The sequence below is a fragment of the Propithecus coquereli genome, unplaced genomic scaffold (genome assembly GCF_000956105.1).
Source record: "Propithecus coquereli isolate 6110/MARCELLA unplaced genomic scaffold, Pcoq_1.0 Scaffold235, whole genome shotgun sequence".
NCBI classification, from domain to species: domain Eukaryota; kingdom Metazoa; phylum Chordata; class Mammalia; order Primates; family Indriidae; genus Propithecus; species Propithecus coquereli.
The window spans coordinates 2050699-2101386 of record NW_012147897.1 but is presented as its reverse complement, the minus strand read 5'-3'; the positions used below and the strand labels follow the sequence as shown (position 1 = coordinate 2101386).

Below are 50688 nucleotides of genomic sequence, written 5' to 3'. Positions count from 1 at the left end.
AATTTCTTATTTTCCCTATGTATGGTGACTTTTGGGATACCCTGTTTAATAAAATAGTTATTGTTTTAAGCTGCTAATTTATTTGATTTTTTTAAACTTTGTATTTTGAAATAATTTTAGATTTACAGAAAAATTGCAAATGTAGTAAACAGAATTACCAAATGCTTTTCATCCAGCTTCCCCAAATGTTGGCATCTTACATAACCAGAGAACAATTATTTTAAAAATCAGGAAGTTAACATTAAGGCAATACTTTTAACTAATCTACTAACTTTATTCCATTTTCACCAATGTCCTTTCTCTGGTTGCCATGGCACCAGTCCCCAGAAGTAAGGATATCCCTCTAATTCCCTTACACTTTGCTTTTTTTACTTAACTCGATGTGCTATAAATGGTTCCTTATCTGTGTATATAGATCTATACAATTCTAGTTAATTAAATAATTTCATTGACTTTAAGTGGCTTCTTGTATTTCACTGTTACAGTCAATGTTGTAGTGAATGTCCTTGTATATCTATCTATCTTTGTATATAAGAACCTATCTAGAGGAGGGGGAATGTAAAATGGTGCAGCTGTTGTGGAAAATGGTATAGTGGTTCCTCAAAAAATTAAATACAGAATTACCAAATGATTCAGCAATTCCATTCTGAGTATATACCCGGAAGAATGGAAAGCAAGGACTCGAAAACGTATTTTTACACCCATATTCATAGCAGCATTATTTACAATGGCCAAATGGTGGAAGCACCCCAAATGCCCATGGTGGGTGAATGGATAAACATACGTAGTACGCACAATGGGATTTAAAAATGGAATTCAGCCTTAAAATGGAATGAAATTCTGACACACACTACAACATGAATGAGCCGTAAGGACATTATACCAAGTGACAGTAGCCAGTCATAAAAGGACAAATACTGTATGATTCCACTTATATGAGGTACCTAGACTAGTTAAAATCACAGAGAAAGAAAATAGAATGGTAGTTTCTGCAGGCTGGGCAGAGAGGTGAATGGGAAGTTAGTTTTTATTAATAGTGGGTATGAAGAGTCAGTTTGGACAGGTAGAAAAGTTCTGGTGGTGATGGTTACACAACGATGTGAATGTACTTAATGGCACTGAACTGTACTTACTTAAAATGGTAAAAATGGTAAATTTTATGTTACATATATTTTACTGCAATTTTAAAAATAAAAAAATTTGCTATAAAACAGTGTAAAAAAAGAGACCACATCTAGAGGACAAATTCCTAGATGTGGAATTACTGGGTCAAAGGATACACACATTAACTTTGAGAGATATTATTGAATTGCTCTCCAATGTATACTTGCACCAAGAGTGATTATTTCCACAGAATGTCATCAATGCAAGGGATTATCTTTTTTTTTAATCATTGAAGAGTTTTAAGCAGGAGAGTGACACAGTTCAATTGGCAGTTTTAAATGATCACTCCGGTTGGTGTGTGTAGAAGTGATTGGGTGCAGGCTGGAGTTGGGCAAGGTAGACTAATTAGGAAGCTGGTTCACAAGTGCAGGCCTGGGATGGTGGTGCCTTGGACCAGGGGGGTAGCAGTGGGGATTCATTCAACAAATAAGTTCAAGATTCGTTATTGAGTACCTGCTATGTGCTAGACGTTCTAGGTGCTGGGGCTACAGCAGTAAACAAGATGAAGTCCCTGCTCTCATGGAAGTGACATTACAGTTGGGGTGGGAGAGCTAGGGAGAGAGGACAGAAAACACACATGTAGGCCTGGCATGGTGGCTCATGCCTGTAATCCTAGAACTCTGGGAGGCCGAGATCAGAGGATCACTTGAGGTCGGCAGTTCAAGACCAGCCTGAGCCAGAGTGAGACCCCATCTTGACTAAAGATAGAAAAAAAATTAGCCGGGCGCAGTGGAGCGTGCCTGTAAGTCCGAGGGGGGCTGAGACAGGAGGATCACTTGAGCCCAGGAGATGGAGTTTGCAGTGAGCTAGGCTGAGGCCACTGCACTCTAGCATGGGTGACAGAGCGAGACTCTGTCTCAAAAAAAAAAAAAAAAAAGAGAGAGAGAAAAGGAAGAAGAAAAGAAAGAAAGAAAACACACATGTAGAGAGGGTGACAGTGCTCTGAGGAAAATGAAGCAGGCCAGGGGCTAGAGAGTGATGGGGTGGGGCTTATACAGGAAAGAGCTGAGCCCATAACGAGGTGAGAAGGCAGGCAAGTGGACGTGGAGGAGGGAGGGTTCCAGGCAGAGGGGCTAGTGCATCCAAGGAATGTATTTACTGCACCCCAGGAGCAAACAGCAAGGAGGCTGGTGTGACTGGCAGCAGTGAGCAGGCAGAGTGGGGTGGTGGCGTGGGAGTCCCAGGCCAGACCTGGAGGACTGTGGGTCAGAGTTGGAAAGGACTTGAGATTTTATTCTGGACAAAATAGAAACTTTGATACTTCATCTTTTTCAGTTCAGCATTTGATCTGGGAATAGACTCTAGGGACAAGATAAAGCAAGCAAATGACATCGATGTCTATTTGAACAGTCCAGGCTCAAGCTGACCACAACTTGAACCATGGCTGGGTGGTGGCAGTGGACGCAGTGAGAGGCAGAAAGTCGGGGATAGTGGTCTTCATGTCTTTTGAAAGGAGTGTAGATGGGATTTGCTGATGGACTGGCTGAGGGGTGTGGGAGAAAGGGAGGAATTAGGGTGACCCCAGTGACTCCAGGGTGTTGTGGTCTGAGCAATTGGAAGAGTGGCGTGGCCATTTACTGGGAGTGGAATAGGGATCGAGTGGGACGGGAAAGGAGAATTCTGGAATTGAGAGAAGGAGCAGAGTCATACTTAGTAAATATGATCTATGTAGTAAATAAAATGTCTACGGCTTGGAGACTTTTGGGATGTGGGAGGAGACAGAGAGGTAAGGGACAAAAATAACCATGTTTCTGGCTTGCAAATTGGGGAGATGTTGGTGCAATCTTCTGAGACATCAAAGCTTGGGGGAAGTACTGGCTGGTGCCACTGCAGAACTTTGGGACATCAGGACTCTCAAGCACTTAGAATGGTGCCTGGCACATATTGAGCGCTCAGTAAATATTTGTGGTCTGGATGAATGGGAGGATGTTGAGTAAAGGGGTGAGGTGGTGGTAGGGGCCAGGACAATCTCTGGAGGCCACCTCTGATTTTCGTGTCTTTCTGCTTCAATTTGGACTAAGTGAATCTTGGCGAAATGAACCTGGCCCCGGGGCTCAAAGCAGAAGGGACAGTGGCAGAGAGGAACTTGGAGCTGGAATGAGGAGGAAGCAGTGGATCACAGCTCACTGCAGACTCCCGCTCCTGGGCTCAAGTGATCCTTCCTCCTCTCCAGCCTCCCAAGTAGATACAGGCACGCGCCACCATACCCGGCTAGTGCATTAGGTTTCTTGTTGCCTTGTGCGTTAGGTTTCTGTTGGTGCTGTAACAAATTACCACAAGCTTAGTGGTTTAAAACAACACAAACTTATTAACTTACAAGTATAGCATGAGTTTCAGTGGGCTAAAATCAAGGTGTCAGCAGGTCTCTCGTCTTTTCCTGGCTTCTAGAGGCCACCTGCATTCCTTGGCTCATGGCCCCTTCCTCTACCTTCAGAGCCAGCCTTGCACATCTCCCTGCTCCTTCTTCCTTTGTCACGTCTTGTTTTCTCACCACAGCGGGGAAAGCTTCCCCAGTTTTAGGGATTCGTGTATTAATAAATAGATTGGGCCAACCTGGACAGTCAGCATACTCTCCCCACCTCAAAGTCCTTAATCTTAAACACATCTGCAAAGTCCCTTTAGCCATGTAAGCTAACATGGTCACGGATCTACGATTAGGACTCGGACCTCTTTGGGGAGTCTATATTCTGCCGACACCTCTGTGCAGTGGTGAGGGTGTATGCATGTTTGTGTAGGTTTGTGTGTCTTCAGACTTTGCTTCCAACACAGAAGGTCTCTCCTCCCACTCTCTATTTTTGCTTTGGTCAGAGTGAGGGAACCTTAGCTGCAGTAAGCAAATATATGCAAACCCGCCATACAAATAGGGGCCCAGGTGGAGCACCCTCCTGAGGCTGGCTTTTAGGGAATAGGAAGAGAATCCAGAGACCCCTTCTAACTCCTCTGTCCATCTTGAACCTTGAGTCAGGTCCAGAGCGGCCTCAATGACAGAAAACAAATGAGGTGTTGCATGACCCTGAGGTAAAATGAACCTCATACCCGAGGCTAAGGTGTGCTCCCTCAGCCAGCCCACCCAGGGCAGCTCTCTAGCCTCCCTCGTCCTGCCCTCCACACACCAGGCTCTCCTGCCTGGGCCTCCTCCTCATTGCCCTGCACCCCACCCTGTCCTGGGAGGCCCCTCCCCCACGGCAGGTGTGCTCTTTCCTCCTCTCTGACTCTCTGACTCTGAAGCATCCCTCAGGCCCAGCTGAAGTCTCACCTGCTCAAGGAAGCCTTTCTCAACATCTCCATGTCCTCCTCCAAGGATGTATGTCACCCTTAGAGGACAGGGCACTGTCTCCTGGTCCTGTTTCTCTCACAGTGCCCGTCGCCAAGACGTCCACACAGCAGGCCCTCAGTTAATGCCACACAATAGGCGCACCTCACTCTTCCAAGGCTCCTCTGCTCTTGCACATGCTGCCCGCATTTGACTAGAGTGTCCTTTCCTGACTCCTCCTCAAGGTCTCATCTCCTCTGCGGGGCCTCCTCAAACCACCCCCTCACCCTCCCACACACGCTGCCCTTCTCTTAATGTTTCCACTGTTCTCTTCTCAGAACCCATCTCCATTATAGCAGCAGTCCCCAACCTTTTTAGCACCAGGGACCAGTTTCATGGAAGACAATTTTTCCATGGATGGCAGTGGGGGGAATGGTTTTGGGATGATTCAAGCGCATTACATTTATTGTGCAGTCAAACCTCTCTGTTAATCATGATCTGTATTTGCAGCCGTTCCCCAGCACTAGCATCACTGCCTCAGCTCCGCCTCGGATCATCAGGCATTCGATTCTCATAAAGAGTGGGCAACCTAGATCCCTTGCATGCACAGTTTACAGTAGGGTTTGCACTCCTGTGAGAATCTAATGCCGCTGCTGATGTGACAGGAGGTGGAGCTCACACAGTGATACCAGCGATGGGCAGTGGCTGTAAATACAGATGAAGCTTCACTTGCTCACCCACCACCTCCTGCTGTGCCGCCCAGTTCCTAACAGGCCCCAGACTGGTACTGTTCCGTGGCCCAGGGGTTGGGGACCACAGCATTATAACATTCATCACATGAACCATAATTAAATTCCATTAGACTGAAGGAAACAAACACATATTGTACAAACATTTACATATAGCCACAAAGTGGCTACTCCACAGAGTGGCTACTCAGCGCCAAGCACTGTGCTAGGTGCTGGGAAAATAGAGATGAATCACACAGAGATCTGCCCTCGAGGGGCTAATCTAATGATTTGCACTTTTTTGTTTTTGTTTTGAGATGGGGTCTTGCTCTGTTCCCCAGGCTAGAGTGCAGTGGTATCATCATAGCTCACTGCAGCCTCAAACTCCTGGACTCAAGCGATCCTCTGGCCTAAGCCTCCCGAGTAGCTGGGACTACAGGTGCACACCACCATGCCTGACTATTTTTTGTGTGTGTTTGGAGATGAGGGTCTTGCTATTACCCAGGCTGGTCTCGAACCCCTGGCTGCAAGTGATTCTCTCACCTTGGTCTCCCAAAGTGCTGGGATTACAGGTGTGAGCCACCTCGCCCAGCTTTATGCCTCCCACACCAGACTGGGAACTTGCAACGGATTGGGACCCAGATATGATTCCTCTGTTGAGTCCCTACCACCAAGCACACACTGGCCCATAAGAAAGCTTTGTGGAATGAATGCAAGATGGACATTCTTGAGTGGCAGCTTCAGCTCAGACAAGCCACTTCACGTTCCTGACCTCAGATTCCTCCTCCTCTAAATGAGGGCAGAATTCTCAGGGCTGGGGGTGAGTGAGGACAGGAGTGTCCACCCAACAGATCATTCATTAAAGCAATTCCTTGCTAACCTCCTATAAACAAGGACATACAAATTGCAACTTTAGGTCCACAGTCTATGTCTAGCTCCCCAAACTGAAGTCTGTTGGATTCCACAGTAATAATGAATTACAAGTTTAACTTCACAGACAACTAACAGAGACAAGACGGGTCAAACATTCTTCCACCTACCCAAGGACATCTAAATAATTGATGCTTCCTTCACTCCCTTTTTCTCTTCTAACATTCACCTTATCTTATGTAAAATGTAGATTTTCCTGAGTCTGGAAAAAATGTAACCATTTTTTCTCACTACCCCCTGCCTTTTTTCCCCCCTCTGTATGCCTTTAAAATGTTGAAAGTTCCAAATTCCCCTTCAAAAAAACAGCCACAGATCTGTCTGTGGTTTGTGTTTTTCCAGGCACATCCTCAACTTCAGCTTAATAAGCCTCCATTGATTATGATTTTTGCCTTGGTCACTTATTTTAGGTCAACAAGAGGAAACTATGAGTGTGAAAGCCCTTTGGAGACCAACCATACCTCTGTATATATGAAAGATGGTGAGTATGACACTCTCCTCTGTCCCCTACCAGGCCCAGCCATGTTCCTTGAGGCTTGTGGAAGGAATGTGTAAGCAGCTGTTGCTGGCATTGAATTCACACCACTCAGCTCTGACCCTTCCTGGATCCTGGAAAACTCTCTGCATAGAGTCATGGTTTTCCGTCTCCAGACTACGGGCTCTGGATTTCTTTCTTTCTCTTGGGAAATTCCCATCTGGCCCCGCTTTCAGTTCCTAGGCCCTAGTTTGTGTAAAACACAAAGAAGTGGCAGGTAAAATCTCAGGACAGAAAGGGCCAGGCCAAGGGAATCCCTTCCAGGGACTCAAATCAGAGCTGGAGACATGATTAGGATATTACCTTAGAAAAAAGAAAAGAAAAAAGAGGCTGGGCGCAGTGGTTCACACCTGTAATCCTAGAACTCTGGGAGGCCAAGGCAGGAGGATCGCTTGAGCCCAGGAGTTTGAGGTTGCTGTGAGGTAGGCTAATGCCACGGTACTCTAGCCTGGGCAACAGAGCGAGACTCTGTCTCAAAAAAGAAAAAAAAAAGATTAAAAAACATGAAAAAAAAATTAAGAAAGGAAGAAGAAAAGAAAAGAAAAAGAATATTACATTAGAGAAAATGGAAGATTGAGACGGAGGGCACCCACATGGGGTCCCCAGCAAGTCAACAACAAGACCAATGTGAGACCCAAGATACCTGGCTTCCATCCCATCTGCTCCATGTCAGGGCCACCAAGGCCCTTCCCCATCTGGGTCCTCCAGTGTTCTTTCTCATCTCTCTCTCCATCCCCAGACATCCAGTTCTGCCCAAATGGATTCTCATTGTTCTCCTGACATATCATCTACTCTTGATTTACATGATTTTTTTTTTTTTTTTTTGAGACCAGGTTCACTCAGTCACCCAGGATGGAGGGCAGTGTCATCACCATAGCTCACTGCAATCTCCAACTCCTGGGCTCGAGAAATCCTCCTGCCTAAGCCTCCCAAGTAGCTGGCACTACAGGTGTGCACTACCACGCCCCACTAATTTTTCTATTTTTTGTAGAGACCGGGGTCTTGCTATGAACTCCTGGCCTCAAGTGATCCTCCCACCTGCCTCAGCATCCCAAAGTGCTAGGATTACAGGCACAAGCCACTGCACCCAGCCAATTCCATGATCTTGAATATAAGACACCTTCTTGTATACCACCTTTTCCCCTTTGTCTACCAGTAGCCTTAACTTCTACTCATCCCTCAAGGCCCACTCAAATGTTTCCTTCTCTGAATCAAAAGTCTAAACTTAGTTTGTCCAGAATCTATTCATCTCTCCCTCCTCTGTGCTCTTGCAATACTCTCTACATAGATCAATTTTTTTTTACATAGATCAATTTTAACACTTACCACCTTCCACTATAATTATCTTAGTTCTTATTAGACTATATTTTTCTTTAGGGCAGGAACTATTTCTGCTTTATCTCTCTGTCCCCAGGGCCTAGCAAGGTGTCTGGTACTCAGTTGGCACTCAATAAATGTCACCAGCTAACAAGTCACCATAACTTGTTGAACATGGCCAAGGACCTTGGAAAGAAACTCTAGGTTACTTGGGAATTTCCAGCAGGCTAGAGCTATCAGGAAGGATGGGAGGCACAGATGCCTTAGGTAGGGATCCTGTTAAAAAAAGAAGCAGGAGGAGAGACTGATGGAGATATAGGTCACAGGAGGAACAGATGAGGAATCCAGAAGGTCTGGCTGGGCCCTGGGGACATACAAACCATTCAGTCCTTGCTCTCAAGGAGCTCATGGTCTGCTGGGGAAACAAATAGGAACACAATTTTGTATAGAACTATGCTGCAGTATATCACTTCCTCCTTCCTAATACTCTTTCTTTACTTGGCTTCCAGGATACCACCAATCTACCTGGCTTTCCACTTATCTTTTTGGCCTTCTTTCCCCATCTGGTTTGCTGCTTCTTCTAGTTTACTCGAATTCTGAATATTAGAGGAAACTTTTCCATCTATACTCACTCCCTTGGTGATCTCATCCAGTCTCATGGCTTTAAACACCATCTATGTGCTGATGACTCCTAAATTGATATATCCAGCCCAGATCTCTCCTCTGACCTGAAGACCCATTGGCTTTTCTGCCTCTCTTTTCTGCATCTCTACTCTAATGGGCATCTCAAACTTAACACACCCCAAACTGAGCTCCAGATAGCACCCCCCTCCAAAAAAAATCATCTCCCCAGTCTTTCACAACTCAAAAACTGGCAACACCAATCTTCTATTTGTTTAGGCCAAAAATTTTCACTCCTTTCTTTTTTTTTTGAGACAGAGTCACTGTGTTGCCCAGGCTAGAGTGCCGTGGCATCATCGTAGCTCACAGCAACCTCAAACTCCTGGGCTCAAGCAATCCTTCTGCCTCAGCCTCCTGAGTAGCTGGGACTACAGGCATGCGCCACCATGCCCGGCTAATTTTTTCTATATATTTTTAGCTGTCCAATTAATTTCTTTCTATTTTTAGTAGAAACGGGGTCTCACTCTTGCTCAGGCTGGTTTCGAACTCCTGAGCTCAAACAATCCACCCGCCTCGGCCTCCCAGAGAGCTAGGATTACAGGCGTGAGCAATCGCACCCAGCCACTCCTTTCTTCCTCTCATACTCTACATCCAATCTGTCAGTAAACCTTGTTGTCCCCACCTTCTAAATATACTCAAAATTCGACCACTTCTTATCTACTACCTCTGGATTATTATAACAGGCTCCCAACTGGTCTCTAGACTTCTGCCACTGTCCCGCCAAGGCTATTCTTCACAGAACAATCAAGTCTCTCTGTCAAAATGTGAATCTGATTGTGTAGATTCTCTGCTCACAACCCTCCACTGGCTCCCCAACATGGAGTAAAAACTTTATTATGACCTGCAAGGCCGTATGTATCTGGCTCCTGCTCTCTGTTGCCATCTTCTGCTACTCTGCCCATAGGACGCTGTGCTCCAGCCATTCTACGCCCTATGCACTTGCTGTGCTCTCTCCCCGAAATGCTTTTCCTCAAATATCAGAAGGCTCTTTCTCTTCCTTCAGATCTTTATTCAAAGTCACCTTCCCAGTGACTTCCTTGGCCCCTCAATCTAAAATAAAACACTTCTACCTATGAAATTAATAAGAGAAATAAAAAATTAAAAACAAACCACTTCCTCTGCCAATATTTTATTCCTGCTTCTCTATTTTTTTCTCCTCAGTATTTACCACAATTTTAAAACTAAAAATTTTATCTTCTTTATCTCTCTCATTAGAATGGAAGTTGCACAAAGAGAGGGGCTTTCTGGTCTTCTTTGTTCGCTGTTAATATACCCACTACTTAGAATAGTGACAGACATATACAAGGCACTGAGTAGGTATTTGGTGAACGAGTGAATGAAAAGGGTAGACATTTCCAAGAGGCAAATTTTACTCTTCAATGAAAAGCTTTATAATAAGCAGAGCTGCTTCGCAACATAATCACATTCAAAATGCACAGTACACTACTTCTTGAACAGCTGTTACTTCATCCAATCTTCACAAGATCCCAGGATAGGAGGAAGGCTGGGCAAAGATTATGATGCCTGTTCAAGAAGAAATAGTCCTACAAAGGAAAAGGATTCGCCAAAATTCACACACCCGGCGGGACAGGAGTGCAACTGTGGATGAATGTTGGCCCTGGAAGCGGCTGGGAGGTGATGGAGCGTGACGGGAGTTGAGTTTAAAGGACCTCTGTTGCCAGAAGGCACGAGGATCTCTGAAGGGGAGGCTGAGGCAAAGATTACTAGAACAGAGGCAGTAGCAAAGCAGAGAAGCGACAAGGCTGATCTCTAAGCGGATTTGGCCCAGTCCTGGGGAGGGCTGCTGAGTTTTCCAGCGGCAGTATTCTGTGCTTGAGGCTGACTAGTCACTCAAGTCTCTACATAATCTCCAACGTCAGAACTGGACAGGCAACCTTAAGAGACCAGTGAGTCCTCCTTTGGTCTTCAGGGTCTGTGAGGACTATGAAGATCGTTGGGGGCAGCTACCATGTTCATGTATTTATCCCCAGCTTCTATAGAGCCTAGACTATAGTAGGAACGCAAATATTTTTGTTCAAGGCATAAAAGAATGAATGTGCTCAAACCAGAAACCGAGGCTGAGAGAGCACAGACAGGAGGGGCGTAAAATCAACCAGCAATTCCAAAGTAGCAGATTAATTTTCCTGGGACTCAGCAGGACAAACAGCCCTAGTACTAACGCAGGTTGCTGTTACCTCTTTTTCAGAAGGGGTTAATGAGCAAAAATTGCCTGGGGACTGAGTGGCGAGGCCAGAATGGAGAGGCCGATTGGCTGAGACTCAAGGCGGGGCCGATAGGTAGCCGCGGCACATTTCCTTCCCCAACAACGTGACCAAGGTGTGTCTAACGTCACATCCGGTCTGGTGGGCGGGAGCGGGAAACAAAAGGAGAGCCAAGACGCATGCGTTTGGTGAGTCCCGGATTCTGGTGGGTCCTTCCGCTCAGGCTGAGAGAAGAGCTTCCGGGTCGCCGCCGGCTGCCGGCTGCCGGCGCGGTAAGTACAGAAGCAAAGCTGCGGCGGTCTCGTTGCTCCTTCTTTCCTCCTTTCCCCAGAGAAAGCCAGTTCTTTTGACCCGCCTCCTCGGGAGCTCCATGTTCAGAGTCCCTCGTCCTTAAAGAGCTCCAGCTCATTGGCCGCTTCCTCGAGACTAAGCCCCACCCCGTCACACGAGATCCGTCATTCATTGGTGTCACTTCCTGTCACCCAGCATTTCTTTCAGTTAATTGGCCCTACTCATGCCGCGCTCCTTTCGGGAGTAGCAACCCTATAAGGGCAATTTTCTGTCCGAGTCCCGCCCCTGCCTTTTTCCTGTTGGTCGAGCACACGGTCATTATCGTAATGAGCAAAGAATCGGCGGCAGTGGGTTGGGCTTTCGGAGCAGAGATCTCTGGCCTGTCAGTACTTCTCTGACGTGAGAGTGGATGCTCTTCTACCTGTTATACCAGCTGGGAAGCTGAGGCCCAGGGAAGGGCAGCGGCTGGCCCTGGGTCGGTCAAATAAGTTAGGACAAAAGCGAGACCAGACACAGATCTTTTCCTTCTGCTCATCAATTCTAGTGCCCGGCCTGGATCCCTTTCGCGCGGGAGTTCTAAGCCCCGACTCAATGTGTGACCTAAAGCCAGTCTCTCCCTGTCACTGGGCCTCAGTTTTCTTGTCTGTGAGCTCAGGGGTTTTAATTCAGATTCTCTGGGACCTTCCTTTCCTGGTCAGCTCCCTCAGTCGATGAGTCAAAGCTGATTTTACTTGTTCTCTTACATGTTAGTTCATCCATTGAGTTTTCCATCTACTTATTTATCCATTTACTCATGTCTTCTAGAATGTCTTACTGAACCTTGCTTGCACATGGCACATGCCCCATCCCCAAATTTGGCTGTGATCCATGAGAGAGGTGGTTAATATCCTATATTTCTGACACTGGGTGAACATAGCATGAACCATCATAAAGGGGCAAAAAGCAGGTTTTAGTGTTTGGAGGAGACAGAGATAATTTCAGTAGAGCCTTGCTACCTCTAATTTTGTATAATTTCATAATGCCAGTCTGCATTCTGGATTCCTATTCTTCACTTGGCTCCCATTCTCTTTTCTCCCAGCCTATAAACAGCTTTACTTATCCATTAATTTACTTAATTATCAGAATAACTTTGAGGGTAATATAAGTGTTGTTATCCCCATTTTACAGATAAGGAAACTGAGGCCCAAAGAGGTTAAGTGACTTGGCCAAGGTCAGCTAGTAAGTGGTGGAGCCCGACTCAAACCCAGATCTGTCTGATTCCTAGAGGGAAGAACTGCTTCCCTGGTACCTTCCATTCTAGCCCATCCCTAAATCAAATTACAACCAAATAAAAACCAAACCACAACACATTCACCTGACCCTTTCCCTCATTCTAGGAGCCATGTCCACCTTGTTCCCCTCACTCTTCCCCCGTGTGACCGAGACACTGTGGTTTAATCTGGATCGACCCTGTGTGGAGGAGACAGAGCTGCAGCAGCAGGAACAGCAGCATCAGGCCTGGGTGAGTGAGGACCTAGCACAGAACAGTCAAGAGACTGCCCTCCAGAGAGCCATGACCCAGCCTTACTCTGAAGACCTGCCCTGGAAGAGCTTTTTGCCCAGAGCTGGGAATAATCAGGCTAGGAGCCAGGAGGCTAAGGTTCTCATCTGTATGGTACCCTAATTTGCTGGGTGACTATGGGACTTATGGGCCAGATTAGAGCCCAGGCTCCTGACACAGCCCAAGCTCTTTTCCCTAAAGCATTGGAAATAATAGTTTTGACTATTGATTGAAGACCTAGCCAATGCCATGTTCTAGGCTGGTAAGTCTCTCACTTCACCCTCACCATAATTATATAAGGAAACCAAGGCCTAAAGAGTTTAAGTAGTTGGATCAAGTTCATAAGTAAGTGGCAAATAACATAAGGAGAGAAAAGGATCTTCCTGAGAACTGGGGGGAAGTTTCTCCCCCACACTTGGGGGTCTTCTTGGGCACAGAGTGGGGCCAGTCCCATGACCCTGACCCACCTGGCTCTGCTCCTCCCCCTCTTTGCCTACAGCTCCAAAGCATCGCAGAGAAAGACAACAACCTGGTTCCTATTGGCAAGCCAGCTTCAGAGGTGAGTGGCTCCAGCCGGTGGGGCCTGTGTGGGGCCCAGGGTGGACCAAGGTTCTGCTCTAATTCTGAATATTCTGCCTTTGACCCAGAGAGCAATTATGACTCTTAGCTCTGGGTGGAGACTGGAAAGGGGAGCTAAAAGGGGGTGGGCATTGGGCCCAGCACTAAAGTCCTGCAGAACATGCTCCAGCCTGCTAGATTCAAGGAGGGCAGGGTTGGGAAGTAGCGGGTCATTTATTGACCCCAGAAAGAGGTTCCAAGTGGGCCAAGTCTTGAATTGGTCTGGGCAGGCCTGTAGGACTTACAGGCTCTCCCCTGCCCTACCAGCACTATGATGACGAAGAAGAGGAAGATGATGAAGACGATGAGGATAGTGAAGAAGACTCAGAGGATGATGAGGACATGCAGGACATGGACGAGATGAATGACTACAATGAGTCACCTGATGATGGAGAGGTCAATGAGGTAGGTGGGAGTGTGGGGGAGGGCCTCGTTCCTGGGCCCCTGCCCCTGACCTAATCGATGGCCAAGGGGTATAGAAACCCTGGATCCAGCCAGGGGCAGAATCTGGGGCTGAGGCTGGCTGAGGCCCCTCCCCACCCACACCCAGCCTCCTCTCCAGGTGGACATGGAAGGCAACGAACAGGATCAGGACCAGTGGATGATCTAGGTAGACAAAGCAGGGTGGCCTCAGGGAGATTCCAGGCCAGCCCAACCTACCCTGCACCCCTCTCACCCCTGCCCCACAGAACCAGCTGATGGCCCCAGTGCCTGAAAGTGCCCGTGGGTACCTCCTCAGCTGCTGCCATGATCTCCTTGGCACTTCCCAGGCCATCAGTTTGCTCTTGAATCCCCAAGGCCTGAGCCCACTCCACCTTTTTGGCCAGTACCTCACCCCTCGGTTGCCAGGTCTGGTTGCTTTCTAACTCTTTAATAAAGACACAGGAGTGATTTTTCTTCCCCCATGTCTATTCCCTATTTGTTGGCGGGGCCTAGAGGATTCTAGTATCTTGGACTTTGGGGAGAGGGCACTCAAGGGACATCACGCAAACCTACCTAATTGGCCAGGTAGGCCAGGGCTGGGGAAAGCCAGGGTGTTCCTGGTCCTGGACCCAGGATCCTGTGCCATTTCCTCTGGCCCAGCTTGCACTCAGCTATTTCTGCAGGATCGCTAAGTCATTGTCTGCTATTTCCTTTGATCCCACCCAGAATGGCATGGGCTGGGGAGGGGAGGTTTTCTGAGGCCCAGAGCTGAGAGTCCCCTGAAGCTCTCCCAGCCAGCTTTGTTAGTGTTAAGACAATGGATTAAATCTCAGAGCAGGGCAAGGACTCCCTTGGAGTCACCCAGCAAATCAGTGACATAGCTGGGTTAAAAGCTCAGGCCTCTTAACTGTCAGTCCATGGCTCTCTGGAAGGAGGAGGACCAGTGAGACCAAGCAGCCTGAGAGAAATTTGATGCTTCAGGTCAGTGTGGAGGCCAGAGGGGAGCAGAGGTGGGAAGAGGGCCTCTCCAGCCCTGATCCCAGCATGTGTCAGGCCCCAAACAGGGAGGGGAGGGGATGTTCCGAGGTCCTTGCTTGGGTCGGGGTAGGGGGGCATTAGTAAGTACCCCTGGACCTGGACCTCAGCCAGGTCCAGCATAAGTGAGCTGGGCTATGCCATCCTTGATGGCAGGGAAGTCTGGGAGGCCAGTGTGGTGGACACGGCAGCGGTAGCGGCCACAGCTCTTGGTGTACTGCAAGAAGCGGGGTGCACCAGGGAAGAGCACATGGTCAGCTAACACAGTGGCACCAGCTGGCAGTAAGGCATGGGCCTCCAGCAGCTGCAGGTCCCGCAGGTAACAGCGGGGCCGGTGTGCCAGGAGCACCAGGTCTGCCCGACTCAGCTGGTGCTGGGTGCGTAGGTGCGGGATCACCTCCTCTGAGCTGCCCACGATGAGCTCCACCTGTGGGGGTAGAGGTGGAATGGAAGTGAGGGTGGGAGGGATTGTTCTCTCACTCCAGACACCAGCAGTATCTGGCTTACTTCATGCCTGGCCCTGGCCTAGGTCCCCACAAGTGCTCTAACATTTCCTCTGACCTCAGAACCCAAGAAGTCAGGATCAATATTATGATTTCCATTCTGCTCATGAAGAACTGAGATTCTGGCTGGGCGCGGTGGCTCACACCTGTAATCCTAGCACTCTGGGAGGCCAAGGCAGGAGGAGAGCTTGAACTCAGGAGTTTGAGACCAGCCTGAGCAAGAGCGAGACCCCGTCTCTACTAAAAAATAGAAAAGTAAGCCAGGCATTGTGGTGAGTGCCTATAGTCCCAGCTACTTGGGAGGCTGAGGCAGGAGGATCGCTTGAGCCCAGGAGTTTGAGGTTGCAGTGAGCTATGATGATGCCACTGCACTCTATCCCGGGCAACAGAATAAGACTCTCTCAAAAAAAAAACCAAAAACTGAGATTCAGAGGATGCGTGCTTTGTCTGAGGTCACACAGCTAACAAGAGGCAGACAAAGATTTGGACCCAGATTTGTTGGGTTCCAGAGACCTTCCTTTTAGTTTCTTTTGTCCTCCAGCAGAAAATATGTGCAAATGATTTGGGACAGGAGGGCAGGAGCTCACACACCATCCAGGATCCCAGTCCCTTATGTGGAGCTACTTCCATTTCCTTAGATGGGAGTCCCTGACAAGGGAGGCCTGGCTAGGGCAAGGTCTAGGGTGACAGGAGAGATTAGAGTTGGGGACATGGGGAGGCTGACCATGTGCTCGTCAAAGCCAGCCAGGCGAATGATTTTTTCAGCCACTGCTGCTGTTCGAGGGTCCCGCTCCACAGTGAGAAGACGACCCCCAGGGGGCAGGGCGCGGGCAATAAGCAGGGTGGAGTATCCGCAGTAGGTGCCCAGCTCCAGCACACAAGCAGGGGCCTTCTCCTCCACCAGCCGCATCAGGATCTGACCTATGCGGGGAGATGGATACAAAGGCCGTGATAGAAAGATCTCAAATGCCCACCTGCCTCCCTGCAGCTCCCAACCAGCTGTTGTCTCATCTCTCTCAGACCACAGCACCAGCTGCCCCACAGGTGCCGCTGCCTCCAGTCTAGTCTTCACACCAGCCACTAGCAATCTTTCTAACAAATCTGACTGTATCACTTCCAGGCTTCTATGATTCCAAAGGCCTTTGGGATTGAATTTGGGATCCTCTGCCTGGCATTCAGGACCCTGGACCTGATCCTAGCCTACCTTTCCAGTTTTAGCTCTCAATTCTTCCCACCTGTGACTTGTACTGCAGCCATCCTAAACAACTGCACACAATCAACCATGCTGTCTCATTCCTTCATGCCACGTTTGTTGTGTGGCTCACTTTGCCCTTCCCCACCCGTCTGCCTGGCCAACTCGAAAACCAATCCTTCTAGTCTCAGTTCAGTTGAAATGTTTATTGTTCATTGAATATTCTTCTTCCCTTCCCTCCCCTCCCCTCCCCTTCCCTTTTTTTCTTTTCTTTTCTTTTCTTTTCTTTTTCTTTTCTTTTCTTTCTGAGATAGAGTCTTGTTTTGTTGCCTAGGCTAGAGTGCAGTGGCATCCTCAAACTCCTGGGCTCAGTGATCCTCCTGCTTTAGCCTCTTGAGTAGCTGGGACTACAGGCATGTACCACCATGCCTGGCTAATTTTTCTATTTTTAGTAGAGACAGGGTCTTGCTCTTGCTCAGGCTGGTCTTGAACTCCTGAGTTCAAGCGATCATCCTACTTCTGTGGCCTTTTATCTCCTCCCCCCGCACCTAGCACATTCTTGATACAAAAGAGGTAGCAATAAATGTTTGCTGGATGAATGAATGACTTAGTCCAGGCCCCTCATTTCCAGATGAGAAAAAAAGAGACACAAAGAGGATCAAGAATCTGCCCAATTCATCCAATAGGGCAGCAACAGATCCCAGATCTTCCTTCACCATGTTGCGGGTACTTCCTGGAGCAAAAGGCTAGGGAACACTGACCTTTGACAGGGCCCATGTGGCTCAGGTGCTCGCAGTGGCTGCTCCAGTGGTCCAGGGTGGTGAGGATGTGACTGGGGTCACCGGGCAGGGCATGGGTAAGCACATAGCTGAAGGCCCGCTCCTCTATCCGCAGACCTGACAGGCAGTCTCGGAGGCTCCGCAGCAAGACTGTGCGTACCAGCAATCGGAAGTAGTGCCGGTACCGCACCAGCAATGTCACCACCAGTGGCAGGAAGGCCAGAGCAATGGCTGGGGACATGGTCTCTACCTGGGGCCTGGGTGCAGGGAGGCAGGGAGGGAAACCCACACCCACCATTTACCTGTCATTTGTGCAGCCCTTACCAGTGCAATTACTATCCTTATATGTTACCAACCATGGCTCAGAAAGGTTAAATCTTTTGTCCAGAGCCACGCAACAGAACCGGGATTTGAATCCAGGTTGGTATGGTTCCAAGCCCATGTACTTTCAAGGATTCCATACTGTCCATGTTTAGCACCCAACCCCAAACCACCTCTTCCTGGTCCCGTCTTCATATTGCTCTCCCCACTTGCTTCCCCTCATCCCTGAAGTCACTCCTTCTTTAGGACCTCTTTCACTAGTTCCCCTCTGGGATATCCTCCCCCTACTCTACCCCCTGCCTGCTCGGTCTCCTCGGACTTACTGCTGTGTAGCAAAAGAGCACAGCTTTTTAGTCAGAAACCCCTTCAATGTCACCATGCTCTGCCTCAGTAAAAGGCAATCAAAACACTCCATAGAGTGTTAGGGTGAGGTGCCCTTTTTCCCACCTGAGGACTCTGCCTCTGTCTATTCTGTGGGGGTGGGAAAAGTCCTGGATTCTGTCATAACTCTCCAGTCCTATCTCCCCTCCCTGTATTACCCTCTTCCCCTGTGCTCGCTCAGAATTCCCTTCCCAAGTGTGTATACACATAAAGCACACAGCATACACTTCCCCCTCCGCCACTCGGTCCTGTTCTCCAAGGTCCCCTGTGGGGGGATGGGTTCCCTCTACCGTGTCCTGGACCATCCTCCCCCCTCCTCCAGATCTGACCTCCTTTCAGGCCTCTTTGCAAGTACCCTGGTGGTGACTAAAAATGAAAGACGAGAGTGTAAATAGGTGAGTGATGCAGTGGGCTTGAACTGATGTGCTTAACCCACACTCAAGGGCCCTGCTTACCTGGGCTGCAGCCTCCTGCTTAGGAAAGACCAGAGCACAGGACAGGAAGTGGGGGGTAACCCTGAGGCAGAAGGCTGGACCTGCTTTCAATTATTGATGCTGAGGCTGCTGCTGTCACCTGAGATGTTCGGTTCAAGTTACCAGTCCCAGGGACAAGCTAGAGCTGCCTCTTACCCTTCAGGAGCTCTCAAAAACCTTACAGAACTCCAGGGTCTTGATTTGAGGGCTAATAAGAGTTATTAGATCTGGTGATCTCCTCCAGCCCCTTGGAGGAGACATGGGGCATGGTGTCAGCCAAGGTGATGCAGAGATTGTAATTTACTCATTAATTCAAAATTCAAGTTTCTCTAAGCAAGTGTCAGGGGTTGGGTCACATAGAAGAGTCAGAACCTGTCCCTTTCCTCCAGGAACTCCAAGATTGGTAGAAGAGACTGACCCAGAGAATACAATTTAGTGTGATTATTATTGGATGGTCCATGAACACAGGGACTTTGGCTGTTTTGTGAACTGCTGCATACACAGATAGAATGGTGTGTGGCACATAGTAGACACTCAGTAAATATTTGTTGATTCAATAAATGACTGAATCAGCACTGGATTAGGATTAAGCACAGGAAGCTGGAGATGCCGAAAGAATGGGGTCAGAGAAGGCAATCAGAAAGATATCATTTGGCCAGGTGAGGTGGCTCATGCCTGTGATCCTAGCACTCTGGGAGGGTGAGGCCGAGGATTGCTTCAGCTCAGGAGTTCAAGACCAGCCTGAGCAAGAGCGAGACCCATCTCTACTAAAAATAGAAAAAAAATTAGCTGGGCAACTAAAAACAGAAAAAATTAGCTGGGTGTGGTGGCGCGTTCCTGTAGTCCCAGCTTCTCGGGAGGCTGAGGCAGGAGGATCGCCTGAGCCCAACAGTTTGAGGTTGCTGTGAGCTAGGGTGATGCCAGGGCACTCTAGCCCAGGAAACAAAGTGAGACTCTGTCTCAAAAAAAATACATATATTATTTGTGTTGAGTCTTGAAGTAGGCAAAACTGGCAGGGAGACAGTGTGCCAGGCGGTATGTGCAAAGTCCAGGAGGTCAATCAGGAAACTGCAAGTATTTCCCTATGGCTGGTGAAGCACCTCCCCCCATTCTCCACCCCATGGCATGGAGTGGGAGACAGGTGCCAGGCTCTGTACCATCTTGAATGACAGACTTGAACCTGTGTTCAGGGCCCAAGGGAAGCTATGGGAGGATTTTAATAAAAGAGAATTGATGGTCAGCTTTGTGTGTCAGATTACTATGGCTTGCTGCCGTAAAAAGGCAGGATTGAAGAAAAACGCCAGAGGGCAAGGAGATCAGCTACGTGGCCTCTATCTCTTCTACCACGATTGAGCTCCACTGCTCTTCAGCTTAAGAAGGGGTGTGGTCTCTTTCCTCTTAAGTCGCAGATACCCCACACAGGTTGACAGCTCCGCTGGGCGCTACATCCTCTATGTGTCCCCAAAGTGGGCGCTGCTCATCCTGGGTTTTTTGTGCACCCAGACTATAACCTCTAACAGCCTCAAATTGGAGCCCACTGGCCCCTCGCATGGCATTTAAAAGGGTGTATCATGACAGCATTTGGTATAAGAGTTCGCAAACTGGCCCTGAAAGGTGACCTAGTGAACATGAGATCACATAACAACTCACCAGGGCCATTACCGCCAGTGGTGGTGAGGATTCAAGTTTAGAGACCAAATGATGAAGTCATGTGATCCGCCCCGCCCTTTCCATGCATCACGTGTCTCACGTCTGGTCACGCAGGTTGCACCTTCCCATTGGTTGGCGATGATCACGCGGTAGAGGGCGGGGCCGGAAGCCATGGTATCGGCTGAGGCGGCCAAGTAGCTCTGGGATGGGGTAGGCCCGCGGAGGGGGCGGGTGGTTGCTCGCGGGAGGCAGTCACAGGTCATGTGACCGGAAGGGCTCTTGACGGACGCCGTCCCTCCTCGGCTCGGCCTGAGCGCCCTGCCCGACCCCGGCGATGGGGTGCTGCTACAGCAGCGAGAACGAGGACTCGGACCAGGTGCGGCCGCGGCAGGCGGGGCTTGGGAATGAGGGCTAAAACCCTGGGGCATGGGGCCCAGAACGAAACCTGCAGAGGAGTTAGAGCCTGACTGCAGGGCTCTCAGAGTACGGAGGCCTGGAGGGGACATATTACAGAGGGTAGCCGAGCCGGGCTCCTGCCCCTGTTAAAGCCCCAGGTCTCTACACAGTCCCTGAGACAGTCGCCTATCCGGCTCGCTCCCACCCTTTCCACTTCCTCCTACCTTCAAACCTTTACATTTTCAAAGATCCTCAGCCTAGCTCCCCGGAAAACACTCCTTTCCCAGCTTTCTGCGTCTTCTGTGTGCTTGTATTAGCGGGCTGTGCGAATCCATTGTACGGGTGGGTAAGCTGAGGCTCTGAGTTAAGTCTGTCCCGAGAGGAATGAGGAATTTGTCTATCTTCTCAGACCCTAAGGTTAGAGAAGGAAGGTCAGTGCTAGTCTAGGGTCAGAGAAGAACTCTGCAAGTTGGTGGCATTTGAGTTGGCTAGTGAAGGATTTAAGAGATACAGTGGGGACATCAGAACGTGTGGGAATTTGTTTGGGACGCAACAAATCGGATTTAGCTTTGGCTGGATTAGGGGAAAAGAAAGACAGGATGGGGAGTTCATTTGGTTTTGAGTTTACCTGCCTCAGAGCAGTCCCTGCTTGGGACCTAAGGATTTCTCTAGCTAGAGGGGTGCCTGTCCTGAGAATTTGGCTGTAGATAGGATCCTTTTGGACTAGGTTAGGAAGTGCTGCACAGTTTTAAATTCTCCCTCTTCTCCTTGGTGCATACTCACTTCTCTCTACACTTTAATCCCTGCCCTGCCTGGCCTGACCACCTTTGAAGAAGGGGACACCTTTCCAAGGATGAAGTCTCAAGCTGCTGGCCAGTCACATTTTTTTTTTGAGCCACTTACTTTTTTATTGCCTCTAAGCCTGGGTTCTACATTTCAACACAAAGACAGTAGAAAGTAGTAGTAGTAGACACAAAGACAGTAGAAAGGTTTCAAGTAGCGGAGTCTAGTGGGGGAGATGGTCACAGAAATAGATTATATCACTCATACTTGGGAAGTAGTTCTTTTGCAAGTGAAGGTATTTTGGATTAAGGGTTTAAGATTAGGAAGATGTCATTTGTATGGGAGGCATGGTGGCTCCTGGTCCTCAATTCTCCAAACATCCAGTGAACACATACATTTCCTATGCCCTTGCTCAATGCCCAGTACCTCACTTTACCCATCTGTTACAGAAGGGGACAACAATAACCCTGCCTACTGGGAGAGCTGTGGCCTAGTGGGAAATTGTCCCTTAAAGCATAGTATGGACTTCTGCAGGGAATGAGTCAAGAAGCCTTATGAGAAAGGAATACCACCTTCTAGCTGGAAGGGAGAGCTGGACTTTGCTGCTCTCTTGAATCTCCAGTATTCCCTTGATGGGGTCTCCCTTCTGTTCCTAACCCCCAGAGAAAGTGCTTAGTCAGTGCTGGGTGATTTGAGGCCTCATGTAGCAAAAGCCATAACCATTCACCATCCCAAAGTCCCTCTTTCAGCTCTCTTGGAAAGGCCCCTTTCCCACTCTCATATAAAAATAGATGGGCCACACATGACAGATTTCCAAGGGCTTTTCCAGTTATCTCATTTGCCTTTTGCCAAACATCTGTCATACAGGTATGGGTTATGTCTATTCAAAGGTAAGGAAAAAGTTCAGAGAGGCTCCATGATTTAGCCAAGTTGAGAAGTGCCATAGCTGAGGTGTTGTGATGCCAAGCCATGTACTTTATCTATTGGGCCAAGGTGTCTCTTTCAGCCATGCACATAGACCAGGTAGCCAGTCATGGGCAGGCCACATATGTGTCTGTGCTAGGATAAACGGTGAAACCCTAACTTCTGGGTTACGTTGACTCAGGGACAAACCTACCCCATGCTCCACTTTGCCTTTGGGGGTGGGGTGATGTTATTTATCCACTCTAAAGGGGGTAGCCTGACCTCTTCTGAGAGTCTAGGTCTCAGGAAAACAACCTTGTTCTTCACTTGATCTTAGCCAAAAGGCCAAGAAGACATCAACCATGTTCTTTTTTATTTTTTTTTGAGACAAAGAGTCTTGCTCTGTTGTCCAGGCTAGAGTGCTGTGGCATCAGCCTAGCTCACAACAATCTCAAACTCCTGGGCTCAAGCAATCCTCCTGCCTCAGCTTCCCGAGTAGCTGGGACTACAGGCGCTCACCACACACCCAGCTAATTTTTTGTTTGTTTCTATTTTTAGTTGCCCAGCTAATTGTTTTCTATTTTTAGCAGAGACAGGGGTCTCACTTTTGCTCAGGCTGGTCTTGAACTCCTGACCTCAAGTGATCCTCCTGCCTTGGTTTCCCAGAGTGCTAGGATTACAGGCGTGAGCCACTGCACCCGGCCCATCAACCATGTTCTTGAAGAACCCCTGCTAGGGAAGAAACTTCCTGTAGGAAGATCTGTCTGAAATGGGGCTGGAGGAAGGACAGACACATAGGAAGCAAACTTGGGCCTCATATGGAGCCAGCTTTCCTTAGAGATATGTAGTTTCATCTTGGCAAGGATTTTGTCTTTGTAGCTCTTTAATACCAAGCCTGTGTGTTAGGGAGGAGGGTGCATAGGAGTTTAGAGGTATTGGGGCAGAAGCCCACAGCTTTTGGTCTCATGCTGTTGGGAACTGGATCAAATTGCCCAAGGACACTTGGGCAGCCTAGGCTTGAGGAGGAAGAGTAAGGTCAAAAGGCTGGGCCTGCCTAGGGCAGGGCAGGAGGAAGTGGCCCTCTAAAAGGAGAATTACAGAGTTGTGGGCAGGGGAGCTGGGGCCTGTAGCAGGAAAGCCTGTGGTAGGAACTGAGATAGGCTTGAAGGGAAACATTGAAGTCTCGTGGTCTGGCACTGAGCATTGGTGAGTCAGCGTTAGCCAGGACTGCCCCCAGCCTTGGCTTTGTCCTGGGCACCCTGGCTCTTTATGGCTTGGATAGATAGATACCCAGCAGGTCTGCTTATCCAATTTACAGCTGATACAAAGCCAGCAGGGATTTGCAGCTGATGGGCTCAAGGCCCGGTTAAATTCAGAAAGATTACAATAGATTAGAAGAAAGGACAGAAACAGGACAAGGAGAAATAGTTATACAGGAGTGGGGTGACTTGGTTTGGTCTTAGGTCAGTTCTTGGGGTTGCGATTATCAGCACAGGTTTGTAGTAAAAGGGCTGCTGAAAATTTAGAGGCTGCCCAGGCTGCATTAAAAGAGGTGCGGTGGCTTGGCCACAATGGGAACAGCTACATTGTTCAGCTCAGGTCAAGACACACCAGGTGCTCTGTTTGGTTCTGGGAGTCACATACAAAAAGAGCAACAGAGGGCAGGAGGGTAAACATCTGAATAGAAGGGATCGTGCCCTAAGAAGGGAGCACACTTGTACTCTGTGATCCAGAGGCTGCACTGGGATTCCTGCCCTGAGATAATCAGAGGAATGGCCACTGAGAGGTTGGGCTTGCTTTCCCTTGGGGCCTGGGCCCTTGTCTGAACTCTTCAAGGCCTCTCCATCTTGGGAACAGACAGCCTTGCTGGGGAGGCCTGGTCCTCAGGGACCAGGAGGGCCATTCTTGGGCTCCTGACTTGCACTGATTTCCCGTCTAGAGTGTACTGTTTGGAATGTCCCACCTGCTCTGACTTCTAGCCTCCTTATCCTTTCTCCAGCAGGTGCTGGACTATTTTCTGAAGCTCCAGTACTGTTGCTGAATACATGCTCTGAGCTTCAGAAAAATCAGGGGCTCTAGGACTGTTTGGTTCCACCCTAATTCATCCTAGACCACCAACTTAGCTGAGCTCCCAAAGGTAGACAGGCACTGAGTCTTACCTGACATTCCATAAGGCTGGGCACTGTGGAAATTTTTTTTTTTTTCTTTTTTTTTTGAGTGGTGTCTCGCTCTGTCACCTGGGCTAGAGTGCAGTGGCGTCAACCTGGCTCACAGCAACCTCAAACTCTTGGGCTCAAGTGATCTTCCAGCCTCAGCCTCCCGAGTAGCTGGGATTACAGGCGAGCGCCACCACACCTGGCTAATTTTTCTATTATTAGTAGAGATGGGTTTCGCTCTTGCTCAGGCTGGTCTCAAACTCCTGAGCTCAATTGATCCTCCCACCATGGCCTCCCAGAGTGCTAGGTTATTCCTTATAAAAATACGTTAGTGTTTGAAAGTCAGAGCTGGGCTGAGGAGAGAGCGTAGGAAAGGCAGTCCTGGACTGACTTCTCCCCCATGGCCTCTTCTAGGACCGAGATGAACGGAAGCTGCTGCTGGACCCTAGCAGCCCCCCAACCAAAGCCCTCAATGGAGCTGAGCCCAACTACCACAGCCTGCCTTCCGCTCGCACAGATGAGCAGGCCTTGCTCTCCTCCATCCTCGCCAAGACAGCCAGGTGAGTGTCACAGGACCAAGCCTGGGGCAGAGCTCCTCCATCCATATTAAAGGCTGGGATCAAGGGAGCTGGGCCCAGGACACGGGGGATGGGATAGGTCCACTGGGAGAGGTGATTCAGGGTCCAGTCATGCTCTAATGGGCAGGTGGGGACATTGGCGTCAGCCCTGGAGCTGGTGCCTGGACAGTGAGTCCTATTTGTCCCCTTTGGAAGCACCTGTCATGTCCTCTCTGTCTCCTCCCACAAAGCAACATCATCGATGTGTCTGCTGCAGACTCCCAGGGCATGGAGCAGCATGAGTACATGGACCGGGCAAGGCAGTACAGGTGAGCACCTGGTTAGCTTGGGTCCCTTAGGCTACATGGGCACCTCCTCTCCCCTCCATCCCTGTTTTAACTTTGGAGCCTCAGCCCCAGTCCAGGCTTCTCATTTGGGTACACCGCAGGAGACTGACTGCAAGTCGCTTGGGTACCTCTGTAGGTATTCACATCAGCCCTGTTTACCCAGTGACACTCTTGAGGTGGCTGAGGCTGAGGGAGGTGGGCCTAAAGTGAGTTTGTGTTGAGCTGAGCTCCCTGTCATCCTGCTTCTCTGGCCTGAGGGAGTGAGGCTTGCCTGGCTTGTGCGGGACAGACTGTGCCTAACTTCCCACCCCCACCCCTCCCTTTTGGCCAGCACCCGCTTGGCTGTGCTGAGCAGCAGCCTGACCCATTGGAAGAAGCTGCCACCGCTGCCGTCTCTCACCAGCCAGCCCCACCAAGTGCTGGCCAGCGAGCCCATCCCTTTCTCCGACTTGCAGCAGGTAAGCCACCCCTCACCTGCCCCCACCTACCCTTCCCACAATGCCCAGATGTAAGGGTTCACCCACCCTGCCTCAGGGGAGGTAGGGAAGGTGGTGTTAGGGAGCCTGGTAGCCTATGGGCCCCAGCTAACTCCCACCTTGCTCTTTTACTTTTCATATCCTCCCTGTCTCCCCTCCCCCACAACCTTTATTCTTTCTCTCCCCTTTGTTCTTTTCCTTGTCTTTCCCATCTCTTCCTTTCTCTTTGGCTTCCTGTCCCTTATCATTTGTTCCTTTCTCCTTCATCGCCTTCCATTCTCCCATCCCCTTCTTTCCTGATCTCTCCTTCTCACCTGTGTCTCTGTTCCTCTCCTCCCCGTCCCCTCTCCGTCTCAGGTCTCCAGGATAGCTGCTTATGCCTACAGTGCACTTTCTCAGATCCGTGTGGACGCAAAAGAGGAGCTGGTTGTACAGTTTGGGATCCCATGAAGAGAGGGGTGCTTGGACAGCTCTTCTCCTCTCTTCACCCTGTCTCCACCTGCCTCCCCTGGCCCCCAGCCTCACTGCGGCTTATACAGTACCCTACCTAACCTGCTACTAATCACAGAGAAGAATGTGGAGAAGGAGGAGAAGAGTGAGGCTAGAAGCCTGAGCAAGTGAGGATGGAGCAAGGGAGGGTAGAACCGTTTGGGACTGGCTGTTGAAGCCCTGGCCCGGGTGGGGTGGGGGCCAAAAATAATATAGGGCCTGGTATGTCTTCAGTCATTGGGAAAGTGGAGATACCACTGGGGGTGGGGAGGTGATCACCAGGGGACCTAGGAGGATCTCCTCCCCACCCTTTCTCTTGGCCTCAGATTCACTCCTGCCCCCTTCTCCCTGACTTGGTGCTCATATGCACCTCACTGGGGTTTGTGACCAGGGTCTGGATGAGCTTGAATTCGAATGAATTGAGTTTGTATTTCTAGCACCCTGGGTTTTTATGTGTTTTTTCTTTTCGTTTGGTTTGTCATCCTCGATAAAGGAAGTGTATTCATCTGTGTGCTCGTTCCAGCACCTCTGTCCTGCCCACCACCCTACTACATACTTCTGGCTACTCAAGTCCATGAGCAGTGAGATGGGGGGAGGGGGCATCTTCTAGGGGCATTAAAGACAAATGCAGGAGATAAGGGTTCAGGGTGTCAGCTCTGAGCTGAGACTTGGCCTGGACTAACCTCAGATTGTGTAAGATTGTTCTTGTCCCTTCTCCAGTGAAGGGAATACTGTCAAAGGGGAACACTGAACAGACTTGAATCTGAGGCAGCTGTGGCTGTTGGAGGCCCTGCCTCAAGCTCAGTGAAATTACCAACTGTCCCTGGGGCTGGGAGGAGGCAGGTGAGGGGTGATGGCAGATCAGGCTCTTCTGGGAATACCTGATACGGAGTCAGCAAGCAAATGATTTTAAGTAGAAGATTCTTTTTGTCAAATGAAATCTTAAGCAGAATCCCAACATGTAAAACATGCAGTGAAACTACTCTGATCTGATTAAGGTGGGGAGCAGTTCACAGATCACAGCCCACCTTCCTAGCCTGTGATGGAGGCCTATGAGGCATCTCCACACACCCTGGTAGTCTGTGAAGAATTTAGAAATTACTGACCCCAGGATGTCTAAGCTGAAGAGTACAAAGGGGCCCAGAGAGCTAGATAAGTTTTCCAAGGCCATGCGGGAAAGCCAGGTGTCCTGTGTCCCAGTCCAGCAGGCCTTTCCCTCCATTGCCTCCCTCTCTCGGCAAAGTAAGACTACAGCTACAAGCAGTTGCCTTAGTTGGAGGGCATTTATTTATACAAGGTACAAGTGACTTCCGATTTGCTGAACAGCTCAAATCATTTATTGTCAAACCAAGCCAACCATCCTCAGGGCTTTAGGACTGTTGCGGTCCTGGGAAGCTTACAGTGCATTCTGCTTGATCTTGGCCTTCTTGGGCTTGATGTTCATGCGTTTCCAGACTTCAGCTGTAGTGCGGTCTGCTTTGGTGACCCCACTGAAGTCGAGTGTAGTGATACGGGGCAGGGTGCACAGCACATAATGCCTGTGGGGAAGACTTGGGCTGGGGCCAGCCCCCCCCAACCCCAAATTCCCTTCCCCCTCCACTAGTTGCTGCTGTCTTCCCTGACTGCAAGGAATGGAGGGGCTTGAGTATAGTTTGGGGGAGATCAAATTTATCCTGACTGATAGCAAGAAATGCTTAAAAGTCTGCTACTCCCTTCCAAGGTCCGAGCATCACAGAAGAATGGGCTTGGATTTCGTGTCTCTCTTCTCCCTTTCCCTCAGGGGAGCTCAGCTGGACCCCAGCTCTAGGGCAGGGCACTTACCTATACCCCTTCTGCTCCTCCATGGGGTTTCCATGGAGCGTGAGGCTCCGGAGCCGAGGGAGGACAGCCAGCTTGTTCACCTCGCCCAGGCGCTGGATGCTGTTGCCGTGAAGGTAGATGACACTCAGGTTGAAGAAAGTTGTTAGGACCTGTTGGGGAAGGAAACCGAGAGCCAGGCTGGACAGGACCCTGGATCTATGGTCAGGATTGACTCGCAGGCAGAGACGGAAGAATTTGGGAAACAACTTGCCCTCCATCCCAAACCCCACAGCCATACTGTATGACTCTAACCTACTTTCATTTACATTTCAAAGGATACAGGTAGGGCCAGGCGCGGTGGCTCGCGCCTGTAATCTTAGCACTCTGGGAGGCTGAGTTGGGTGGATCGCTCAAGGTCAGGAGTTCGAGACCAGCCTGAGCAAGAGCGAGACCCCCGTCTCTATTAAAAAAAAAAAAAAACCAAAGGATACAGGGGAATCACACTGAAACAGAGCTGTGATCTGAGGGTCTGGGTAACAGTACTGCCACTGACTTGCCAGGTGACTGGACTCCCGTGCCTCTCCTTGAGCCTTAGTTGCCCCTTCACTGAAGACCTTTTTAGCTTTGGTGACTTAAGATTCTATCACAGCAAGGGACAGGAATACAGAGTATCATGCTAGGCATATAAGAGAAGCTTTTAAAATATTAATTAAATTGAGGCCGGGCGTGGTGGCTCATGCCTGTAATCCTAGCACTTTGGGAGGCAGAGGTGGGAGGATGGCTTGAGGCCAGGAGTTAAAGACCAGCCTGAGGAATAGTGAGACCCTGTCTCTACAAAAAATAGAAAAATCAGCCAGGTGTGGTGGCATGCACAGTCCCAGCTATGTGGGAGGCTGAGGCAGGAGGATCACCTGAGCCCAGAAGTTGGAGGTTGCAGTGAGCTATGATGCCACTGCACTCTAGTCTGGGCAACGGAGTGAGAGCCTGTCTTAAAAAAAGAAAAATTAGTTCAATTGAGGTCACTACACCAGCGGAATAGTTCCCAAGTCATGCTCCAAGTCCTTTTCCCTCTGATGGGAATCCTGGACTAGAAGAGGCCAAATTTTGTTTATTTCTTAAAGTGTGAATCTGAGTTCACAAAAAGTAAGTGCTAAACTTTTACTACCTACCTCTTCCACATCAGAACAGCACAAGACTAGGTGCCCAATCACAACAGCTACATTTTACTTCAGCTTCCAATATGCCAGTTGGTTATCATACATTTTCATTTAATCCTCGCAAAACTTTTATGATGCTGGCATATTATCTCCATTTTTCAGACAGGGAGGCTGAGGTTTTGAGAGGTTAGGTAGTTTACCCAAAATCACACTGTAAGAGGCAAACCCAGGATTTGAACCTCCATCTGTGTGACCCCACAGCCATGTGCTTTGGACTATACCATGCTACCTCACTACTTCCCTGATAACGTGGGTGTGGAGAGGCTGGGGGCTGGACAAAGTGGCTGCAGGTTCCCCCTGACTGGCCTCCTAGGGCTAGAAACTCACAGGATCGATGGAAGTCAGGTCATTGAAGGACAGGTCAATCCAGGCCAGGTTCTGTGGGTACACTAGCAGCTGTGAAACCACCTGGTTGAAGTGGTTGAGGTCATTGAGGACATTGTTATTCAGCCACAGGGACTGGGTCAGTGACTTCCCCGTCTTTGAATGCCTCAGTGGTCGTAGCCCTGGCCTCGGCTCCTCGCTTACCAGATCTGTGGGGACAAAGTGAGGCTTGGATATATCTTTGCTTTTCTGGACTTTAGGGAGTGTGAAGGGACAGAGCTGGAAAGATTAGCAGCCCAAGCTATAGCTGGAGGGGCTGGCAGGGCCATAGCCTTGTGCTTGAGTCTACTGTGACCCTGCCAGCCATCAGAATAAGTTGGAACTAAGGGCCAAAGACTTCTATCCCAAACTCTTGGCTTTCCAGGTCACATAGTCTTATGTTTATTGTATCATTGGGTCTTTGTATGCCACCTCCAAGTGGGATTGTGGTGAGGAAAAACCACTCCCATTTTATAAATGAGGCAACTAAGAACCAGAGTTGTTGGGCTTGAACCAAGAGATGATAGTACAAAATCCAGAATTATCTACTGGTATAGAATTTACTTCAGTGGAACACACTCTAATGTCTTCGGCTTCCCTTCCATTAATGTTGAGCACCTATCATGTGCCTGACCCTGGATATACAATGGTGAACAAAACGACAGACTGTGCCAGACTCTATATGAGTAACAGGGCAGGGATAAAACAGACGTTTGTGCCTTGGAGGAGCTGATGTGGACAAGATGGAAAGAAGCTGGCAATCAAGTGTGATAAGGGCAATGTAACAGTTGTGGCAGTTGTGGCTCCTGACCCACTCTGGGAACTCAGGGAACTTCCCCAGGGAAGCCGAAGCCTGAGCTGAATCTCAGTGGCTTAGGAGATGTTCACCAGGCAAAGAAGGGCACGAAGGATGGTAACAGCAAGAGCAAACGTGGGTAGGGGTGTGTAGGTGCATGTGTACACGCATATGTGCAGGCACTGCCCAAGGGAGACAAGGAAAAAGGAAACAGGAGCCCAGTCATAAAAGTCTTGAATGCCAGGCTAAAGATCTTACCCTGTAGGTGATGGGAAGCCACTGGAATGTTTAAAGCAAAAGAGATTATTCAAATTTTTCATTTCAGAAAGATCACTCTGAAGCTTCAGTGTGGAATATGGATTTTAGGGGGTGGGTAGGACCAAAAGACCAATTTGGCTATTTCAGTCATCCAAGCAAGAGATGAGAGGAACATATGGCCAGCATGACTTGATTGACTGGATGAAAAGATAGAAGAATATTTAAGGGTGGTGCCCAGCTTTTTTTGTTTGGGTGACTGGGTGGATGCTAGTTCTATTAACTGATAAGGGATTATAAAAGGAGAAACAGGATTGGGAAGATGATGAGTTCAGGCTTGGCTTTGGTGTGTTTGAAGTTCCTGTAGTACAAAGGTGGAAAAGCCAAGTAGGCAGTTGGATATGAAGGTCTAAAGTGCAGGAGACACAGATGTGAGAATAATTGGCATAGAGTGTGTACAAGTTAGGGAAATAGATGAGATTGCTCAGGGAGAGTAAGGGTAGAGAGGAAAGTCGAGGAGGAAAAGGAGGTCCATTTAAAAAGTTAAATAATCAGGGAAGGAAAGGGTGAACCAGGAGAGAACAGTTTTAAAGACGTTCAGGGAACCTGTAGTTTATATGAGGAGTAAGTTCCAGGGAGATAAGGACCGAAAAGTAATTTTGGCAACTCAGAAATCCCTGGTAACCTTGGTAAGGGGCTGTTTCAATGGAATGGCAAGGGCCTGGGGGCAGAAGCCAGATTGGAGTGAGTTCAAGAGTGAATGGAAAGTAAGGAAAAACAAGCAGGTAGACTAAACAACATCCTCAGGAAGTTTGGCTGAGGAAGAGCGAGAATAGGGAATAGAGCAATGTTAGAACCCCTCAGTATGGAATCCCCCTGACCCTCCACTCCCTTCTTTTTTCTTTTTTTCTTTGAGACAGAGTCTTGTGCTGTCTCCCAGGCTCAAGTGCCGTGGCGTCAGCCTAGCTCACAGCAACCTCAACTCCTGGGCTCATGCCATCCTCCTGCCTCAGCCTCCCGAGTAGCTCGGACTACAGGTGCTCACTACCACACCTGGCTGATTTTTTTCTATTTTTAGTAGAGATGGGGTCTTACTCTTGCTCAAGCTGGTCTTGAACTCCTGAGCTCAAGCGATCTTCCCGCCTTGGCCTCCCAGAGTGCTAGGATTACAGGCGTGAGCCACCGCGCCCAGCCCCCTCTTCTTTTTTAAAATGAGGTTCAGAAAGAGGATGGACCTTGTCCAAGTTCACAGTCAGTGGCAGAGCCAGAAATAGATACCAGGTCTGGCTGAGGTGACTATATTTTTCTCATTGTCTCTAAGCTTTTCGTTACGAGTCTAAAGCTGCCTCTGGGGAAGGAAGTAGTTAGTGTTGCTAGCCAGCTTGTCTCCACTGTCCCTTCAGCTCTCTTACTGGACATGCCTCTCCCTTCCACCTCCACCCAACATTAACTTCCTCTTTTCCTCAGCTGCAGGTCAGGCAGCATCCACCAGATGGCTCTCTGCCTTAGTCTTGGAGTGAGCAGGACCCACAGCTGGGGCTTGAGGTTGCTGGAAGGTTACAGAATGAATACCAGAGCAGAGTACCCCAGCTCATGAATAAACTAATCCTGCCTCCCTCCCCACATCTCCTGAGAACCCTGAAAAGAAATGACACAGATGAGTGAAAATTAAGGTCAAAATAACCTCATATGTTCCTTCTCACAGGCCTGGTAATAAAATAAAATAAAATAAAATAACCTCATATGAACTAGCACCCAGTCTGATAACGTAGCAGCTTGAGGAATGCTACCAAGCATGGGCTGATCCCAAGCTCCAAAGGAGCCACTGGTGGGCTGGAGCTGCTGTTATCAAGGATGGAGTGAGCTGTCCAGGCTGCTACAGGTTACTCATTCCCCTCATTCCACCAAAGCACTACATTGCCTGAGGATCTGTTAAAGCTTCCTTGTTCAGAGTAAGCCAAAGCAGGTCTGAAAATTGGGCCACAGGTACCAATGCTCAGTGAACTGGGAGGGATTTAGCTCCAGAAACACCTAAGGAAACCTCGGAAGGGCTGCCATTGCAACTTTTTCCATGTCTGTCCCCAGAAGGCAGGAGTCAGTATGATATGAAGAACTTCCTTATATCATCTCTCAACCCCATAATGGAAGGGGATGGTAGGTGTGTATGGTGGGGCACTCCTTTAATACTGTAGGTGTATGGGAGGTTAGAGGACTGTTGGGTTGGTGGCAGTACAGATTAGATATCTTCTAAAATCACTGCCATTTCAGATCCTGTGATCCATCTACTGATTAATTTAGCAAATAGTGTGCCAAGTACCCCCAAACTCTACCCCGTCTTCTAACCCCAGCTGTAAATAAGTGTTTCAGAAGCTCCGGGGAACCTGAAGGGACTCAGCCTTTTGGGGCATTGATGTGCCTCACACACACACACACTTAGCAAGGAACACAGTGCCTGGCACATATATATATATGCTTAATAAATAGGCGCTCAGTAAATATTGAATTATTGAATGAAGGGCAGGGCATCTGTATGGATTATGCTTTGTGCTGTAGAGTTACCCTTCATAGTAGTAGCTTGTCTTCCTTCATTCTGAGGACTCCACAGAGTTACGTCTCCTATGGGTAGGAGGCATGCTTCCCTCCTGCCTGTCACTTCAGTTGCCTCCTATATAGCTATTATTGCAGTTAAAACCCTTGTGAGGCCGGACGCGGTGGCTCACGCCTGTAATCCTAGCACTCTGGGAGGCCAAGGCGGGCGGATCGTTTGAGCTCAGGAGTTCAAGACCAGCCTGAGCAAGAGCGAGACCCCGTCTCTACCAAAAAAATAGAAAGAAATTAGCTGGACAACTAAAAATATATAGAAAAAATTAGCCGGGCATGGTGGCGCATGCCTGTAGTCCCAACTAGTTGGGAGGCTGAGGCAGAAGGATTGCTTGAGCCCAGGAGTTTGAGGTTGCTGTGAGCTAGGCTGATGCCACGGCACTCTAGCCTGGGCAACAATGCGAGACTCTTGTCTCAGAAAAAAAAAAAACAACAACCCTTGTGAAACACGGACTACATCAATCAGAAGTGACAAAGTACACAACAAAGATCACAGTGGGTGGGTGTGTGCTCATGAGAGAACAAACACGAGCTACCCTGTGGCTGATGCTAACCCAAGTAGTGCCCTAAATCCAAGCCAAGCTTAGTACCATTTGCCTTCTTCCTGAGCTTAAAGGTGGCAACCAATTGCCTGAGAGAGAAAACCAAAGCCAGACAATGGGTCTATGACAGTGGATGTTAACATATTCTGTGAGGACAGATGTACTGATGCTTTTATGAAAGACTAGATAACAAAAGCCAGGGATAGCAGGATGTGGTGGTGTGCACCTGTAGTCCTAGCTACTCAGGAGGCTGAGGCAGGAGGATTGCTTGAGCCTAGGAGTTTGAGGCTGCAGTGAGGGATGATCACATCACTGCACTCCAGCCTGGACAACAGAGTGAGACCCTGTCTCAAAAAAGTGAAGACTAAATTTAAAAATTAAAAAAAGCAAGGGATGAGGCTCGGCATAGTTGGCTTATGCCTATAATCCTAGCACTTTAGGCCAATGCAGGAAGATTACTTGAGGCCAGGAGTTCAAAAGCAGCCTAGGTAATATAATGAGACCCTGTCTCTATAAAAAAATTTGAAAATTAGCCAAGGCAGGAGGATTACTGCTTGAGCCTAGGAGTTCAAGGTTTCAGTGAGCTTTATGATTGCACCTCTGCACTCTAGCCTGGGTGACAGAGCAAGACTCTGTCTCTAAAACAACAACAAAAAAACACTGGAAGTATGCAGTTTGTTGATAGTAAGACCCTCGTTTTTTACCAGTCAGAAAAAGCTTGTGTATCCAGACAGTGAAGATAGAGTTCTGCCTACTTGCTGGGACTCCACAGCAGCCTGTTTTCTTTTCACTAGTTTCCTCCTCTCTTCAGGTAAAAACAGGAGAATAAAACTACTGGCTGCCATAGAATGGCTTCCCCATTTTCTTACACCTGACTTTCCTGCTGTAGCCTGGGTTCTTTTGAAGATGATCAACTATCCAGAGGCCCCTGGTTCCTTTCAGACTTGCTGCTTTAAAACATCCCCCCACCTAAGACAACAACATCACATCTGCAAGCATATGGGAAGAATGTTTTTAGGCTTTTAAATAGAAGGCTGTGGTTTCTCCCTAGGGATCACACTGGGCCTGCTGCTGCCTTGGTGAGTAGAGTGCTGTGCTCTGGGGGCTGACCTTGGATGACATGGATGCTTCTGAAGGAGTAGTCAAGAGGGGGCTCCTGCACGGAAGTGTTCGTATAGTGCCGTCTGCTCATAGTTCAGGCCATCATTCATCAGGTATAAGCATGTGCCCTGGGAGTCTCGGGTCAGCCTGGGAGGACAGAGAAGGACAGGTGTTTCAAGGACATGGGGCGTCGGCCTTCCCCATAGCCTTCTACCCTCTACTACTCTAGGCCTGCCTAGCTGCATTTCCATTTAAGATAATAATCTTAAAAAACTCATTTGATAGTTATAACATCCATTTCTATTTTCCAGATGAAGAAACTGAGATCCAAAGGGTAAAAGGACTTGCCCAGAGTTAAGCCAATGAGTCAGTTGTGGACTGCAGTCAGTGTCCTCAATCCTACTCTTGAGACCCTTTCTGCTACTCCACAGTAGTTACCATGGACACTATCTTGGTACCTACCCTCTGTTGACATGAACTGGGCTATTCTATTGCTTAACAAACCCCTGGGGGCTTGCACTGAATCTGGTTGGTGTCTGACAGCCCTTCTCAGTTTGAGCCAGCTGGGGATTTGCTACCTTCTCTCCTCAGCTTGTCTGTCAGCCCCATTACCTTTCCATCCAAAGACCCTACTTTCAGCCACATCCTGAAAGTAGTCACACATATATTAATATAAACACACACACACACTCACATAAAACCAGTCTACCTCTCACTCACCTGTCACTGATGCCTGAAACTCCACCATTAGGGATTCATTCCTTTGGGTTTAGGGATTGTTCCCTGTTAAAATGGAAATCCTCCCTGAGAGGGGTGAACACAATGTTGTTATCAGTCTTTGCAATGAGGTGTGAATCATCTTACCAGATCCTTTCCAAATTCTTAGCCAAAGTAAAGCTGAGGACAGGTTTTTCTGGAGACTGGAAAGAGCCATGAGACTACTACTCACCTGGGAGGAAGAGAGGTGACAACACACTTTACCAAGGGGTTTGTATGTGAATCATACAAACGTAAGACAAACAGACTGACAAGGACAAAGATTTCTCTGAGTCTACCTCCCTTTTCTGATTCCATCCACTGCTGTCACCTCTGCATTATTACTTCACCCGCTTTCCAAAAGGATTGGAGTTTACAATAATAACACTCATAAGACAGGATGATTTGTAGAGTAGTGCTGTCCAACAGAAATACAACATGAGTCATAAGTACAAGCCACATATGTGTAAAATTTTCTGGTAGCCATAAGAAAAATGAAACAGGTGAAGTTAATTTTAATAATATATTTTATTTAACCAAATATATCCAAAATATCACTCAGCATGTAATCAATATTAAAAATTATTGAGATATTTTACACTTACAACACATCCCAGTTTGGATTAGCTACCTGTCAAGTGCTCAGATGCCACATGTGACTAGTGGCTACCATATTGGACAGGCAGATGTAGAAAATTAAAAATGGAAGAGAAAGATCAGAAACTGGATTAAAGGAAGAGCAAAATGTACCAGGGACTTTAGGAATCTAAGCCTATATTTAGCTCTGAAATCCCTGGAAGCCAAAATAAATCAGGGAAACCTTGGGATATGCATTTCTCATCACTGGGTTCAAAGAAGAATTACTTGTATGCAGAAACAATGAAATTGGCAAATATTCTTAAAATGGAATTTTTGTTAAAAAACAAGGACCTGATAGCTTGTAACTCAATTTAAGCTTAATTAAAACAGTTTAAGTAAATTCCTTGTTTGGTGATTTAACATATGTAAGGATAGAGTTTAACAAGTTTAGAGGACTGGAAAGCCTCTAGCTCTCAAAAAGTAGCAATTCCAATGGGGAAGTGTTGGCTTGAGTCAATTCACAGCTAAATTCTTTGTTATTGACTGGCCCTGTGGGCATGGGCTGTTGATTAGGTAGGCCTGAATCTTTTAGATATCAGATCTATAGGCAGACAACAAAGAACACATTATTCTTTTAGAAATAGAGGAACCTGGCATGTGTTTTGCAGAAGTAGAGGAACCTAGTTTAGACAGATGTCCATCCCACTTCAGCACCTACAACAGGGCCTTTGAACAAGATTGGATACTTTTTCAAAGTAAATCTGGGTTGGGACCCCAGAGTTCTGCATCACTGAACATGGATTTTGGCTTAAAATACTAAAGGACAGATTTTTACTGTTAGTTTCCTTGACCATTAGAGGAACCCAGTACAGTTCCTAAGAACTTCGGTTTTGTTAGCACTGGCTCCTGATGCATTTTCTGAATGAGTTAGTATGAAAAATGGTACCTCAAGGAGCTGGATAAATTTGCTGGTAGGAAAGGGTTATTAGTCTTCTCCATCTAAACAGTAGCCCAGGGGTAATCACTCTGTGATTCTCCCCATGTGCACGGTAAATAAACCTCTTCCTCTTATTAAAAAAACAAAAACAAAAACAGCCCAGGCTGTGAGCTAGTATTGTGTCTTATTTAACACAGAAACTGGTTTACAACAGGTACTCAGGAAATGTCTGTGGGATGAATGAATGAGAAACTGCCAAGTAAGATAATTTCTGTTTTGGGAGAGTTGATGCTAAACTGTTCTAACAATTGGTTCCAGGTTCAGCTGTTTCAGTCCACACCTCATTCACAGTAAGATATTCAGTTCAATTCTGCAAACATTTGTTGAGTGCCTGCTGCCCTGTGCCTGACCAGAAGGAATAAAGCCAAGATACAAATAATAGAACCCTGTCATGAGTACAGAAAGAACTGCTGGGTTTCTATTGATTGTGGCAAACCAGCCTGATTCCAGTTCCAACTAACAGCTGCCCACTTAGTGAATACTCTCATGTTTCAACACTCAGCTCTAGTGTACCCTCCTCTATAAAGCCTTTCTTTTCCAGATAAAATTGACCAATGTGCCCTGTGTTAGATTGATTGCTTTGATGATCCCTATTCATGGTCTTTCCTGTATCCATCCCTTTTTGCATATAACTTTATAGTTCCATCCCACTCTGATGCTGGGCTCAGCCACGTGACTTGTTTTGGCCAGTGGAATATTGATAAACATGAAGCAAACAGAAGCTTTAAGAGGGGGCTTGCCCTCTTGCTCTTTGCCAGTGCCATGAGAACATGGCTGGCCTGCTGGAGGGATATGACAGATGTGCAGGTAAGAGACATATGAAAGAGAACCAGTGATCCCAGCTGAAGCCATCTTAGATTAGCCTACGGTCAGCCTACCACCAGTGACGATTAGGAGAGTCACCCAACCCACAGATGACTGTAGACACATGAGTGAGCCCAGTCAAGACCAGAAGAACCATCCAGGTGACTCAAAGATTTAGAAACAATAATAAATGCTTATTGTTTTAAGCTACTGTGGCTTTGCATGGTTTGTTACACAGCAATAGCTAACTGATGCATACCCCCACTGTACTTTGAACAAAATTTTATCACAGCCTGTTTTCTCATTTGTGAAATGGAGACAAACCCTACCATGAGAACTGTTGTATATCCTGCAGCAGATGCTCAGTAAATGAAAGCAGTTCTCTCCGTACTCATTTCTTTATAACCTACTTTCTATTCCCTCCCTGTAAGTTTGAGGACTGGGACAAGAAGTCAGACTTCCTCTCTCTGCCCACCATTACCCTACATTGAACCTGGCAAAAGATGCATATTCACTAAAGGCTTGATGGACAAATGAATACATGGAAAAATGAAAGGAGAAATGAAGGAATAAATGGTGTCTTCAAGCTGTTGCAGCGGTCCCCAATCTTTATGGTACCAGGGACTGGTTTCATGGAAGACAGTGTTTTCACAGATGGGGGTGGGGATGTCGGGGCAATGATGGTGAGCGATGGGGAGTGGCAGTAAATACAGACAAAGCTTCGCTCATTCACCCATGGCTTACTGCCCACCACTTGCTGCTCGTTGTGTGGCCCAGTACCAGTCTGCAGCCCAGGGGTTGGGGACCGAAGATATAGAGGACCTGACGGCTGCAGAGAAATGACAAGGCCTTAATGCTGCCTTGCTCACTCCTGTGTCTGTGTTTTTGGAATCAGTCTTTCCCAGCTGCTGGTCTGGCTTATGACCAGGAGACGGGTCTCAGCACCTTTATCTCTCCAGACTGAATGACCTGACAGGATGAATGACAGGGTAGGGGCACACCTGCCCTATTTTGGAATTCCAAAATTCCAACTGATTTTTCTTTTCCAAACAGCTAAACATCTTTAATTGCCTTTTTTTATTGTAATAGTTAACATGATAGCTGAATAAAGTCAAACATAAAGAAGTATATCAAGGAGAAACTGAAAGTCTGAATGTCCATTAACAGTTTGGGAATATAACCTCCTAGAATGCATATATAATAAGATTATGTATATATTTTTAAAAATACTGTCTATTCCTTTATAAACCTATTTTTTCTTTTCAAATTGTAGACTTCCTTACCCTTTTAATAGCTTCAGAATATTCCATAGTATGTATCATACTTGAACATTATTTACTTAATTTAACTTTATTTAACCAATCCCAAATTGACAGAAATTTGTTTTCAGTTTCTGGAAATTACTAACAACTGGAATTTGATTTGTTGCTAGCCTATTCCTGCCCTCTCTCAGGCAAGTAGCAACATGATGGCACAGGAAGCTTTAAGGAATAATCAGATGAGATCTGACAGGAAATTCAACAGCTTGGCCTAGAGAGTTTCTGTTTATTGGCTACAGGTGGAAGAAAAATCAAATGCCATGAAAAATCTGCCACATAATCTAATATATTCTGGGAGATTATATTCCCAGGTTTCAAAGGGAAGCCAAGATTCAGCCTGGATCCTGCCCACCTCTCTACTCCCATTTCTTATCCTCACCTCCAATTCTGCCATCCAGGCAAATGCAACTATAGTAACTTCCCTGCACCTGCCTCTGGAACAGTTTCTCCTTCCAGCTTTCTCTGCTTGGAATATAGTTTCTTATTCCTTCCTTTTGCTTTGCTAATTCTTTTTTTCTTTTTTGGAGACAGAGTCTAGCTCTGTTGCCTAGGCTAGAGTGCTGTGGTGTCAGCCTAGCTCACAGCAACCTCAAACTCCTGGGCTTAAGCAATCCTTCTGCCTCAGCCTCCCAAGTAGCTGGGACTACAGGCATGCACCACCATGCCCGGCTAATTTTTTCTATATATTTTTAGTTGTCCAGATAATTTCTTTCTATTTTTAGTAGAGACAGGGTCTCGCTCTTGTTCAGGCTGGTCTAGAACTCCTGACGTCGAGTGATCCTCCCTCCTCGGCCTCCCAGAGTCCTAGGATTACAGGTGTGAGCCACCTCGCCCAGCCTGCCTTGCTAATTCTTACGTCGGGGCTCAGCTCAGGTTTCAACTTTTCTTCTTTTTTTTTTTTTTTTAGGGACAGGGTCTTGCTACGTTGCCCAGGTTGGAATACAGTGGCATGACCAAAACTCACTGTAACCTTGAACTCCTGGGCTCAAGCCATCTTTCTGGCTCAGCCTCCCAAGTAGCTGGGACTACAGGCATGCACTACCACACTTGGCTAATTCATTTATTTAATTTTTTTGTTTGTTTTTATAGAAACAGGGTCACACTATGTTGCCCTGACTGGTCTCAAACTTCTGACCTCAAGCAGTCTTCCTGCCTTGGCCTCCCAAATGCTATGATTACAGGTATGAGTCACCACGCCCAGCCTAAGTTTCAAGTTTTCTGAGAAGCCTACCCTTATCCCCAAATCTGGATGTGGAACTTCTCTTCTGGGCTCACGTAACACCCTATACTTATTGCCATGGTAGCACTCATAACATTATAATTATCTGCTTTTACTATTTATATGTCCATAAACTCCACCAGGACAGGAACCATGTTTTTCTCATAGTGGTGGCAAGTAATAGGTGCTTAACAAATACATAAAAAATTGCAACTGAGTAACAGTATAAAGGAGAGGGACATGAGGTTGCTGAGCAATCATCTTCAGGAATGACTTCCTAAAGAAGTAATTGGGAGAAATCTAAAGGATAAGTATAAATTTACCATAGCAGGGAGCAAAGATGAGCATTCCAGGCAGAAGTAACAGCTATATGCAAAGGTTCTATGGTGGGAGGGTACTTGAGAGAGGAGGTATGGTTAGACTAGAGGCTGGAGACATGGTAGTAATAGGAAGCCACAAAGTATATATTTAAATAGAAGGTGGGTGGGGAGAGTGAACAATATCAGATTTGCATTTGGATGGATTACTTCCACAGTATTTAAAATGGCTGGGAGGGAAGGCAAGAAAGATGTGATGACTAGATAAAACAGGAAGTTAAGCTGGCAGGACTTCATGATAGACGGGAAAGGGAAGATATATTAAAGATAACTCTCAGGGTTTTGGCTTGTGAATATTGTGGATAAAGGTGGGAGCATTGGAAGAGATCCAGGCTCGGAGAGGGTTGCGGTGCATAGAAATTATGAGTTCAGTTTCTGAAATGTTGAGTTTGCATTGCCTTTGAGATATCCTGAAGGAGATGTCTTGGTGGCAATTGGCTATACAGACCTGGAGGTCACAGATGAGGGCTGGGCTGGAGATACACACTTGTGTATATCTGCATACAGTTGGTAAATGAAGTTGCGGGTGTAGATAAGAGTACCCAAGAGGAGAATATAGCCTATGGCAGGAAACAAGCATAGAACCAAGCCTGGAAGAACTATGAGATAGTCAGTGAACCAATCAAGGCCAGGTGGCTGCCAGCCACAAGCCAGCTAATCATGGCAGCTTCATACACGGGTGCTGTGTTAGCCAGATTGCTTCCTGTTTAGTTTAGTTAACAATGTTCAATTCCCATTGTCTTCAGTCTCTCTAGTTCCTTCTCCCCATTAAAACTTTCAGGGAAGGATGTGAAACAGTGCTAAAGCTATAGAGGTAGCAAGCTCAAGCTAAAGAGACTTGGTTGGAAGTTGGAGAACTGGGTTCTAGTTCTAGCTCTGTCACTGATTTAGTGTGTGGCCTTGGACAAGTCACTTCTCCTCTCTGGGTTTCAGTTTTCCAATCTATGAAATGGGGATAAATATCCTTGACTAAGAGCTGTTATGTTATCAAAAGACTGTGAAAGCGCTGGGTAAGTTACTAAATGTAATAGATTTGTCAGGAGGACTGTAAAAGGAATGAAGCTCTAACTGTAGAGCTTCAAGAAGCAGACCATGGAGGAGGTGTAGGGAGAAGAGGTAATTTGGGGACAGTATCCTTAATGAGTGTGTGTGGGAGAATCCTGCAGAGTCTCTGAGAGGGGGTCTTTCTTCTTGGAAGAGGAAGGAAAGAGGCACTTCAAGCCCCATCAGGTCGCCTACATCTTCAGAATTAGGGACTATGATTTACTCTAATGCTACTCCTGTGTCTTGAAGAGGGTCTCAGTTCCTCCGAGGAAAACCAACCCCATGTCTGAGGGCGTTTCAGATTTCCCAGGGTGAATCCAGGACTTGAGGTATCCGTATTTGGGGGAGCCCATGTTTGCTTTGGGGAGGCTCTTAAGCAATCTCGAATCTGTATGGTATGTATCTCAGCTGCCTTCCCGTTCACTGCCCCCATATGCGTGTTGTGACTTGTTCACTGTGAAAAGGGGTGAGCGTTAGTGGAGGAGATCTCAGGTCCCCGAATTGAGAAGTTCCTAGTCTTTCCGTGGTGCCCCTTCCCTCTCCTTAGAGCTCTTGTTCCCTAGAGCAAGTTTCCTGTTTTCCCGCCGACTCACCAGCAGTTGCTTCCCCTCCTGCCTCGGCGTCCCACTATCTCAGGGTTACTCGGCGCAACTCCATGGCAACTATCGTCGTCACCACGTCCAGGCCAGCGCCGTAAGTGCTGCCGCGATGCCTACCGGGACCTGTAGTTCTTCGGGTCGCGGCTACAAGGCCGCGGGTAGTGCTGGGATTTGAAGTTCCCTTTGCCTTCATGTTCAGGCCAGGGTCCGGAAACAGTGACACCCCTTCTCCCTTCCCAGTGGCCCTCACACTTCCTTTTCCCGGGTCCTCAAGCGTGCCCTGCGTACGACAGCAGCCGATAGGGGCCAATCAGAGGGCGGTGCGAGGGGGTGGGGCCATAGTTTAAATTAATTGTGCGCTCACAGCACTGGCGCGAGCCCGGGACGAGGTGTGTGATCCGCGGGAATCACTAGACGAGGCGGGAGCGCGCGGCCAGGTAACCGGCGCGGGCCCGCGGCTGGCGTGTGGTCTGGACGCCCGCAGGGATGCCCAGGCCTAAAGGGGGTGCTGGAGAGGCCGGTGCGAACGGAAAGCCTCCTTCTTAACAGTCTGAGAGGGGAGAATCTATGGGGGTAAGGTTTGTAAGGAGAGGAACAAATGCGAGGAGGAGGAGCTGGGGATGGCTGAGGGGGAGGGTCTGTTTGGGGGCGTGTCCGTGGATTTATGTCTGAGCACGTCAGGGGTAAGGGGTAGTGCAATTTCCTGATAGCCTTGTAACTGGGGGGTCCTGTAATGGAAAGTCCTCGCCTATTATTATGAACAATAGTAGTAGTACAGTAGTAGTAGTACAGTAGTAAACATTTTCCGAGCACCAACTACGTTTCTGGCACTGTGCTACACCTTTTATAAGGCTCATCTTTTTAATCTTCTAACAGCCTTATTAAAGATGGGGACCTTAAGGTTTATAGTGTTTAACTTGGCCATGGTTACATAGCTAGTGCGAGGTTGGCTATACTTGGGATTTTGAGGGTTGAGCGTAAATGATGTCGGGGGAGGGGTTTGTGAGGGTGCGCGCTGTGTTGAACTAGTCAATTTATTTTCAGCCTCACTTTTCAAATATGTAAACAATGATCTTACCTGCCTAATATACTTACTGAGGTGGTTGTGAGGATCAAATCAGGGAAGGTGATTCATGCAGGCACCTTAGAGAGTACAAATTTTTGACTACAAATGATGTGACTATGTGAAGGCTGTGGGTGGGAGAGAGCCCAACCGGGTTGATGCTTCCTCCGTTGAATACCTCTTTTGCTTACCTCTGAGGTAGCACTTGTCATCTGGTGTTCTAAGAGTCTCTTTACATATTTGTCTGCCTTTGTAGATAAGGAGAGACTGGTTTTTTTGTCACTGTATCCTGATGGCTGATGTGGGATTTGAGACATGTCATGACCATTAATGTATATTAATACTTTAGAATGATGTGTTTTCTTGGGCTGAAAAGGGGATAGGAGTCTGGCTTTTCCGTCTTCACTTAGTAGCTTTTGAACCTCAATATTAAGCTAACCTTGCCAGGTGTGGTGGCTCACACGTGTACCCAGCAACTCCAGAGGCTGAGGCAGGAGGATGGCTTGAGGCCAGGAGTTTGAGACCCTCCTGGGCAACATAGTGAGACCCTGTCTCTAAAATATTTTTTTTTAAACTTAACTGGGCATGGTGGTGCGTGCCTATAGTCCTAGCTATTTGAGAGACGCAGAATCAGGAAGATTGCTTGAGCCTGGAAGTTCAAGGTTGCAGTGAGCTAGAATGGAGCCACTGCACTACAGCCTGGGCAACGGAGCGAGAGCCCCATCTCTAAAAAAAATTTTTTTTAAATAAAAATAAATTTAAAAAAATACAAAAGAAAAAAATAAATAAAGCTAAACTCTTTTCTGGAATGGCACTGCCTCCTGAACATGTGATTTTATTTACTTGCTTTAATCCATGCTTTCCTCTCTCTGGTGCCTGGTCTTGTGTTTCCAAAGTTCTGGGTTGTCAAGTGTATTACTCTGTGGTGGGCAGTAACCTTTGATGGTATGTGAGTTGGGGCTATCTTGTGGAGATCTTTACTGCTGTGAATATGTGGGAACCTGGCGTGAGCATTCAGATCAAGTAAGGTAGCTTTCAGTCAGCAAGGATGGGTGTATGTGTTCCCTCCCTCTCTGTTTCTTTTTTTTCTTTTTTTAAATTTTTTTTCCTGCAAATTCTTCCAGATCCTAATCTCCCTGTCTGTTTCTGTGTGACATTTTCTCCTTTAGAGGAAGAAGCACATACTTCTCTGTAAAGCTTCCGAAATACTCTTTTCTTGGCCCATCAAGCAAATGATGACTAATTGTAATGCCTCAATCCAAGTCTAAAGCCAAAATCTGTACTCTCCAAAAGCTAGAAGATCTTACCTGAAAGCTCATTAAGAAACGTTTCTATTTGGAATGTTCTTTTTTACTTGTGGAATATGGAAGTGGGAAGAATGCCCTGAACTAAGCCTCGAGTTCTAGAACTTAGGATGAGGGCAAAGCCCTGCCTCAGATTCTGGAACAGAGTTAATCAGGGGCTGTTTTGAAAGCTGTGTCTAATTGGCAAAACTCTATGGTCAGAAGGTATATTGAGGGTCATTTAATTCAGCCTCTTACACTAAACATATCAAAAGATGTTGTCGAGACTCAAAATGAGTACTTCCAAGAATGAGATAATTCCCAGAATTAATCCTTCTCAATGTTGGAACAATTCTAATTAATGATAATTTTTGTTTTGTGTTGTTAGTGATTATTTTGTTTTACCCATATATGTTTATTGTTTGTTTCTTCACCATTCTTTTTTATACTTTGTTTCTTCCCTTTTCGTTGAATAGATGTATACATCCTTTAGATGTTTACTTCAGTGGGGATCTGTTAGTGGTAAACACTGTATTAAAAAATACTTTATTTCATCTTCAGTCTTGATTGATAGCTTAACTGGGTGGCAGGGTTCCAATTATTTTCTCTGAGCACTTTGAAAATGTTATTTTATTGAAATTCTGGCTTTTTATTGTTAACTCTTGTGAACTATGCTCATTGCTTCTCTGTCATTTGGCTAAGATCAAGTGGAGAACTATGCTCACAATTTAACTATTTTATTGTAGGTAACCTGTCTTTCTCTCTGGTTGTTTTTAAGATCTTCTTTGTTGTTATTTGTGTTCTGCGGTTTTATTACATGGTGTGAATTTAATTTTATTTTTCCTATGGATATCCAAACTGAGATTTTGTATCTTTCATCAATTTTGTAGAAATTCCCAGTTGCTACCTCTTTAAATAGTGCCTCTCCCAAGATCTCATATTTAACTGATGTTGGATGTTCTTATTCTGTCTTCCACATCTCTTATTCTTTCTTTCATAATTTACATCTCTATCTTTCTGTGTTAACTTCTGGGTAATTTCCTTATATGTATCTCCTAGCATACAAATTTACTTTTCAGGTAGGTCTAATTTGCTTTTTGAATCCCTTATTTTTATTAGCTAACTTTCTCATTTCTTTCTTTCTTTTTTTTTTTTTTTTGAGACAGAGTCTCACTCTGTTGCTCGGGCTAGAGTGCCATGGCGTCAGCCTAGCTCACAGCAACCTCAAGCTCCTGGGCTCAAGTGATCCTCCTGCTTCAGCCTCCTGAGTAGCTGGGACTACAGGCATGCGCCACCATGCCCGGCTAATTTTTTCTCTATATTTTTAGTTGTCCAGCTAATTTCTTTCTATTTTTAGTAGAGATGGGGTCTCGCTCTTGCTCAGGCTGGTCTCGAACTCCTGAGCTCAAATGATCCACCCGCCTCAGCCTCCCAGAATGCTAGGATTAGAGGCGTGAGCCACCGCGCCCGGCCTTAAGTTTTTAGAGGTATAGTCCTGCCATTGGTTGTAACTGACACTTGCTTTTGATATTATCTCAAGTACTTTGTAATTTTGGATTGTGAGCTCATCTTCAGAGGAGCATCATCTGTGGTAATCTTATGTGGCCTGGGTTGAGGTCAGTTTTCTAAAGAGCTTTTTATTTTTTTCAATCAAGTTTGTTTAGGTATAATTTATGTACCATAAACTTTTTTAATCTAAAAAGAGTTTTAGGCTGGTCCAATGGTAGTGGGTTATCAGAACGTATTAACATTAGTGTCACTAAAGTTGATATATAACTCCCCAATGCTAAATTTTACTGGCTAAAAAAAAAAAAATAGTTTTGGCAGATGTATACACGTGTAAAAAATGACCACAGTCAAGATCTGAGTATTCCATCATCCCCAAAAGTTTCCTCATGCTTCTTCATCTATGTTTCCTTTCACCCTGGTCTCAGGAACTCTACTGATCTGCTTTTTATCGTTACATGTTAATTTGTGTTTTCTAGAATTTTATATAAATGAAATATTACAATGTATGTTCTTTTGTACCTGGCATCTTTCATGTAGCATAATTTATTTGAGGTTTATCCATTCAGTTACATATATCAGTCATTTGTTACTTTCTATCGCTAGGTAGTATTTCATTGTATCGCTATATCATATTTTGTTTATCATTCACTGTTGATGGAAATTTGAGTCATTTTCAGTTTTTGGCTATTGTAAATAAAGTTACTGTGAGCATTCATGTTCAAGTCTTTGAGTGCACATGTATTTTCCTTTCTTTTTGTAGTGGCATGGCTGGGTTATATGGCAGATGTATGTTTAATTTTTTAAGAAATTGTCAGTTTTCCAAAGTAGTTGTGCCAGTTTATGTTCCTATAAACTGAATGCTCCAGTTGCTTCATATTCTTGTCAACACTTGATATTGTCAGTCTTTTTAATTTTAGCCACTCTCACAGAGGTATAATAGTATCTTATTATGGTTTTAATTCATTCATGTTTTCCTGATAACTGATGATGCTGAACATCTTCTCATGTGTTTATTGGCTGTTTTTATTTCTCCTAGAGTAGCTTTGTGTTTACTTCTGGTGGGCACTCCAGGCTTTTCCCAGCCTGGAACCAAAATGCTTGTAATTTTGCTCTGCTTGTAGATTTCTAGGCCATAAATGTTGTATAAAATTGAACTCCAAATCCACTTGTATACATACTTATGGTCTTGAATTCCTAGGCTTTTTCTTCCTACTTCATTAGGTGAGCAGGGCAAACTTCTTTATTTCCCTGTGGACAGATTTTTTTCCTTAGCCTGTCTTTTTGCTGGGTACAAACTTGTGGGTGTCAGCCTCTACAGGGGGATCTCAGTTGTCTTTTGTGGGCTTAAGATCTATCTCCTGGACCTATAAGCGTGCCATAAATTCCTCACACTGCTAGGATAGCTATGCCATCAGCTCACTAATCCAGTTTTCATTTCTTTGTTTCTGGTTCCTGGGATTTCCCTTACTTTCTTGTGAGCTCAATTTATCTATGTGTCAGTTTGGATCCATTCAGTAAAACAGAAACCACACAGTAGTTATTTTAATAGAATGAACTCTATAATAAAGGAAACTGGTTTAAACCCTTGTTTGGAGGGCTGAAAAAGCAAAAAGGGAATTTTAAAGTAACTTTGACATAAATACAACCTTATGCAGCTTTCTCATCTGGGACTGAAAAATAAAGGGAGGAAGGTTTGGGGTTATCACAACCTAGAAGTCTGGAGAGATCTGGAGGAGCTGTACCCAGATTCTCTGAGGAGAGGGTGTTGCTTGGTGCTGCTGGTTTCTCAGGAGCTCACAGGAGGGGCCTGGAGGAGCCCTGCTCTGCTGATGCTGGTGTCTCTGAGGGGCACAATGAGGCTGGCTCTGGGAGTTTAGAGAGAAACTGGGAGGAACCAAGTGCTGTTGTCAAGAAACAGCAAGCTACAGGAAGGAGGAAGCCCCTTGAAGCCCTCTCCTTCTCCTGCCTTCCGTTTTCCCTTTAGCACTCCCTGTTGATAGAACCTAACAGGGAGCCAGCTGGCAAAAGTGAAATGGAGTTGGTGGAGTCCCAGCCCCAGCATCACAAAGCAGATCACAACAGAGGAGGTGCGGAGCCTGGCCTCTGGGTTTGTATTCTTGCAGGATCACATAAGTCTTTCTCCTCATCTGCATGACAGGCATGTATATATTTGAACAAGGTTTTTTTGTTCTCTTCTGGCTGAACATGGGTAGTTCTTCCCCTACAATTTTTTAAAAACCCATTCTTCATGGGGAGGATTCCACACTTGATGACACTCTTCTAGACCTTTCACCATGGTCGTTGGCACTCTTCTTCTATATGTACTCTAACTTTGCTCTTAAAAGGTGGGGCACGGAGTTGTCTTCTACTAAAGCAACCTGAGACTACATTAATGCTTTGGGTAGCTCTGGCAGACTCGTGGTTCACTGGGAGTATACTTAGTAATACTTAGTAACAGTCTCTCCTCCACCTCCCACCATAGGCAGTTTTTTTGTTTGTTTGTTTAGGCAGCCTTTTTAGTATGAACAGCTCTACCATCCTGTATTTATTCGTTTGGTTGTTTTATTCTAAATACAGGACTTTACACTTAATCCTGTTAACTTGGTTGTTATTTTTGGTAAGGTCAGACCTATTAAGATCTTTTTGCCAGATCAAATCTAAAAACATTGTATTTTCTGTCCTTCACAGTTCAATTCCAAAGCTTGAAAAGCAGGTCTTATATGTTTTCATTCTAAGTCTTTGGTAAAAATGCTAAACATGGTAGGTTTTAGAAGCAAGCTCCATGTCACAGCACTATAGGTCTTACTCCAGTTAATGGAGGTTTTGGAAGAATAGTTTTAAGTGTTCCTTCTTGTGACTGGCAAATTAGAGGAGGAGCCGTCTGGAAAGGGCAGAATCTTGGCTGTCATTGAGGGGAGGAGGGCACCAAGGTTAAGGGTTGGCCATTAGGTAATCAGTCGCCCTAATAAGGGGCCACTTGGCAGAAGTAAAATGATCTGGCGGATGTAGAAGGGAGAGAGCATTATTGCACAGCATGCTCCTGGGTTGAGGAACTGCTGTTGGCAGCTGTGTGGCCTGCTCTTTCTGTCCTATTTAAGGGCCAGTTTCTTTGAAGCCAGCGCAGGAAATGCCAGTGATTCAGCCTTGCAGATTTCTTCTGCCTTATTGCAGCTGAGGACTGGTTTATCTGGTAAGGAGTAAAGACTGCATATATTTCAGGCATATTTATTTGACCACTTGAGTGCCTTCCTGTGACTGGTGAGAGACACTTGTTTTGCAGGCTGTAAAGGTTTTGGTACCCTGTGGCAAGGTGGATGCAGTGTGACCTCAGCACTTGGTCCTCTGTGTGGGCAGGAGCTGCATTCTGCCCTGTAAGTAGGCATTTTTTGAGTATCTGTACTTCTGTGAGGGCCTCAGTGAGGAGTGAGGTAATAATAGCTTTGATTTCATGCTCTTCTGTATTTCCTGTGGTGTTACAATGTGAGTTTTGGGGAAACCTTTTGTTCCCTAAGTTTCCTAAGGTACTCTTCATGAACTGCAGGAACGTGGGCTCTGTCTGGTTGCTAACCTTCAAAACCTAGTTTCCATAGGCAGTGAGCAAATACCTAATATGTGCCTATTATATCTGTCACAGAGCTGAGTATATAAAGAAGTGTATAATACAGAATTTCCCTCCTCACCAGTTTATTTTGAAAACTTTGCCACATTTGTTTTCTTTCATTTTCTGAACTTTTTGACTGTTAGATGTACACACATTACTTCATCCTTAAATATTTCAGCATTTCCTAAAAACAAGAGTTTCTTCCTATATAACCACAAATTAACATTCAGGAAATTTAACATTGATTTAATACATCCAATGTATAATATTTGTTCAGATTGCTCAAATATTTCCAATGATGTCTTTTATAGACTTTTTTCTGTTCAGGATTCATTGAAGGATCATGCATGCATTTAGTTGCCATGATTTTGTCATGTCTTTAGTCTGCTTTAATCTTGAACAGTTCTTTTTTAATCCTGAATGGCTTTTTGTTTTTCATAGCAATTGAAGCATTCAGGTTAATCATTTTGTAGAATGTATCTTAATTGGATTTATATAATTGTTTCCTCTTGATTAAATTCAGGTTTTTGGTAGAAGAACCATGTAGGTTAGTACAGTAGTTTGATTAATGAAGCTAACATTAAAACATATAGAAACAGTATCTGATTTTGCAAGACCATATAATTTAGCACTTGATTGTGTTGTCTAATCTATAAGCCCTATAGGAATTGAGAGAAGAGGGAATTCAGTAGGACTTGAAATAACTAGGAATGAAATGATTTT

General features: G+C 46.6%; 3 protein-coding genes across 9 annotated transcripts; 2 read left to right on the top strand and 1 right to left on the bottom strand.

The window, feature by feature from the left end:
• The first annotated feature begins 10976 nt into the window (after positions 1 to 10976).
• On the top strand, positions 10977 to 17350 carry ANAPC15 (anaphase promoting complex subunit 15). 4 transcript variants are annotated; one of them, XM_012645716.1, is made up of 5 exons: positions 10977 to 11099; positions 12495 to 12619; positions 13158 to 13217; positions 13544 to 13681; positions 17324 to 17350. In XM_012645716.1, the coding sequence occupies exons 2-5, from the start codon at positions 12500 to 12502 to the stop codon at positions 17327 to 17329; spliced, it is 324 nt and encodes a 107-aa protein (XP_012501170.1). In that variant the 5' UTR covers positions 10977 to 11099; positions 12495 to 12499; the 3' UTR covers positions 17330 to 17350. The 4 variants fall into 4 exon arrangements, with proteins under 4 accessions (XP_012501170.1, XP_012501169.1, XP_012501167.1 ...); XM_012645715.1 differs by lacking the exon at positions 17324 to 17350 and adding an exon at positions 13839 to 14171; XM_012645713.1 differs by lacking the exon at positions 17324 to 17350 and adding an exon at positions 13827 to 14171.
• Positions 17351 to 20206: 2856 nt separating this feature from the next.
• LAMTOR1 (late endosomal/lysosomal adaptor, MAPK and MTOR activator 1) lies at positions 20207 to 26647 on the top strand. 2 transcript variants are annotated; one of them, XM_012645711.1, is made up of 5 exons: positions 20207 to 20409; positions 24686 to 24831; positions 25080 to 25157; positions 25507 to 25633; positions 26009 to 26647. In XM_012645711.1, the coding sequence occupies exons 1-5, from the start codon at positions 20368 to 20370 to the stop codon at positions 26099 to 26101; spliced, it is 486 nt and encodes a 161-aa protein (XP_012501165.1). In that variant the 5' UTR covers positions 20207 to 20367; the 3' UTR covers positions 26102 to 26647. The 2 variants fall into 2 exon arrangements, with proteins under 2 accessions (XP_012501165.1, XP_012501166.1); XM_012645712.1 differs by having other exon boundaries at positions 20314 to 20409; positions 25106 to 25157.
• A 400-nt stretch (positions 26648 to 27047) lies between these two features.
• Positions 27048 to 43071, bottom strand: LOC105811493 (leucine-rich repeat-containing protein 51). 3 transcript variants are annotated; one of them, XM_012645708.1, is made up of 6 exons: positions 42504 to 43071; positions 35536 to 35619; positions 34825 to 34962; positions 29485 to 29690; positions 27962 to 28110; positions 27048 to 27220 (listed from the first exon to the last, which is right to left on the bottom strand). In XM_012645708.1, the coding sequence occupies exons 3-6, from the start codon at positions 34904 to 34906 to the stop codon at positions 27151 to 27153; spliced, it is 507 nt and encodes a 168-aa protein (XP_012501162.1). In that variant the 5' UTR covers positions 34907 to 34962; positions 35536 to 35619; positions 42504 to 43071; the 3' UTR covers positions 27048 to 27150. The 3 variants fall into 3 exon arrangements, with proteins under 3 accessions (XP_012501162.1, XP_012501161.1, XP_012501164.1); XM_012645707.1 differs by lacking the exon at positions 27048 to 27220 and adding an exon at positions 27457 to 27678 and having other exon boundaries at positions 42504 to 42740; XM_012645710.1 differs by lacking the exons at positions 27048 to 27220; positions 34825 to 34962; positions 42504 to 43071 and adding an exon at positions 27457 to 27678 and having other exon boundaries at positions 35536 to 35563.
• Between the last annotated feature and the right edge of the window lie 7617 nt (positions 43072 to 50688).

Bases quoted from the DNA above. Each gene is read 5' to 3' on its own strand.
- ANAPC15 (XM_012645713.1), top strand. From the start codon at position 12,500: ATGTCCACCTTGTTCCCCTCACTCTTCCCCCGTGTGACCGAGACACTG. The intron at 12,620-13,157 runs GTGAGTGAGGAC...CTTTGCCTACAG, and splicing joins AACAGCAGCATCAGGCCTGG to CTCCAAAGCATCGCAGAGAA. The intron at 13,682-13,826 runs GTAGGTGGGAGT...ACCCACACCCAG, and splicing joins ATGATGGAGAGGTCAATGAG to CCTCCTCTCCAGGTGGACAT.
- LAMTOR1 (XM_012645711.1), top strand. From the start codon at position 20,368: ATGGGGTGCTGCTACAGCAGCGAGAACGAGGACTCGGACCAG. The intron at 25,158-25,506 runs GTGAGCACCTGG...CCTTTTGGCCAG, and splicing joins GACCGGGCAAGGCAGTACAG to CACCCGCTTGGCTGTGCTGA. The intron at 25,634-26,008 runs GTAAGCCACCCC...TCTCCGTCTCAG, and splicing joins CTTTCTCCGACTTGCAGCAG to GTCTCCAGGATAGCTGCTTA.
- LOC105811493 (XM_012645707.1), bottom strand. From the start codon at position 34,906: ATGAGCAGACGGCACTATACGAACACTTCCGTGCAGGAGCCCCCTCTT. The intron at 29,691-34,824 runs GTCAGCCCCCAG...TTGTCCCCACAG, and splicing joins AAGCATCCATGTCATCCAAG to ATCTGGTAAGCGAGGAGCCG. The intron at 28,111-29,484 runs GTGAGTTTCTAG...CTTCCCCAACAG, and splicing joins ACCTGACTTCCATCGATCCT to GTCCTAACAACTTTCTTCAA.